Source organism: Pseudophryne corroboree, chromosome 4 (assembly GCF_028390025.1).
Source record: "Pseudophryne corroboree isolate aPseCor3 chromosome 4, aPseCor3.hap2, whole genome shotgun sequence".
In the NCBI taxonomy this organism is placed as follows: domain Eukaryota; kingdom Metazoa; phylum Chordata; class Amphibia; order Anura; family Myobatrachidae; genus Pseudophryne; species Pseudophryne corroboree.
Genome location: NC_086447.1, coordinates 8,548,845 through 8,620,933, shown reverse-complemented (window position 1 = coordinate 8,620,933; position 72,089 = coordinate 8,548,845).

Here is a 72,089-nt window from a genome sequence, read left to right as displayed (position 1 = left end):
TGCAAGCTATATTTCCAGCTTAGGCCTCAGTCTTCTGGGTCGGAGATTCAGCGGGTGGGCATAGTGATTTCCTTGCTACAAGGAGACCCACAGGTCTGGGCATATGGGTTGCAGCCTGACTGTCCATCGCTTAAAAGTGTTGATGCTTTTTTTACGGCACTGGGCATGTTCTATGATGACCCTGACAAGACGGCCTCAGCCGAGGCTCAGATTTCGATCCTTAAGCAAGGGCGAAGGCCAGTTGAGGTTTATTGTACGGAGTTTCGGAGGTTGGCCAATGATACCCAGTGGAATGACCCAGCCCTGAGACACCAGTACCGAAGAGGTCTTTCTAACCAGTTAAAAGACCAACTGGTACAATATCCCTTGCCTGATAGCTTGGATCAGCTCATGCAGTTATCCATTCGGGTTTATAGATGGCTGAGAGAGCGCAGGCTTGAAAGGGAGACCGAGGTTTCCTTCTTTCCCAAGGGAACCTCAGACTCTGAGGAATTTTCCGAGGAGCCTATGCAGATTGGGGCTACCTGCCTCTCCTCGCGGAGGAGACAGCAGGGGTTATGTTTGTACTGTGGGAATAAAGGTCATGTGGTGGTATCATGCCCAGAAAAGCCGGAAAACTTCAGGGCCTGAGGGTGATGGGAAATATCCTGTCAGGCCAGAAGTCAGAATTTCCCAAGAAGACTTTTATCATTCCGGTGACCTTGAAGATCCTCGGTCAAACTGTCAAGACTGAGGCCTTTGTGGACAGTGGGGCCGACGGGGTTTTTATGGACCGCCAATTCGCCCTGAAACACTCTGTTCCCTTAGTACCCTTGGCATCGGAGATTGAGATTTGTGGGTTAGACGGGGAACCATTATCCCAGGGTAAAATTACCTCTTGCACTAGCCAGATTTCTTTGTTTATTGGAGCCACACACTCTGAAAAATTGTCCTTTTATGTGACTGTCTGTACTTTTGCCCCATTGGTGTTGGGGTTACCCTGGTTAAGGGCCCACAATCCTCAATTTGACTGGGTCTCTGGGGAGATTCTTAGTTGGGGTACAGATTGTTTCAGGAGTTGCTTGAGCCTTCCAGTCAGGCTTTCGCAGCTAAGTTTGCCAGGATTGCCAGGATGTTATGCAGATTTTGCGGACGTGTTCTCCAAAAGAGTTGCAGAGGTACTACCTCCCCATCGCCCCTATGACTGTGCCATTGATTTGTTGCCGAATGCTAAGCTTCCCAAGAGCAGGTTGTACTCCCTGTCACGTCCTGAGACTCAGGCTATGGCAGAGTACATTCAGGAGAACTTGGCTAAGGGATTTATCAGACCTTCACAGTCTCCAGTTGGGTTGGGGTTCTTCTTCGTAGGTAAAAAGGACGGTTCGTTGCGACCCTGCATCGACTTCAGGGAATTGAACCGTATCACGATTAAAAACTCATACCCACTGCCTTTCATTTCGGTCTTGTTTGACCAGCTTCGTACTGCCACCATTTTTTCTAAGATTGACCTACGCGGTGCGTACAATCTAATCCGAATAAGAGAGGGGGATGAATGGAAGACTGCCTTTAATACCCACTCAGGGCATTATGAATATTTGGTGATGCCTTTTGGGCTCTGTAATGCCCCGGCAGTCTTCCAGGACTTCATGAACGATGTGCTCAGGGAATATTTGGATAGATTCTTAGTTGTATACTTAGATGACATCCTAATCTTCTCCCATTCCCTGGAGGAACATCGGAAGCATGTACGCTTAGTCCTCCAGAAACTCAGAGACCACCGGCTTGGGGCGAAGCTGGAGAAGTGCGAATTTGAAGTTCAGCAAATCGCATTTCTAGGATATATTATCTCCCCAGAAGGTTTCCAAATGGAGGGTTCCAAGGTACAGGCAGTCCTGGATTGGGTGCAGCCCACTAGTTTGAAGGCGCTTCAGCGTTTTCTGGGCTTTGCGAATTTTTATAGACGATTTATCGCTGGATTTTCGTCTATAAGGACGCCCTTGGTGGCACTCACTAAGAAAGGGGCGGATGTTGCTCACTGGTCTTGTGAGGCCAAAGCGGCTTTTGCCCGTCTCAAAAGGGCATTTGTATCGGCCAAGGTGCTACGAACCCAGATCCAGAGCATCCTTTTGTGGTGGAGGTGGATGCCTCTAAAATGGGTATTGGGGCAGTGCTCTCTCAGATGGGGGTGTCTGATAATCGCCTTCATCCCTGTGCTTACTTTTCCCGTAAATTTTCGCCTGCCGAGATGAATTAGGACGTGGGTAACCGGGAATTGTTGGCTATTAAGGATGCACTCGAGGAGTGGAGACACTGGCTTGAGGGGGCTAAGTTTGTTGTCTCAATTCTCACCGACCATAAGAATTTGGCATATTTAGAGTCAGCGAAGCGCCTCAATGCCAGGCAGGCACGATGGGCTTTGTTTTTTGCTCGCTTTAATTTTTTGATAACATATCGCCCTGGGTCAAAAAACATCAAGGCTGATGCGCTCTCACGGAGTTTTGCTCCAATCCAGGAGACCACCGAGGAGCCATTGCCCATTGTGTCCCCATCATGTATTAAAGTGGGCATTACCCAGGACCTCTTGTCATTAGTCCTTAGAGCACAGGAGCAGGCTCCTCCAGACCTTCCGGTAGGTCTTTTGTTTGTGCCTCCTAGGTTAAGACAGCGAGTGTTCCTGGAATTCCATGCCAAGAAGTCGGCAGGTCACCCGGGTATTGCCAGAACTCGGGAGTTGCTATCTAGGGCGGTGTTGTGGCCCTCGGTGGCTAGGGATGTGGATCAGTGGGTTCGGGCATGTGACATCTGTGCCCGAAATAAGACTCCTAGAGGGGTTACTGTTGGCCCATTACATCCACTCTCTATTCCATCTAAGCCACGGACCCACATTTCAATGGATTTTGTGGTGGACTTTCCCAAATCCTCGGGGATGACAGCCATCTGGGTTGTCGTTGACAGGTTTTCGAAGATGGCGCACTTCGTTCCATTGGTTGGGCTGCCATCGGCCAGACGCCTGTCTGAATTATTTATGCTGCATGTTGTGCGCCTCCACGGGTTTCCACTTGATGTGGTTTCTGACCGCGGATCCCAGTTTGTGGCCAAATTCTGGAGGGCATTTTGTTCCGATCTCCAGATTTCTGTCAGCTTGTCGTCAGGTTACCATCCGCAGTCTAATGGGCAGACTGAAAGGGTGAACCAGTCCTTGGAGCAGTTCCTCAGGAGTTATGTCTCCAAGTGTCAGACTGACTGGGTTGCTCATCTGTACATGGCGGAGTTTGCCTATAACAACGCGGCTCACTCTGCTACAGGGATCTCTCCCTTCCTTTGTGTGTATGGGCATCATCCTAAGGCCAATTCTTTTGACCCCCAGGACTCCACGCCTGGTGGTTCCTCTGTGGTTTCGGTCCTTAGAGGTATTTGGAGGAAAGTGAAGAAAGCCCTTGTATCTGTGTCATTAGTGACCCCTTGTGTCTGTGTCATTAGTGACCAAAAGGGTTTTTGATAAGCGGAAAAGACCCTGCAGCTTCAAATTAGGAGACTTCGTCTGGTTGTCTACCAAGAATTTGAAGTTGAGACAGCCATCTCATAAGTTAGGCCCCCGGTTCATCGGTCCTTATAAGATCACTAGGGTTATCAATCCGGTGGCATTTCAGTTAGATCTACCTCATTCTTTTGGTATCAATAAAACATTTCATTGTTCCCTTTTAAAACGGGCGATTTGTAATCCTTCTTCCAGTGGAAGACCTTCCCCTCTTCTGATACGTGGCCAGAGGGAGTTTGTTGTTGAAAGGATTCTTGACTCCAAGATGGTTCGGGGTCGGCTGTCATTTTTGGTGCACTGGAAGGGGTATGGCCCGGAGGAGCGGTCGTGGGTGCGCAGTTGTGATCTTCATGCCCCCAGACTGCTACGCTCTTTCTTCTCGCAGTTCCCCGATAAACCCGGTGGTAGGGGTTCTTTGACCCCTCGTCAGAGGGGTGGTACTGTTAGGGTCTCCTGCTCTGTGCTGCCACATCGTCATTGCAATCGGGAGACAAGTGCTAGCGGAGTAACCTGAGCGTAGCTGATACTCCGGTTTGGGTCTTTTGCTGTGCAGTGGTTACAGGCTCTGTGCACGGCAGGGGATCTGGTGCTGGTTTTTGTGCTCACAGTCTGTGAGGTCTGAGTGGGGCGTGGACAGCACCTGCTATATAAACCCTCTTCTCAGGTTAGGCAGATGCTGCTGAATCTTTGTTGGTTAGTCAGTTCCTGAAAGCTAGCTAGTACTGTGTAAATTTTGTATTTGTTTGTTGCTTACTGCAAATAGGCCTTGGGATTTGGTATTACACTCTGCCAATCCAGACCTAGCAGTAAGACTGGAGTCAGTCATTTAACCTGCTGGGGTTCTTTTGCTACTCTGTGAACCTAGCAGGTTTGCGGCTGTTTTCTCAGACTTGCCTGCCAAAATCCTTTCTCACTGTGCAAGGTGTTCAGGTGTCAGTTTAGTGGCAGTAAGCTGAACCAGTGCACTGCAAGTGAGGACTAGGATTGTGGAGACTCTCCTTGTGTCTATTACTCCATCTCTGACCAAGGAGTTTACTGCCACACCCGTTGGTAACCCTTTAGGGTTTTGCTGTTGCCCTTAGCAACAGCATTTCGGGTTCTCTACGTATTAAATCACAACATCTCGCTTCTTTCCATCTGAGCATTCCTAATACTAGGGAGACACCCAGTTTCTTAGCCTTTGGGCTTCTCTGTTCACTTTGTGTTTATTTTGTTACCCTATCACCTTCTATGTATGTAATGTCATATTCCCCAGTCTGTCTGTGAGTTCATTTGTTTTGAATCCCTCTCCGTTCAGACACCAGTACATTCCTGCTGGCACTGGTGTGCATAACAGGTACATAGAGAGCGTGGAACAGAGGGTTAGGATGAGATTTGGCTGGGGTTGGTAAGGAAATGGGTCTTAAGAAGCCTTTTGAAGTTTTGTAGAGAGGTGGAGAGTCTGAGGGGGAGAGGTAAAGAATTCCAGAGGAAAGGGAGCAGCACGTGAAAAATCTTGGAGATAGGAGTGGGAGGAAGTAATCAGAAGACAGGAGAGTCGGCGTACATTAGCAGAGCGAAGAGGACGAGTGTAAAGGGAGATAAGGTCAGAGATGTAAATGGGAGAGGAGTGGGTGAGGGCTTTGTAAGTGAGTGTGAGAAGTTTGAATTGGATTCTGAAAGGGAAGGGAAGCCAGTGAAGGGCTTGTAGGAGAGGGGAGGTGGATGTAGTGCATTTGGTGAGGAAGATAAGCCGGGCAGCAGCATTGAGGATAGATTGGAGTGGAGAGAGGTAATTGTCAGGGAGGCCAGTTAGGAGGAGATTACAGTAGTCCAGTCTGAAAATAATCAGTGAGTGAATAATGATCTTAGTGGCATCCTGGGTGAGAAAAGGCCTGATCCTGGAAATGTTTTTGAGATGAAAATTACAGGTTTGTGAGAGGTGCTGAATGTGTGGTTTGAAGGAGAGGGAGGAATCAAGGATTACACCAAGACAGCGTACTTGGGGGCTAGAGGAGATAGTCGTTCCATCAATAGATAATGAGATTGTGGGAGGTGAGGTTGTGTGGGAGGGTGGGAAGATGATCAGCTCAGTCTTAGACTTGTTGAGTTTAAGAAAGCTCTGGGACATCCAGGAAGAGATAGCAGAAAGACAGTTAGAAGTACGAGTGAGGAGAGCCGTGGAGAGATCAGGGGAGGAGAGGTAGATTTGAGTGTCATCAGCATAGAGGTGATATTGGAAGTTAAAAGAACTAATGAGTTCACCTAAAGAGGACGTATAGAGAGAGAAAAGGAGAGGACCAAGAACAGAACCTTGGGGGATAACAACAGTTAGTGGAAGTGGGGGCGAGGTATCATCATGAGAGGAGACAGAGAAGGAACGGTCAGAGAGGTAGGAGGACAGCCAGGAGAGGGCAGTATCGCGTAGACCAAGAGAGTGAAGGATTTGCAGAAGGAGAGGGTGGTCCACAGTGTCAAAAGCAGCAGAGAGGTCAAGAAGAATAAGCAGAGAGTAGTGGCCCTTAGATTTGGTGGCATGGAGGTCATTGCAGACTTTTGTGAGGGCAGTTTTAGTGGAGTGGAGAGAGCGGAAACCAGACTGGAATGGGTCAAGCAGTGAGTGAGAGAAAAGAAAGGCAGTGAGGCGATTATAGACAATATGCTCAAGAAGTTTGGAGGCAAAGGGGAGGAGAGAGATGGGTCGATAGTTGGAGAGAGTGTTAGGATCAAGGGTAGGTTTTTTAAGAATAGGGGAGACAAGAGCATGCTTGAAGGCAGAGGGGACAGTGCCTGATGAGAGGGAGAGATTGAGAAGGTGGGCAAGATGGGAACAGGCAGAAGGAGAGAGGTAGCATAGGAGGTGGGAGGGGATAGGGTCGAGTGGGGAGGTTGTGGGGGGAAGGAATGTATGAGGGCCATGGCTTCCTCGCCAGATACATGGGAGAAATATGTCAGAGTTGGTAAGAGGGGAGGGGAGGGGTGGCAAAGGATTGGTGGTGGATGGTTGCTGGACTGGTGGGATGTGATGTCCTGACGTATGGAGTCAATCTTGGATGTGAAATAAGTGGCAAAGTCAAGAGCAGACAATAAGGAAGGGAGAGGAGGTGGTGGTGGGCAGACGGGAGTTAACAGTGGCAAAGAGGCGCCGGGGGTTGGAAGACTGGGTAGAGATGAGGATTTTGAAGTATGATTGTTTAGCGAGGGAAAGGGCAGCACTGAAGGATGAGAGCATGAATTTGAAATGGAGGAAGTCTGCTTTAGAGCGTGATTTCCTCCAGTGTCGCTCGGCAGTACGTGAGCATTTTTGTATATATCTGGTGCATTTGGTGTGCCAGGGTTGAGGTGTTGATCTGCGAGGGTGAATAGTGGTTGGCGGAGCAACAGAGTCAAGGGCTGAAGTAAGAGATGCATTGTATAGAGATGTGGCTTGTTCAAGGCATGTGAGAGAGAGAAGAGGAGAGAGAAGTGAGTCAAACAGGGAGGATAGGGATGAGGTGTCAATAGCCTCAATGTTACGCTTAGTGATGGTAGCCTTAGGAGGGAGAGATGGGGGAGCAGAGATAGATAAGTTGAATGAGAGAAAGTGGTGGTCAGAGAGGGGAAAAGGGGAATTGGAGAAATCAGAAATAGCACAGCGGTGAGTGAAAACCAGATCCAGTGAGCTCCCGTTCACATGGGAGGGTGAGGTGGTCCACTGGGAGAGACCAAGTGAAGAGGTGAGGTTAAGGAGTTTAGAGGCAGGTGGTTTTGTGGGGTTATCGATAGGGATGTTGAAATCACCTAGGATAATGGAGGGAATGTCAGAAGAGAGGAAGTGATGTAGCCAGGAAGCAAAGTTGTCAAGGAATTTGGAGGAAATGCCAGGTGGACGGTAAATGACAGCAACTCAAAGATTAGTAGGTTGGTAGAGGCGTATTGCATGGACCTCAAATGTAGAAAATGTAAGAGATGGTTCTGGAGGTATAAGTTGGTATGTATAGCTTGAGGGTAAAAGGATCCCAACACCACCCCCATGACGACCCCCAGGTCGGGGTGTGTGTGAGAATGTGAGGCCCCCAGAAGAGAGAGAAGCAGGAGAAGTGGTGTCATAGGGAGTAATCCAGGTTTCAGTAATGGCCAGGAGGTGCAGGGAGTTGGAAATTAAAAGATCGTCAGTGGGGGCCAGTTTGTTGCAAACAGATCTGGCATTCCAGAGGGCACAGGATAGGGGGTAGGAGTTTGTGGGAGAGATATGAATGAGATTATCAGGGTTGCTGTAGCGCTGAGGTAAGATTGATGGGGAAGGAAGGGATAAAGAGGGTGTATTGATGGTGCTTGGGCCTTGGCTAGGAAGGGAGACTGCAGGAGTGAGGCAGGGAGGGAGTGTAGTATGATACTGGTGGAGGAGAGGTGAGGTGACAGGCAAAGGAGGGAGAGAGCAGGGTTGAGTGGTGGGGTATAAATGGTGTGAAGGGGCAGAAGTGAATTGCAGTGGGGAAACAGAAGAGGAGGGGAAGGGAGGCAGACAGAGGAGAGGAGAGAGCATGAGATGTAGGAGACTGGGAGAGAGGGATAGAGGTGGTAGCAGGGGACAGAAAAAAGGAATAGGAAGACAAGGATTAATGGGGGATGTTGCCAGTCTGGCCATAGTGTGGATGGGGTAAATAGTGGTAGCAAAATGAGAGTAGGAGGAGGAGTGGTGGCTGAATAAGAGAGCAGTGAAGTTTGCAGAAATAAATTCAATTTTAAACTGTCGTCAGTATCTACAGGTAACAGTAACTCAAATATTTACTGATGTTAGATGGAAAATTACACAGTGTTGGCAAACTGCAAGTCAGTGTTACTTCATTAAATATGCTTCTCAGTGAAACATTTGTTTTACAGGTATTTGCAGGGTCAGAGTAGAAGTTGCATTGCAAGTGTTTGTGCAGAAAGTGAATGTATAGTTTCCTGAGTAAGTGAGGATTGGAGAATATTAGGAGTGAACAAACATTTGTAGCTGCAGTCCAAGTATTGGTGGTTTGTGATGTTTTTTTTAATTTTTTTATTTGCAATTGATTGGTGTTTCCTTTCAGTTTCCGTCCAGTAGAAGTCCAGTATAAGTCACAGATGACACCCTTAGAAATTTTCTCCCTCTAAATCTTTCAACCCACGCTGATTCAGCTAGACTACACACTAATATAAAGACCAACAAACATGTGTTTGTGAGCATATTGATTGATTGGACCCTCCCCTAGCCCATCACCCATTTAAAGCAATAAAACTTACACAAACAAATGGTCTGGGAGTATGAAACCATCATACATTCCCCAAATACTAAAAATAAAACTTGCTTATATCTGCTAATAATTAAGACACTAGACATACCTATAGCTAAGCATTCATGGTATTCATATATGATAATTAGCAGATGCAGTATAGCTTGCTGGCGATTGTAATCCCACTAGACATACCTGGTAAGAGAACAATGAGAACAATGTGCCTCTAACTGCACCCCATACTGCCTCTCTGTTCCTCTACCTGTACCCCATACTGCCTCTCTGTTCCTCTACCTGTACCCCATACTGCCTCTCTGTGCCTCTACCTGTACCTCATACTGCCTCTCCGTGCCTCTACCTGTACCTCATACTGCCTCTCTGTGACTCTAACTGTACAACACACTGCCTCTATGTTCCTCTACTTGTATCTCATACTGCCTCTCTGTGCCTCTACCTGTGCCTCATACTGCCTCTCTGTGACTCTACCTGTACCTCATACTGCCTCTCTGTGCCTCTTCTTGTACCTCATACTGCCTCTCTGTGCCTCTACCTGTACCTCATACTGCCTCTCTGTGCCTCTACCTGTTGTTGTTGTTGTTGTTGTTGTTGTTGTTATTATTATTATTATATTTTATTTATAGGGTGCCACAAGTGTTTCGCAGCACCATACAAAGGACAGTACAGGGAGACAAAACTTAGCATTACAGTAAATAAATAACAGAAATAGAGCACAGGTAACACAGAGCAACACAGTTCTCATACATAATACAGATAAGATGTAAGTAGCGAGGGAGTAATCATTGTACTACTAGGGGCTGGCGGCTATAGATAGAGATGAGCCTTTACCAGTAGGAGAAAAAGCAGGTAAAGATGGTTGCTGAGTGAAATGTGTCGAGAAGAGGGCTTAGACAACAAGAGGAAAGAGGGCCCTGCTCTGAAGAGCTAACAATCTAGTGGGGAGGGGCGACAGACAGGTGACATGAGGTACAAACAAGCAGGAGGAAGCCTGATGACAGCATGCAAGCAAAGCAGAGAAGTTCACGGCAAGAGGAAGGGGGGTGGAGGAGCAGCCTCAGGACTCGGTTATGCATCGGAAGGGAAGGCTTTCATTAATAGGTGGGTTTTTAGTGCCCGTTTGAAGCTTTGCAAGGACGAGGAGAGTCTAATGGAGTGGGGGAGTGCGTTCCACTGAAGGGGTGCAGCACGGGCATAGTCTTGAATTCGTGCATGGGAATCAGCGACCAAGGCAGAGGAGAGGCGACGGTCATCGGTAGACTGTAGGGGGCGGGAGGGAGTATGAAGGGAGAGGAGGTTGGAGATGTAGGGAGCAGTGGAATTAGAGATGGCCTTGTATGTGAGGGTGAGGAGTGTGAAGAGGATTCTGTAGGGGAATGGGAGCCAGTGTAGATTTTGTTGAAGGGGAGTGGCAGAAGTGGAGCAGAGGGAGAGGAAGATAAGAATAGCTGCGGAGTTCAGGACAGATTGGAGTGAGATGGGAGCAAGTGAGGCCAGTGAGGAGAACATTGCAGTAGTCGAGTCGTGAGATGACCGGTGAGTGGATGATAAGTTTAGTTGCACTTGTCGAAGTCAAAAATATTACATAAAAAGAACATACAAACTACACACATTATGAGTCACTATACTTGCAAATACGTGCAGCGAGCACAGCAATATATGGTAACACACACATTTACACGGACATGCCACAGAGATGGATTCTACACTTATTTCATACAGAACATAACTATAATAATATCAAGCGCCAGACATCATGATGATTTAAAATTATATAATGAAGTAATGTCATGAATGTGTATTATTTGAACGAAACCAGATACACCTGTCATAATTGGTATTTAAGCAACCAGATTAATGTGTAGATTCATTTGATACTTGTTATAAAGTTGTAGGACATTGCAACAAATAATTATGATTAAATGTATGTAAGCTAAAATCACTTTTGTTAGAACAATAGATATTCCAAACAGGTAGTGGACAGGAAGATCAGGCCAGCCCCTTTGGACGTCCCCAAGGCTGAACCGGTTTAGCATATACAAAGAGACTAGTGACTCATCATGAATAAGTAAGTTCCCTCCCCCAAACTAGATAACACATTGCTGATCACACAGGAGTTCAGTTCCTGTTTTGGTCTCAGAGTAAGATGGAGTCCCAGCATGATTTTACAGAGAGAGAGAGAGAGAGAGACATAAGCATTGAGGGAATGGTATTGTATTGCTGGCCTGTAACTGTATGTAACTGTAACTGTATGTAACTGTATGTATTAACTGCTTACGGTATGGGTTGTAACTATAGGTATACTGTACATTGTAATTTATTGAACCCATATCCTTTTAATAACAAATATATACATCAATGAGCTTTGGAACTCAGATAATGTGTGGGTGTATTGTTTTCTCTTATGGGATGCAGTGTTTTGCGATGCACAGCGCACATTTATTGTATATGGTAATAAGATGCGCCTGGCGTCTGCAGTATATATTAGAGTGGACATTTTAAATATTTGTGAGAAAGCAATTTGGCATTCACACACTCTGGGAGAGAAATGGCCTGATGCGAGCAATGTTGCTTAGCTGGAACCGACAAGATTGCGCCAGAGCTTGGATGTAGGATGAAAAGGAGAGGGAGGAGTCAAAAGTGACACCCAGGCAGTGGAGGTGGGGAATGGGGGAGATGATGGTGTTATTAACCGTGATAGAGATATTGGTAGGGGGTAAAACTCTGACGATTCCGCACTCTGCCTCTCTGTGTCTCTACCAGTACCCCACACTGCCTCTCTGTGCCTCTATCTGTACTCCATACTGCCTCTCTGTGCATCTACCTGTACCACATACTGCCTCAATGTGCCTCTACCTGTACCTCATACTGCCTCTCCATTCATCTACCTGTACCCCACACTGCCTCTGTATGTCTCTACCTGTACCCCATGCTGCCTGTCTGTGTCTCTACCTGTACCCCATACTGCCGCTCTGTGCCCCTACCTATACCCCATACTGCCTCTACGTCCCTCTACCTGTATCCCATACTGCCTCTCTGTGCCTCTACCTGTACCCAATACTGCCTCTCTGTGCCTCTACCTGTACCCCATACTGCCTCTCTGCGCCTCTACCTGTACCCCATACTGCCTCTCTGTGACTCTTCCTGTACTCCATAATGTATCTCTGTGCCTCTACCTTTTCCCCATACTTCCTCTCTGTGCCTCTACCTGTACCTCATACTGCCTCTCTGTGACTCTAACTGTACAACACACTGCCTCTATGTGCCTCTACTTGTATCCCATACTGCCTCTCTGTGCCTCTACCTGTACCTCATACTGCCTCTCTGTGACTCTACCTGTACCTCATACTGCCTCTCTGTGCCTCTTCTTGTACCTCATACTGCCTCTCTATGACTCTATCTGTACCCCATACTGCCTCTCTGTGCCTCTACCTGTTATTATTATTATTATTATTATTATTATTATTATTATTATATTTTATTTATAGGGCGCCACAAGTGTTTCGCAGCGTCATTCAAAGGACAGTACAGGGATACAAAACTTAGCATTACAGTAAATAAATAACAGAAATAGAGTACAGGTAACACAGAGCAACACAATTCTCATACATAATACAGCTAAGATGTAAGTAGCGAGGGAGTAATCATTGTACTACTAGGGGCTGGCGGCTATAGATAGAGATGAGTCTTTACCAGTAGGAGAAAAAGCAGGTAAAGATGGTTGCTGAGTGAAATGTGTCGAGAAGAGGGCTTAGACAACAAGAGGAAAGAGGGCCCTGCTCTGAAGAGCTAACAATCTAGTGGGGAGGGGTGACAGAAAGATGACATGAGGTACAAACAAGCAGGAGGAAGGTTGATGGCCGTATGCAAGCAAAGCAGAGAAGTTCACAGCAAGAGGAAGGGGGGTGGAGGAGCAGCCTCAGGACTCGGTTATGCATCGGAAGGGAAGGCTTTGATGAATAGGTGGGTTTTTAGTGCCCGTTTGAAGCTTTGCAAGGACGGGGAGAGTCTAATGGAGTGGGGGAGTGCGTTCCACTGAAGGGGTGCAGCACGGGCATAGTCTTGAACTCGTGCATGGGAATCAGCGACCAAGGCAGAGGAGAGGCGGCGGTCATCGGTAGACTGTAGGGGGCGGGAGGGAGTATGAAGGGAGAGGAGGTTGGAGATGTAGGGAGCAGTGGAATTAGAGATGGCCTTGTATGTGAGGGTGAGGAGTGTGAAGAGGATTCTGTAGAGGAATGGGAGCCAGTGTAGATTTTGTTGAAGAGGAGTGGTAAATGTGGTGCGGCGGGAGATGAAGATAAGAATAGCTGCAGAGTTCAGGACAGATTGGAGCGAGATGGGAGCAAGTGAGGCCAGTGAGGAGAACATTGCAGTAGTCGAGTCGTGAGATGACCGGTGAGTGGATGATAAGTTTAGTTGCACTTGTCGAAGTCAAAAATATTACATAAAAAGAACATACAAACTACACACATTATGAGTCGCTATACTTGCAAATACATGCAGCGAGCACAACAATATATGGTAACACACGCATTTACACGGACATGCCACAGAGATGGATTCTACACTTATTTCATACAGAACATAACTATAATAATATCAAGCGCCAGACATCATGATGATTTAAAATTATATAATGAAGTAATGTCATGAATGTGTATTATTTGAACGAAACCAGATACACCTGTCATATTTGGTATTTAAGCAACCAGATTAATGTGTAGATTCATTTGATACTTGTTATAAAGTTGTAGGACATTGCAACAAATAATTATGATTAAATGTATGTAAGCTAAAATCACTTTTGTTAGAACAATAGATATTCCAAACAGGTAGTGGACAGGAAGATCAGGCCAGCCCCTTTGGACGTCCCCAAGGCTGAACCGGTTTAGCATATACAAAGAGACTAGTGACTCATCATGAATAAGTAAGTTCCCTCCCCCAAACTAGATAACACATTGCTGATCACACAGGAGTTCAGTTCCTGTTTTGGTCTCAGAGTAAGATGGAGTCCCAGCATGATTTTACAGAGAGACAGAGAGAGAGACATAAGCATTGAGGCAATGGTATTGTATTGCTGGCCTGTAACTGTATGTAACTGTAACTATATGTAACTGTTTGTATTAACTGCTTACTGTATGAGTTGTAACTATAGGTATACTGTACATTGTAATATATTGAATCCATATCCTTTTAATAACAAATATATACATCACTGAGCTTTGGAACTCAGATAATGTGTGGGTGTATTGTTTTCTCTTATGGGATGCAGTGTTTTGCGATGCACAGCGCACATTTATTGTATATGGTAATAAGATGCGCCTGGCGTCTGCAGTATATATTAGAGTGGACATTTTAAATATTTGTGAGAAAGCAATTTGGCATTCACACACTCTGGGAGAGAAATGGCCTGATGCGAGCAATGTTGCTTAGCTGGAACCGACAAGATTGCGCCAGAGCTTGGATGTAGGATGAAAAGAAGAGGGAGGAGTCAAAAGTGACACCCAGGCAGTGGAGGTGGGGAATGGGGGAGATGATGGTGTTATTAACCGTGATAGAGATATTGGTAGGGGGTAAAACTCTGACGATTCCGCACTCTGCCTCTCTGTGTCTCTACCTGTACCCCACACTGCCTCTCTGTGCCTCTATCTGTACTCCATACTGCCTCTCTGTGCATCTACCTGTACCACATACTGCCTCAATGTGCCTCTACCTGTACCTCATACTGCCTCTCCATTCATCTACCTGTACCCCACACTGCCTCTGTATGTCTCTACCTGTACCCCATGCTGCCTGTCTGTGTCTCTACCTGTACCCCATACTGCCGCTCTGTGCCCCTACCTATACCCCATACTGCCTCTACGTCCCTCTACCTGTATCCCATACTGCCTCTCTGTGCCTCTACCTGTACCCAATACTGCCTCTCTGTGCCTCTACCTGTACCCCATACTGCCTCTCTGCGCCTCTACCTGTACCCCATACTGCCTCTCTGTGACTCTTCCTGTACTCCATAATGTATCTCTGTGCCTCTACCTTTTCCCCATACTTCCTCTCTGTGCCTCTACCTGTACCACATACTGCCTCTCCGTGCATCTACCTGTACCCCATACTGCCTCTCTGTGTCTCTACCTGTACTCCATACTTCATCTCTGTGCCTTTACCTGTACCCCATACTGCCTCTCTGTGCCTCTACCTGTACTCCATACTGCCTCTCTGTGCCTCAAACTGTACCCTATACTGTCTCTCTGTGCTTCTACCTGTACTCCATACTGCCTCTCTGTGCCTCTACCTGTACCCCATACTGCCTCTCTGTGCCTCAACCTGTACCCCATATTGCCTCTCTATGCATCTACCTGTACCCCATACTACCTCTCTTTTACTCTACCTGTTCCCCATACTTCCTCTCTGTGCCTCTACCTGTACCCCACATTGCCTCTCTGTGCCTCCACCTGTACCCCACACTGCCTCTATGTGCCTCTAACTGCACCCCATACTGCCTCTCTGTTCCTCTACCTGTAACCCACACTACCTATCTGTGCCTCTAGCTGTACCCCTTACTACCTCTGTGTGTCTCTTCATGTACCCCATACTGCCTATTTGTGCATCTACCTGTACCCCTTACTGCCTCTCAGTGCCTCTACCTGTACCTCATACTGCCTCTCTGTGCCTCAACCTGTACCTCACACTGCTTCTATGTGCCTCTAACTGCACCCCAAACTGCCTCTCTGTACCTCTACCTGTAACCCACACTGCCTCTCTGTGCCTCTACCTGTACCCCACACTGCCTCTCTCTGTGCCTCCATACTGCCTCTATGTGCATCTACCTGTACTCCTTAGTGCCTCTCTGTGCCTCTACCTGTACCCCATACTGCCTCTCTGTGCCTCTACCTGTACCCCATACTGCCTCTCTGTGCCTCTACCTGTACCCCATACTGCCTGTCTGTACATCTTCCTGTACCCTAAACTGCCTCTCTGTACCTCAACCTGTACCCCATACTGCCTCTCTGTGATTCTACTTTTACCCAAAGTTTATTTTCTGTGCATCTAACTGTACTTCATTCTGTCTCTCTGTGCCTCTACCTGTACCCCACACTGCCTCTATGTGCCTCTAACTGCACCCCATACTACCTCTCTGTACCTCTACTTGTACACCACACTACCTCTCTGTGCATCGACCTGTACTCCACACTGCCTCTGTGTGTCTCTACCTGTACCTCATCCTGCCTCTTTGTGCCTCTACCTGTACCCCATACTGCCTCCATGTGCCTCTACCTGTACCTCATATTGCCTCTCTGTGCCTTTACCTGTACCCCATACTGCCTCAGTGTGTCTCTACCTGTACCCCATACTGCCTCTCTGTTCCTCTACCTGTACCCCATACTGCTTCTCCGTTCCTCTACCTGTATCCCATACTGCCACTCTGTGCATCTACCTTTACCCCATACTGCCTCTCTGTGCATCTAACTGTACCGCACACTGCCTTTCTGTGCCTCTACCTGTACCCCATACTGCCTCTTTTTGCATCTACCTTTACCCCATACTGCCTCTCTGTGCATCTACCTGTACCCCATACTACCTATGTTTTACTATAACTGTACCCCATACTGCCTGTCTGTGCCTCCACCTGTTCCCCACACTGCCTCTGTGTGTCTCTACCTGTACCCCATCCTGCCTCTTTGTGCCTCTACCTGTACCTCATATTGCCTCTCTGTGCCTTTACCTGTACCCCATACTGCCTCAGTGTGTCTCTACCTGTACCCCATACTGCCTCTCTGTTCCTCTACCTGTACCCCATACTGCTTCTCCGTTCCTCTACCTGTATCCCATACTGCCACTCTGTGCATCTACCTTTACCCCACACTGCCTCTCTGTGCCTCTACCTGTACCCCATACTGCCTCTTTTTGCCTCTACCTTTACCCCATACTGCCTCTCTGTGCATCTAACTGTACCGCACACTGCCTTTCTGTGCCTCTACCTGTACCCCATACTGCCTCTTTTTGCCTCTACCTTTACCCCATACTGCCTCTCTGTGCATCTACCTGTACCCCATACTGCCTATGTTTTACTATAACTGTACCCCATACTGCCTCTTTGTGCCTCCACCTGTTCCCCATACTGCCTCTATGTGCCTCTATCTGTACCCCATACTGCCTCTCTGTGCCTTTACCTGTACCCCATACTGCCTCTATGTGCCTCTACCTGTATCCCATACTGCCTCTCTGTGCCTCTACCTGTACCCCATACTGCCTCTTTTTGCCTCTACCTTTACCCCATACTGCCTCTCTGTGCATCTACCTGTACCCCATACTGCCTATGTTTTACTATAACTGTACCCCATACTGCCTCTCTGTGCCTCCACCTGTTCCCAACACTGCCTCTTTGTGCCTCTATCTGTACCCCATACTGCCTCTCTGTGCCTTTACCTGTACCCCATACTGCCTCTATGTGCCTCTATCTGTACCCCATACTGCCTCTCTGTGCCTTTACCTGTACCCCATACTGCCTCTATGTGCCTCTACATGTATCCCATACTGCCTCTCTGTGCCTCTACCTGTACCCCATACTGCCTCTGTGTGTCTCTACCTGTACCCCATGTTGCCTCTCTGTGTCTCTACCTGTACCCCATACTGCCTCTCTGTGCCTCTACCTGTACCCCATACTGCCTCTTTGTGCCTATACCTGTACCCCACACTGCCTCTTTGTTCCTCTACCTGTACCCCATACTGTCTCTCTGTGCCTCTACCTGTACCACACATTGCCTCTCCGTTCCTCTACCTGTATCCCATATTGCCGATCTGTGTCTCTACCTGTACCACATACTGCCTCTCTGTGCCTCTACCTGTACCCCATAATGCCTCTCTGTGTCTCTACCTGTACCCCATACTGCCTCTCTGTGCATCTACATGTATCCCATACTGCCACTCCGTGCCTCTACCTGTATCCCATACTGCCTCTCTGTGCATCTACCTGTACCTCAAACTGCCTCAATGTGCCTCTACCTGTACCCCATACTGTCTCTCCGTTCCTCTACCTGTACCCCATACTGTATCTCTGTGCCTCTACCTGAACCCTATACTGCCTCTCTGTGCCTCTAACTGTACCCCACACTGCCTATGTGTGCCTCTACCTGTACCCCATACTGCCTCTCTGTGCCTCTACCTGTACCCCATACTGACTCTGTGTGCTTCTAACTGTACCCCACTCTGCACCTCTCTGTGCCTCTACCTGTACCCCATACTGCCTCTCTGTGCCTCTACCTGTACCCCATACTGCCTCTCTGTGCCTCTACCTTTACAACATACTGCGCTCTCTGTTACTCTACATGTACCCCATACTACCTGTTTCTGCCTGTACCCCACATTGCCTCTCTGTGCCTCCACCTGTACCCAGCACTGCCTCTGTGTGCCTCTAACTGCACCGATACTGCCTCTCTGTTCCTCTACCTGTAACCCACACTTCCTCTCTGTGCCTCTAAATGTGCCCCATACTGCCTCTAAGTGTCTCATCCTGTACCCCATACTGCCACTTTGTGCTTCTACCTGTACCCCTTACTGCCTCTCTGTGCCTCTACCTGTACCTCATATTGCCTCTCTGTGCCTTTACCTGTACCCCATACTGCCTCAGCGTGTCTCTACCTGTACCCCATACTGCCTCTCTGTGCCTCTACCTGTACCCCATACTGCCTCTCTGTGCCTCTACCTGTACCCCATACTGCCATTCTGTGCATCTACCTTTACCCCACACTGCCTCTCTGTGCCTCTACCTGTACCACATACTGCCTCTCTGTGCCTCTACCTGTACCCCATACTGCCTCTCTGTGCCTCTACCTGTACCCCATACTGCCATTCTGTGCATCTACCTTTACCCCATACTGCCTCTCCGTGTTCCTCTACCTGTACCCCATACTGCCTCTTTGTCCCTCTACCTGTACCCTATACTACCTCTCTGTGCATCTAACTGTACCCCATACTGCCTATGTTTTACTATAACTGTACACCATACTGCCTCTCTGTGCCTCCACCTGTTCCCCATACTGCCTCTGTGTGTCTCTACCTGTACCCCATACTGCCCCTTTGTTCCTCTACCTGTACCCCATACTGCCTCTCTGTGCCTCTACCTGTACCCCATACTGCCCCTTTGTTCCTCTACCTGTACCCCATACTGCCTCTCTATGCCTCTACCTGTACCTCATACTGCCTCTCTGTGCCTCTACCTGTACTCCATACTGCCTCTCTGTGCCTCTACCTTTACCCTATACTGCCTCTCTGTGCCTCTACCTGTACCCCATACTGCCTCTCTGTGCCTCTACCTGTACCCCATACTGCCTCTCTGTGCCTCTACCTTTACCCCATACTGCCTCTGTGTGTCTCTACCTGTACTCCATACTGGCTCTCTGTGCCTCTACCTGTACCCCATACTGCCTCTCTGTACATCTACCTGTATCCCATACTGCCTCTCTGTGCCTCTTCCTGTACCCCATACTGCCTCTCTGTGCATCTACATGTACCCCATACTGCCTCTATGTGCCTCTACCTGTACCTCATACTGCCTCTCTGTGCCTCTACCTGTACCTCATGCATCCTCTCCGTTCCTCTACCTGTACCTCATACTGCCACTCTGTGCCTCTACCTGTACCCCATACTGCCTCTCTGTGCCTCTACCTGTACCTCATGCATCCTCTCCGTTCCTCTACCTGTACCTCATACTGCCTCTCCGTTCCTCTACCTGTACCTCATACTGCCTCTCTGTGCCTCTACCTGTACCCCACACTACCTCTCTGTGCCTCTACCTGTACCCCATACTGTATCTCTGTTCCTCTACCTGTACCCCATACTGTATCTCTGTGCCTCTACCTGAACCCCACTCTGCCTCTCTGTGCCTCTAACTGTACCCCACACTGCCTATGTGTGCCTCTACCTGTACTCCATACTGCCTCTCTGTGCCTCTACCTGCACCCCATACTGCCTCTCTGTGCCTCTACCTGTACCCCATCCTGCCTCTTTGTGCCTCTACCTGTACCCCATACTGCCTCTCTGTGCCTCTACCTGCACCCCATACTGCCTCTCTGTGCCTCTACCTGTACCCCATACTGCCTCTCTGTACATCTTCCTGTACCCCATACTGCCTCTATGTGCCTCTAACTGCACCCCATGCTGCCTCTCTGTTCCTCTACCTGTAACCCACACTGCCTCTCTGTGCCTCTAACTGTACCCCATACTGCCTCTGTGTGTCCTACAAAATGCGGTTGTATCCAGTGTCCACTTAACCACGGACATGTGGACAAGTGGAATAGGGCAGACTGAGGACTATATGACTGTGACAGCCCACTGGGTAGATGTATTGCCTCCCGCAGCAAGAACAGCAGCGGCGGCACCAGTAGCAGCATCTCGCAAACGCCAACTCGTTCCTAGGCAGGCTACGCTATGTATCACCGCTTTCCGTAAGAGGCACACAGCTGACAACCTCTTACGGAAACTGAGGGACAAAATCGCACAATGGCTTACCCCAATTAGACTCTCCTGGGGATTTGTGATTTCGGGCAACGCCACCAATATTGTGCATGCATTACATCTGGGCAAATTCCAGCACATCCCATGTTTTGCACATACAATTAATTTGGTGGTGCAGAATTTTTTGAAAAATGACAGGGGTTGACAGGAGATGCTGTCGGTGGCCTGAAAAATTGTGGGCCACTTTTGGCATTCTGCCACGTGCCGAAGACTGGAGCGACAGCAAACACTCCTGAACCTGCCCTGCCATCAACTGAAGCAAGAGGTGGTAACGAGGTGGAATTCAACACTCTATATGCTTCAGAGGATGGAGGAGCAGCAAAAGGCCATTAAAACCTATACATACACTTAAGATATAGGCAAAGGAGGGGTAATGCACCTGACTCAAGCGCAGTGGAGAATGATTTCTGTCTTGTGCAATGTTCTCCAACCCTTTGAACTTGCCACACGTGAAGTCAGTTCAGACACTGCCAGCTTAAGTCAGGTCATTCCCTTCATCAGGCTTTTGCAGAAGCAGCTGGATAAATTGAAGGAGGAGCTAAGGATGGAGCGATTCCGCAAATTATGTGGGACTTGTGGATGGAGCCCTTCATTCGCTCTGCCAGGATTCAAGGGTGGTCAATCTGTTGAAATCAGAGCACTACATTTTGGCCACCGTGCTCGATCCTAGATTTAAAACCTACCTTGGATCTCTCTTTCCGGCAGACACAAGTCTGCTGGGGTTCAAAGAACTGCTGGTGACAAAATTGTCAAGTCAAGCGGAACGCGACCTGTCAACATCTCCTCCTTCACATTCTCCCGCAACTGTGGGTGCGAGGAAAAGGCTCAGAATTCAGAGCCCACCCGCTGGCGGTGATGCAGGGCAGTCTGGAGCGACTGCTGATGCTGACATCTGGTCCGGACTGAAGGACCTGACAACGATTACGGACATGTCGTCTACTGTCACTGCATATGATTCTCTCCCCATTGAAAGAATGGTGGAGGATTATATGAGTGACAGCATCCAAGTAGGCACGTCAGACAGTCCGTACGTATACTGGCAGGAAAAAGAGGCAATTTGGAGGCCCTTGCACAAACTGGCTATATTTTACCTAAGTTGCCCCCCCCCTCCAGTGTGTACTCCGAAAGAGTGTTTAGTGCATCAGGTAACCTTGTCAGCGATCGGCGTAGGAGGTTTCTTCCGCAAAATGTGGAGAAGATGATGTTCATCATTGTATCCAATGGTGGGAACTTTGCGGTCAGCGGTTGACCGAAAGTAACCTCACCGCTGACCACAAAGTTCCCACCATTGGTTACAATGGAGCGCATAGGCCCTACATTGTATCACTGCCGTGTGCTGCCTGACAGACACTACAGGAGCACACAGCCAATCAGGAGGGTGCCACGACGTGGCGCTCCCTGATTGGCTGAAGGAACCCTCTTAGACAGGAGTCAGGGGGGGTCCTGGCAGTCGGGGAAAGGGGTCCCATGTGAAAACATGGGGCCCCTTTCAGTGCGTGGTCGGGTGTCCGTTTTTTTATTTTGCAAAGTACGTGGATTATACAAAGAACAGAAGAGGACGGATCTACACTGGATTATGTGAGTATAATTTTTTACATAGGTACCCCATGGATTCTACATGGAGAAGAGGACCGACCCTTGTGTGAACATAGGGGGTAATTCTGAGTTGATCGCAGCAGGGATTCTGTTAGCAGTTGGGCAAAACCATGTGCACTGCAGGGGAGGCAGATATAACATGTGCAGAGAGAGTTAGATTTGGGTGGGGTGTGTTCAATCTGCAATCTAATTTGCAGTGTAAAAATAAAGCAGCCAGTATTTACCCTGCACAGAAATAAAATAACCCACCCAAATCTAACTCTCTCTGCAAATGTTATATCTGCCCCCCCTGCAGTGCACATGGTTTTGCCCAACTGCTAAAAAATTTTCCTGCTGCGATCAACTTGGAATTACCCCCCATAGGTAAGTATGTATGTTTGGAGGTGTGCATGTATGTAATAAACTTATACTTTCAAGGTGTGTGTCCTGTTTTTATTGGGGTATTTTTTTAGTAGTAGTACTACAGGTACCAGCGGGCCCAGTTTTCCACCGCATGCTGGTACTTGTGGTTCTCCAAGTACCAGCTTGCGGGGGGAGGCTTGCTGGGACTTGTAGTACTGCTACAAAAAACAATATTCACATTTTTTAAAAAGGCTATCAGCCCCCCATCCGCCGCCCTTGGATGGGGGGACAGCCTCGGGCTTCACCCCTGGCCCTTGGGTGGCTGGAGTGGGGAGGCCCTTGATTTAAGGGGTTCCCACTCCTCCAGGGTACCCCGGCCAGGGGTGACTAGTTGAGTATGTAATGCCAGGGCCGCAGGGACCAATATAAAAGTGTCCCCCGGCTGTGGCATTATGTACCTGGCTAGTGGAGCCCGGTGCTGGTTTCAAAAATACGGGGGACCCCTACGCTTTTTGTCCCCCGTATTTTTGGAACCAGGACCAGGCGCAGAGCACGGTGCTGGTTGATTAAATATGGGGGAACCCCTGTCATTTTTCCCCCCATATTTTTTCAACCAGGACCGGCTCAAAGAGCTCGAGGCTGGTTTTGTTTAGGGGGGAGACCCCACGCATTTTTTATTTTATTTTTAACAATGATTTTTATTGTACGAAAGGTGCACAATGAAGCCCAGCATGGATCTCACAGATCCGGCCGAGATTCATTGTGGTAATGTCGGCAGTGGTTTACAATTCACTCCCGTAAAACACAGCCAAAAAATACGAATGACATCGACATCGGAAAATACGAAAATGCAGAATATGACAGCTTAGTAAATTAGTTGTAATAAATTCAAAAAGTTGCAATTTTACACTTTCGATGTCATTCGTGTTTGAACTTTAAACTCATTCGGAAAAATACGAATTTTAGTAAATATACCCCAAAGTCTCCAAAAAATAATCACCCTTTAAATTAAAGTTCCAAGTGAAGAACCTTTTTAGTGAGGTCATATATTCCACAAGAAGCTTCTTAACATGATCTTTGTGTTCAAAATCTGGTCTCCTCCTCAGTTTCTACTCATAAGGTTAGAAGCATTCCATATGAAAGGAGAGGGAACAACTAATAATAGTGCACACCTTATTGATAAAGGGTTAAAACCTTTTTAATACAAATGCACTCACAAAATAAGAAATGTTAACGCATGTAACAACAAGACGCTCTGGTTAGAGGATAAGCCATACTCATCGACCAGCAGTGGAGGCATCTCAGTCTTTGTGTTACTCCCTGGTATCTTACTGACTTGGCAGGGTTGTGCAGTGGAGGGGTCTCAGTCTGGGTGTTACTCCCTGGTATCTTACTGACTTGGCAGGGTTGTGCAGTGGAGGGGTCTCGGTCTGGGTGTTACTCCCTGGTATGTTACTGACTTGGCAGGGTTGTACAGTGGAGGGGTCTCAGTCTGGGTGTTACTCCCTGGTATCTTACTGACTTGGCAGGGTTGTGCAGTGGAGGGGTCTCAGTCTGGGTGTTACTCCCTGGTATGTTACTGACTTGGCAGGGTTGTACAGTGGAGGGGTCTCAGTCTGGGTGTTACTCCCTGGTATCTTACTGACTTGGCAGGGTTGTGCAGTGGAGGGGTCTCGGTCTGGGTGTTACTCCCTGGTATGTTACTGACTTGGCAGGGTTGTGCAGTGGAGGGGTCTCGGTCTGGGTGTTACTCCCTGGTACTGTATGTTACTGACTTGGCAGGGTTGTACAGTGGAGGGGTCTCAGTCTGGGTGTTACTCCCTGGTATCTTACTGACTTGGCAGGGTTGTGCAGTGGAGGGGTCTCAGTCTGGGTGTTACTCCCTGGTATCTTACTGACTTGGCAGGGTTGTACAGTGGAGGGGTCTCAGTCTGGGTGTTACTCCCTGGTATGTTACTGACTTGGCAGGGTTGTGCAGGGGAGGGGTCTCAGTCTGGGTGTTACTCCCTTGTATGTTACTGACTTGGCAGGGTTGTTCAGTGGAGGGGTCTCAGTCTGGGTGTTACTCCCTGGTATATTACTGACTTGGCAGGGTTGTGCAGTGGAGTGGTCTCAGTCTGGGTGTTAATCCCTGGTATGTTACTGACTTGGCAGGGTTGTGCAGTGGAGGGGCCTCGGTTTGGATGTTACTCCTTGTTATCTTACTGACTTGGCAGGGTTGTGCAGTGGAAGGGTCTCGGTCTGGATGTTTCTCCCTGGTATCTTACTGACTTGGCAGGGTTGTGCAGTCGAAGGGTCTTGGTCTGCGTGTTAGTTCCTGGTATCTTACTGACTTGGCAGGGTTGTGCAGTGGAGGCATCTCAGTCTTGGTCTGGGTGTTACTCCCTGGTATGTTACTGACTTGGCAGGGTTGTGCAGTGGAGGGGTCTTGGTCTGGATGTTTCTCCCTGGTATCTTACTGACTTGGCAGGGTTGTGCTGTGCCGTGGTCTCGGTCTGGGTGTTACTCCCTGGTATGTTACTGACTTGGCAGGGTTGTGCAGTGGAGGGGTCTTGGTCTGGGTGTTACTCCCTGGTATCTTACTGACTTGGCAGGGTTGTGCAGTGGAGGGGTCTCGGTCTAGATGTTTCTCCCTGGTAACTTACTGACTTGGCAGGGTTGTGCAGTGGTCTCGGTCTGGGTGTTACTCCCTGGTATGTTACTGAATTGGCAGGGTTGTGCAGTGGAGGGGTCATGGTCTGGGTGTTACTCCCTGGTATGTTACTGACTTGGCAGGGTTGTGCAGTGGAGGGGTCTTGGTCTGGGTGTTACACCCTGGTATGTTACTGACTTGGCAGGGTTGTGCAGTGGAGGTGTCTCGGTCTGGGTGTTACTCCCTGGTATATTACTGACTTGGCAGGTTTGTGCAGTGGAGGGGTCTCAGTCTGGGTGTTACTCCCTGGTATGTTACTGACTTGGCAGGGTTGTGCAGTGGAGGGGTCATGGTCTGGGTGTTAGACCCTGGTATGTTACTGACTTGGCAGGGTTGTGCAGTGGAGGGGTCTCAGTCTGGGTGTTACTCCCTAGTATAGTACTGACTTGGCAGGGTTGTGCAGTGGAGGGGTCTTGGTCTGGATGTTTCTCCCTGGTATCTTACTGACTTGGCAGGGTTGTGCAGCGGAGGGGTCTCGGTTTGGGTGTTACTCCCTGGTATGTTACTCACTTGGCAGGGTTGTGCAGTGGAGGGGTCTCAGTCTGGGTGTTACTCCCTGGTATATTACTGACTTGGCAGGGTTGTGCAGTGGAGGGGTCTCAGTCTGGGTGTTACTCCCTGGTATATTACTGACTTGGCAGGGTTGTGCAGTGGTCTCGGTCTGGGTGTTACTCCCTGGTATGTTACTGACTTGGCAGGGTTGTGCAGTGGAGGGGTCTTGGTCTGGGTGTTACTCCCTGGTATGTTACTGACTTGGCAGGGTTGTGCAGTGGAGGGGTCTTGGTCTGGGTGTTACACCCTGGTATGTTACTGACTTGGCAGGGTTGTGCAGTGAAGGTGTCTCGGTCTGGGTGTTACTCCCTGGTATATTACTGACTTGGCAGGGTTGTGCAGTGGAGGGGTCTCAGTCTGGATGTTACACCCTGGTATGTTACTGACTTGGCAGGGTTGTGCAGTGGTCGGGTATCGGTCTGGGTGTTACTCCCTGGTATGTTACTGACTTGGCAGGGTTGTGCAGTGGAGGGGTCTCAGTCTGGGTGTTACTCCCTTGTATATTACTGACTTGGCAGGGTTGTGCAGTGGAGGGGTCTTGGTCTGATTGTTTCTCCCTGGTATCTTACTGACTTGGCAGGGTTGTGCAGCGGAGGGGTCTCGGTTTGGGTGTTACTCCCTGGTATGTTACTCACTTGGCAGGGTTGTGCAGTGGAGGGGTCTCAGTCTGGGTGTTACTCCCTGGTATATTACTGACTTGGCAGGGTTGTGCAGTGGAGGGGTCTCGGTCTGGGTGTTACTCCCTGGTATATTACTGACTTGGCAGGGTTGTGCAGTGGTCGGGTCTCGGTCTGGGTGTTACTCCCTGGTATCTTACTGACTTGGCAGGGTTGTACAGTGGAGGGGTCTCGGCCTGGGTGTAACTCCCTGGTTTCTTACTGACTTGGCAGGGTTGTGCAGTGGAGAAGACTCAGTCTGGATGTTACTCCCTGGTTTCTCACTACCTTGGCTGGGTTGTGCAGTGGAGGGGTCTCGGTCTGGTTGTTACTCCCTGGTATCTTACTGACTTGGCAGGGTTGTGCAGTGGAGGGGTCTCGGTTTGGGTGTTACTCCCTGGTATGTTACTCACTTGGCAGGGTTGTGCAGTGGAGGGGTCTCAGTCTGGGTGTTACTCCCTGGTATATTACTGACTTGGCAGGGTTGTGCAGTGGTCGGGTCTCGGTCTGGGTGTTACTCCCTGGTATCTTACTGACTTGGCAGGGTTGTACAGTGGAGGGGTCTCAGTCTGGTTGTTACTCCCTGGTATGTTACTCACTTGGCAGGGTTGTGTAGTGGAGGGGTCTCGGTCTGGGTGTTACTCCCTGGTATCTTACTGACTTGGCAGGGTTGTGCAGTGGTCGGGTCTCGGTCTGGGTGTTACTCCCTGGTAATTTACTGACTTGGCAGGGTTGTGCAGTGGAGGGGTCTCAGTCTGGGTGTTACTCCCTTGTTTCTTACTGACTTGGCTGGGTTGTGCAGTGGAGGGGTCTTGGTCTGGATGTTTCTCCCTGGTATCTTACTGACTTGGCAGGGTTGTGCAGCGGAGGGGTCTCTGTTTGGGTGTTACTCCCTGGTATGTTACTCACTTGGCAGGGTTGTGCAGTGGTCGGGTCTCGGTCTGGGTGTTACTCCCTGGTAATTTACTGACTTGGCAGGGTTGTACAGTGGAGGGGTCTCAGTCTGGGTGTTACTCCCTGGTATATTACTGACTTGGCAGGGTTGTGCAGTGGAGGGGTCTCGGTCTGGGTGTTACTCCCTGGTATATTACTGACTTGGCAGGGTTGTGCAGTGGTCTCGGTCTGGGTGTTCCTCCCTGGTATGTTACTGACTTGGCAGGGTTGTGCAGTGGAGGTGTCTTGGTCTGGGTGTTACTCCCTGGTATGTTACTGACTTAGCAGGGTTGTGCAGTGGAGGGGTCTTGGTCTGGGTGTTACACCCTGGTATGTTACTGACTTGGCAGGGTTGTGCAGTGGAGGTGTCTCGGTCTGGGTGTTACTCCCTGGTATATTACTGACTTGGCAGGGTTGTGCAGTAGAGGGGTCTCAGTCTGGGTGTTACACCCTGGTATGTTACTGACTTGGCAGGGTTGTGCAGTGGTCGGGTCTCGGTCTGGGTGTTACTCCCTGGTATGTTACTGACTTGGCAGGGTTGTGCAGTGGAGGGGTCTCAGTCTGGGTGTTACACCCTGGTATGTTACTGACTTGGCAGGGTTGTGCAGTGGTCGGGTCTCGGTCTGGGTGTTACTCCCTGGTATGTTACTGACTTGGCAGGGTTGTGCAGTGGAGGGGTCTCAGTCTGGGTGTTACTCCCTTGTATATTACTGACTTGGCAGGGTTGTGCAGTGGAGGGGTCTTGGTCTGGATGTTTCTCCCTGGTATCTTACTGACTTGGCAGGGTTGTGCAGCGGAGGGGTTTCGGCTTGTGGTGTTACTCCCTGGTATGTTACTGACTTGGCAGGGTTGTACAGTGGAGGGGTCTCAGTCTGGGTGTTACTCCCTGGTATCTTACTGACATGGCAGGGTTGTGCAGTGGAGGGGTCTCAGTCTGGGTGTTACTCCCTTGTATGTTACTGACTTGGCAGGGTTGTTCAGTGGAGGGGTCTCAGTCTGGGTGTTACTCCCTGGTATCTTACTGACTTGGCAGTGTTGTGCAGTGGAGGGGTCTTGGTCTGATTGTTTCTCCCTGGTATCTTACTGACTTGGCAGGGTTGTGCAGCGGAGGGGTCTCGGTTTGGGTGTTACTCCCTGGTATGTTACTCACTTGGCAGGGTTGTGCAGTGGAGGGGTCTCAGTCTGGGTGTTACTCCCTGGTATATTACTGACTTGGCAGGGTTGTGCAGTGGAGGGGTCTCGGTCTGGGTGTTACTCCATGGTATATTACTGACTTGGCAGGGTTGTGCAGTGGTCGGGTCTCGGTCTGGGTGTTACTCCCTGGTATCTTACTGACTTGGCAGGGTTGTACAGTGGAGGGGTCTCGGCCTGGGTGTAACTCCCTGGTTTCTTACTGACTTGGCAGGGTTGTGCAGTGGAGAAGACTCAGTCTGGATGTTACTCCCTGGTTTCTCACTACCTTGGCTGGGTTGTGCAGTGGAGGGGTCTCGGTCTGGTTGTTACTCCCTGGTATCTTACTGACTTGGCAGGGTTGTGCAGTGGAGGGGTCTCGGTTTGGGTGTTACTCCCTGGTATGTTACTCACTTGGCAGGGTTGTGCAGTGGAGGGGTCTCAGTCTGGGTGTTACTCCCTGGTATATTACTGACTTGGCAGGGTTGTGCAGTGGTCGGGTCTCGGTCTGGGTGTTACTCCCTGGTATCTTACTGACTTGGCAGGGTTGTACAGTGGAGGGGTCTCAGTCTGGTTGTTACTCCCTGGTATGTTACTCACTTGGCAGGGTTGTGTAGTGGAGGGGTCTCGGTCTGGGTGTTACTCCCTGGTATCTTACTGACTTGGCAGGGTTGTGCAGTGGTCGGGTCTCGGTCTGGGTGTTACTCCCTGGTAATTTACTGACTTGGCAGGGTTGTGCAGTGGAGGGGTCTCAGTCTGGTTGTTACTCCCTGGTTTCTTACTGACTTGGCTGGGTTGTGCAGTGGAGGGGTCTTGGTCTGGATGTTTCTCCCTGGTATCTTACTGACTTGGCAGGGTTGTGCAGCGGAGGGGTCTCGGTTTGGGTGTTACTCCCTGGTATGTTACTCACTTGGCAGGGTTGTGCAGTGGTCGGGTCTCGGTCTGGGTGTTACTCCCTGGTAATTTACTGACTTGGCAGGGTTGTACAGTGGAGGGGTCTCAGTCTGGGTGTTACTCCCTGGTATATTACTGACTTGGCAGGGTTGTGCAGTGGAGGGGTCTCGGTCTGGGTGTTACTCCCTGGTATCTTACTGACTTGGCAGTGTTGTGCAGTGGAGGGGTCTCAGTCTGGGTGTTACTCCCTGGTATATTACTGACTTGGCAGGGTTGTGCAGTGGAGTGGTCTCAGTCTGGGTGTTAATCCCTGGTATGTTACTGACTTGGCAGGGTTGTGCAGTGGAGGGGCCTCGGTTTGGATGTTACTCCTTGTTATCTTACTGACTTGGCAGGGTTGTGCAGTGGAAGGGTCTCGGTCTGGATGTTTCTCCCTGGTATCTTACTGACTTGGCAGGGTTGTGCAGTCGAAGGGTCTTGGTCTGCGTGTTAGTTCCTGGTATCTTACTGACTTGGCAGGGTTGTGCAGTGGAGGCATCTCAGTCTTGGTCTGGGTGTTACTCCCTGGTATGTTACTGACTTGGCAGGGTTGTGCAGTGGAGGGGTCTCGGTCTAGATGTTTCTCCCTGGTAACTTACTGACTTGGCAGGGTTGTGCAGTGGTCTCGGTCTGGGTGTTACTCCCTGGTATGTTACTGAATTGGCAGGGTTGTGCAGTGGAGGGGTCTTGGTCTGGGTGTTACTCCCTGGTATGTTACTGACTTGGCAGGGTTGTGCAGTGGAGAGGTCTTGGTCTGGGTGTTACACCCTGGTATGTTACTGACTTGGCAGGGTTGTGCAGTGGAGGTGTCTCGGTCTGGGTGTTACTCCCTGGTATATTACTGACTTGGCAGGGTTGTGCAGTGGAGGGGTCTCAGTCTGGATGTTACACCCTGGTATGTTACTGACTTGGCAGGGTTGTGCAGTGGTCGGGTATCGGTCTGGGTGTTACTCCCTGGTATGTTACTGACTTGGCAGGGTTGTGCAGTGGAGGGGTCTCAGTCTGGGTGTTACTCCCTTGTATATTACTGACTTGGCAGGGTTGTGCAGTGGAGGGGTCTTGGTCTGAATGTTTCTCCCTGGTATCTTACTGACTTGGCAGGGTTGTGCAGCGGAGGGGTCTCGGTTTGGGTGTTACTCCCTGGTATGTTACTCACTTGGCAGGGTTGTGCAGTGGAGGGGTCTCAGTCTGGGTGTTACTCCCTGGTATATTACTGACTTGGCAGGGTTGTGCAGTGGAGGGGTCTCGGTCTGGGTGTTACTCCCTGGTATATTACTGACTTGGCAAGGTTGTGCAGTGGTCGGGTCTCGGTCTGGGTGTTACTCCCTGGTTTCTTACTGACTTGGCAGGGTTGTGCAGTGGAGAAGACTCAGTCTGGATGTTACTCCCTGGTTTCTCACTACCTTGGCTGGGTTGTGCAGTGGAGGGGTCTCGGTCTGGTTCTTACTCCCTGGTATCTTACTGACTTGGCAGGGTTGTGCAGTGGAGGGGTCTCGGTTTGGGTGTTACTCCCTGGTATGTTACTCACTTGGCAGGGTTGTGCACTGGAGGGGTCTCAGTCTGGGTGTTACTCCCTGGTATATTACTGACTTGGCAGGGTTGTGCAGTGGTCGGGTCTCGGTCTGGGTGTTACTCCCTGGTATCTTACTGACTTGGCAGGGTTGTACAGTGGAGGGGTCTCAGTCTGGTTGTTACTCCCTGGTATGTAACTCACTTGGCAGGGTTGTGCAGTGGAGGGGTCTCGGTCTGGGTGTTACTCCCTGGTATCTTACTGACTTGGCAGGGTTGTGCAGTGGTCGGGTCTCGGTCTGGGTGTTACTCCCTGGTAATTTACTGACTTGGCAGGGTTGTACAGTGGAGGGGTCTCAGTCTGGGTGTTACTCCCTGGTTTCTTACTGACTTGGCTGGGTTGTGCAGTGGAGGGGTCTTGGTCTGGATGTTTCTCCCTGGTATCTTACTGACTTGGCTGGGTTGTGCAGCGGAGGGGTCTCGGTTTGGGTGTTACTCCCTGGTATGTTACTCACTTGGCAGGGTTGTGCAGTGGTCGGGTCTCGGTCTGGGTGTTACTCCCTGGTAATTTACTGACTTGGCAGGGTTGTACAGTGGAGGGGTCTCAGTCTGGGTGTTACTCCCTGGTATATTACTGACTTGGCAGGGTTGTGCAGTGGAGGGGTCTCGGTCTGGGTGTTACTCCCTGGTATATTACTGACTTGGCAGGGTTGTGCAGTGGTCTCGGTCTGGGTGTTCCTCCCTGGTATGTTACTGGCTTGGCAGGGTTGTGCAGTGGAGGGGTCTTGGTCTGGGTGTTACTCCCTGATATGTTACTGACTTGGCAGGGTTGTGCAGTGGAGGGGTCTTGGTCTGGGTGTTACACCCTGGTATGTTACTGACTTGGCAGGGTTGTGCAGTGGTCGGGTCTCGGTCTGGGTGTTACTCCCTGGTATATTACTGACTTGGCAGGGTTGTGCAGTAGAGGGGTCTCAGTCTGGGTGTTACACCCTGGTATGTTACTGACTTGGCAGGGTTGTGCAGTGGTCGGGTCTCGGTCTGGGTGTTACTCCCTGGTATGTTACTGACTTGGCAGGGTTGTGCAGTGGAGGGGTCTCAGTCTGGGAGTTACTCCCTTGTATATTACTGACTTGGCAGGGTTGTGCAGTGGAGGGGTCTTGGTCTGGATGTTTCTCCCTGGTATCTTACTGACTTGGCAGGGTTGTGCAGCGGAGGGGTCTCGGTTTGGGTGTTACTCCCTGGTATGTTACTCACTTGGCAGGGTTGTGCAGTGGAGGGGTCTCAGTCTGGGTGTTACTCCCTGATATATTACTGACTTGGCAGGTTTGTGCAGTGGAGGGGTCTCGGTCTGGGTGTTATTCCCTGGTATATTACTGACTTGGCAGGGTTGTGCAGTGGTCGCGTCTCGGTCTGGGTGTTACTCCCTGGTATCTTACTGACTTGGCAGGGTTGTACAGTGGAGGGGTCTCAGTCTGGGTGTTACTCCCTGGTTTCTTACTGACTTGGCAGGGTTGTGCAGTGGAGAAGACTCAGTCTGGATGTTACTCCCTGGTTTCTCACTACCTTGGCTGGGTTGTGCAGTGGAGGGGTCTCGGTCTGGTTCTTACTCCCTGGTATCTTACTGACTTGGCAGGGTTGTGCAGTGGAGGGGTCTCGGTTTGGGTGTTACTCCCTGGTATGTTACTCACTTGGCAGGGTTGTGCACTGGAGGGGTCTCAGTCTGGGTGTTACTCCCTGGTATATTACTGACTTGGCAGGGTTGTGCAGTGGTCGGGTCTCGGTCTGGGTGTTACTCCCTGGTATCTTACTGACTTGGCAGGGTTGTACAGTGGAGGGGTCTCAGTCTGGTTGTTACTCCCTGGTATGTAACTCACTTGGCAGGGTTGTGCAGTGGAGGGGTCTCGGTCTGGGTGTTACTCCCTGGTATCTTACTGACTTGGCAGGGTTGTGCAGTGGTCGGGTCTCGGTCTGGGTGTTACTCCCTGGTAATTTACTGACTTGGCAGGGTTGTACAGTGGAGGGGTCTCAGTCTGGGTGTTACTCCCTGGTTTCTTACTGACTTGGCTGGGTTGTGCAGTGGAGGGGTCTTGGTCTGGATGTTTCGCCCTGGTATCTTACTGACTTGGCTGGGTTGTGCAGCGGAGGGGTCTCGGTTTGGGTGTTACTCCCTGGTATGTTACTCACTTGGCAGGGTTGTGCAGTGGTCGGGTCTCGGTCTGGGTGTTACTCCCTGGTAATTTACTGACTTGGCAGGGTTGTACAGTGGAGGGGTCTCAGCCTGGGTGTTACTCCCTGGTATATTACTGACTTGGCAGGGTTGTGCAGTGGAGGGGTCTCGGTCTGGGTGTTACTCCCTGGTATATTACTGACTTGGCAGGGTTGTGCAGTGGTCTCGGTCTGGGTGTTCCTCCCTGGTATGTTACTGGCTTGGCAGGGTTGTGCAGTGGAGGGGTCTTGGTCTGGGTGTTACTCCCTGATATGTTACTGACTTGGCAGGGTTGTGCAGTGGAGGGGTCTTGGTCTGGGTGTTACACCCTGGTATGTTACTGACTTGGCAGGGTTGTGCAGTGGTCGGGTCTCGGTCTGGGTGTTACTCCCTGGTATATTACTGACTTGGCAGGGTTGTGCAGTAGAGGGGTCTCAGTCTGGGTGTTACACCCTGGTATGTTACTGACTTGGCAGGGTTGTGCAGTGGTCGGGTCTCGGTCTGGGTGTTACTCCCTGGTATGTTACTGACTTGGCAGGGTTGTGCAGTGGAGGGGTCTCAGTCTGGGAGTTACTCCCTTGTATATTACTGACTTGGCAGGGTTGTGCAGTGGAGGGGTCTTGGTCTGGATGTTTCTCCCTGGTATCTTACTGACTTGGCAGGGTTGTGCAGCGGAGGGGTCTCGGTTTGGGTGTTACTCCCTGGTATGTTACTCACTTGGCAGGGTTGTGCAGTGGAGGGGTCTCAGTCTGGGTGTTACTCCCTGATATATTACTGACTTGGCAGGTTTGTGCAGTGGAGGGGTCTCGGTCTGGGTGTTATTCCCTGGTATATTACTGACTTGGCAGGGTTGTGCAGTGGTCGCGTCTCGGTCTGGGTGTTACTCCCTGGTATCTTACTGACTTGGCAGGGTTGTACAGTGGAGGGGTCTCAGTCTTGGTGTTACTCCCTGGTTTCTTACTGACTTGGCAGGGTTGTGCAGTGGAGAAGACTCAGTCTGGATGTTACTCCCTGGTTTCTCACTACCTTGGCTGGGTTGTGCAGTGGAGGGGTCTCGGTCTGGGTGTTACTCCCTGGTATATTACTGACTTGGCAGGGTTGTGCAGTGGAGGGGTCTCAGTCTGGGTGTTACTCCCTGGTATATTACTGACTTGGCAGGGTTGTGCAGTGGAGGGGTCTCAGTCTGGGTGTTACTCCCTGGTATATTACTGACTTGGCAGGGTTGTGCAGTGGTCTCGGTCTGGGTGTTCCTCCCTTGTATGTTACTGACTTGGCAGGGTTGTGCAGTGGAGGGGTCTTGGTCTGGGTGTTACTCCCTGGTATGTTACTGACTTGGCAGGGTTGTGCAGTGGAGGTGTCTCGGTCTGGGTGTTACTCCCTGGTATATTACTGACTTGGCAGGGTTGTGCAGTAGAGGGGTCTCAGTCTGGGTGTTACACCCTGGTATGTTACTGACTTGGCAGGGTTGTGAAGTGGTCGGGTCTCGGTCTGGGTGTTACTCCTTGGTATGTTACTGACTTGGCAGGGTTGTGCAGTGGAGGGGTCTCAGTCTGGGTGTTACTCCCTTGTATATTACTGACTTGGCAGGGTTGTGCAGTGGAGGGGTCTTGGTCTGGATGTTTCTCCCTGGTATCTTACTGACTTGGCAGGGTTGTGCAGCGGAGGGGTCTCGGTTTGGGTGTTACTCCCTGGTATGTTACTCACTTGGCAGGGTTGTGCAGTGGAGGGGTCTCAGTCTGGGTGTTACTCCCTGGTATCTTACTGACTTGGCAGGGTTGTGCAGTGGAGGGGTCTCGGTTTGGGTGTTACTCCCTGGTATGTTACTCACTTGGCAGGGTTGTGCAGTGGAGGGGTCTCAGTCTGGGTGTTACTCCCTGGTATATTACTGACTTGGCAGGGTTGTGCAGTGGTCGAGTCTCGGTCTGGGTGTTACTCCCTGGTATCTTACTGACTTGGCAGGGTTGTACAGTGGAGGGGTCTCAGTCTGGTTGTTACTCCCTGGTATGTTACTCACTTGGCAGGGTTGTGCAGTGGAGGGGTCTCAGTCTTGGTGTTACTCCCTGGTATATTACTGACTTGGCAGGGTTGTGCAGTGGAGGGGTCTCGGTCTGGGTGTTACTCCCTCGTATCTTACTGACTTGGCAGGGTTGTGCAGTGGTCGGGTCTCGGTCTGGGTGTTACTCCCTGGTATCTTACTGACTTGGCAGGGTTGTACAGTGGAGGGGTCTCAGTCTGGGTGTTACACCCTGGTATCTTACTGACTTGGCAGAGTTGTGCAGTGGAAGGGTTTCGGTCTGGGTGTTACTCCCTGGTTTCTTACTGACTTGGCAGGGTTGTGCAATGGAGGGGTCTCGATCTGAGTGTTACTCCCTGGTATCTTATTGACTTGGTAGGGTTGTACAGTGGAATGGTCTCAGTCTGGGTGTTACACCCTGGTTTCTTACTGACTTGGCACGGTTGTGCAGTGGAGAAGACTCAGTCTGGATGTTACTCCCTGGTTTCTCACTGCCTTGGCTGGGTTGTGCAGTGGAGGGGTCTCGGTCTGGGCTTTTGGGTCCAGCATGAAAGGCTGTGGTGTTATTTGGCAAAGACAGACTCTTTCCACAACACATTGCAAATGGCTTCAACTTTCCAAAAATCCAAGTCTCAAGCAGTGAAGTTTGTGCTTTGGGCATAGCGCTTGGCAGCAGCAGTGTTATTTGGCAAAGGTGGGAACCTTCCATACTTTGTCTCTATACACACAGCAACTGGCTTTATTATTCCGACAGTACAATAACACCCGTAGGCAGACTTGGCAGGTCGTGCAGGACAAACATCATATGATTGAGGGAAGCCATTAAGGAGAATAAACACACTGACATTTTCAATTTTGTGAAATAACACAACCAGGTTCTGCCTTTGCAGCACCATATTTACCTGGTCTGAAGGTTCTCTAGATATTTATGCATTAGGGTAATTACTGTATGTTCTTTTCTCTTCTCATTATAAGTTTCTGCCAGTAAGTCCTAATATCAGGGGTTAAAGTGAGCCGGAACGGGGCCCAACTGTGTTCCGTCAGTTCCACAACTCACCTCACCCGATGTTAGCCCAGCGCTGCAGGAAGATGCCGGGCGCCCACTGAGATTGTGTTACCAGCGGCGCCCGGTTCTCCCTGCACAGCGTCAGCCAGAGGCAGGAGCTCACTACTGAGCTCCGGCTTCCGGCTCTGTCAGTGCGCACTATGGGAGAGACGTCATGACGTCTCTCCCATAGTGCCGAGGAGCGGATGCCCAGAGGAATGCAGCGGTCGGACGCGGGAGCGGGGCACGGTGAGTATACTGGTGTGTTGTTTTTTTATCCATATGTGTAGCGGCGTGTCTACTGGGGGGCTTAACTACTGGGGCAAGCTACTGGGTGCAACCTACAAGGGGGTATAACTAAAGGGGCAATACTATGTGGGGGCATTACTACATGGGGCATTACTACAACGGGGCTAAACTACAAGGGGGCAAGCTACTGGGGGGCATTATTACTGGGTGCATAACTACAGGGGCATTACTACTAGGGTCATTACTAATGGGGCATTACTACAAGGGGGATTAACTACAGGGGGGCTAAACTACAGGGGCTTAACTACTGGCGGCATTACTACTTGGGGCATTACTACTGGGGGCTAAACTACAAGGGGGAAAACTACAAGGGGGCATAACTACGGGGGCTAAACTACTGGGGGCATAACTACAGGGGCTAAACTACTGGGGGCATAACTACAGGGGCTAAACTACTGGGGGCATAACTACAGGGGCTAAACTACTGGGGGCATAACTACAGGGGCTAAACTACTGGGGGCATAACTACAGGCGCTTAACTACTGGCGTCATTACTACTTTTGTGCATTACTACTGGGGGCTAAACTGCAAGGGGGCAAATTACAAGGGGGCATAACTACAGGGGCTAAACTACTAGGGGCATTACTAATGGGACAAACTACATGGGGGCTAAACTACCGGGGGCATAACTGCAGGGGGCATAACTACAGGGGGCATTACCACTGGGTCTAAACTAAATGGGGCAAACTACATGAGGGCTAAACTACTGGGGGCATTACCACTGGGACGCTAAACTAAAGGGGGGTTAACTACTGGGGTCATAACTACAGGGGGCATTTCCACTGGGGGATAATAAAGCCAGCCTGGTCCCAGATCCGCTGCAGCCGCCCTCAGCCTCCTTTGCCACCCTCAGACCTCTGCACGCCAACAGCCTCCTCCGTAGTATCTCCGAGGCTCACAGCCTCCTCCACCCCACGCCTAACATAGCCTCCTCATCCACCTCACTGCAGACCACCGCCGCTGCTAAACAGGCAATTGTACTCTGCTGCCTTTCTCTCTCCCTAGTCCCTACTGTATGTCCCTGCTGTCCCACTCTCTGTCACTCTCCCTGTCCCTGCTGTCACTTTCCATGTCCCGGCTGTCACTCTCCCTGTCCATCTGTCACTCTCCCTGTCCCTCTGTCACTCTATAATGTGAATTTAGGCTCATACCTTTTGCTATAATGTGAATTTCGGCTCATTCTGTGTGCTATAATGTGAATTTCGGCTCATTCTGTGTGCTATAATGTGAATTTCAGCTCATAATGTGTGCTATAATGTGAATTTCAGATCCTACCCTGTGCTATTATTAGTGATGAGCGGGTTCGGTTTCTCGGAAACCGAACCCCCCCCGAACTTTACCCTTTTTACACGGGTCCGAGGCAAGTTCGAACCTTCCCGCCTTGCTCGGCTAACCCGAGCGCGCCCGAACGTCATCATCCCGCTGTCGGATTCTTGCGAGATTCGGATTCTATATAAGCAGCCGCGCGTCGCCGTCATTTTCACTCGTGCATTGGAGATGATAGGGAGAGGACGTGGCTGGCGTCCTCTCCGTTTATTGTTGAACTTGATTGCTTTATTGCTTAATTGTGGGGAGGACTGGGGAGCAGCTGTTAGGAGGAGTACAGTGCAGAGTTTTGCTGATCAGTGACCACCAGTTTTATCCGTTCTCTGCCTGAAAAAAACGCTTCATATCTGTGCTCAGTGTGCTGCATAATATATCTGTGCTCACACTGCTTAATTGTGGGGACTGGGGACCAGCTGTATTATATAGCAGGAGTACAGTGCAGAGTTTTGCTGACCAGTGACCACCAGTATACGTTGTCTGCCTGAAAAATACTCCATATCTGTGCTCAGTGTGCTGCTTTAATGTGGGGACTGGGGACCACCAGTATAATTAATATTATATAGGAGGAGTACAGTGCAGAGTTTTGCTGACACAGTGACCACCAGTATACTATATATAGCACTGCTGTGCCTACCTCTGTGTCGTCATTAAGTATACTATCCATCTACATTCTATACCTGTGGTGCATTTTAGTTTTGCAGTTTGCCGACACAGTGACCACCAGTATACTATATATAGCAGTACGATACGGAAGGCCACTGCTGTGCCTACCTCTGTGTCGTCATTAAGTATACTATCCATCTACATTCTATACCTGTGGTGCATTTTAGTTTTGCAGTTTGCCGACACAGTGACCACCAGTATACTATATATAGCAGTACGATACGGAAGGCCACTGCTGTGCCTACCTCTGTGTCGTCATTAAGTATACTATCCATCTACATTCTATACCTGTGGTGCATTTTAGTTTTGCAGTTTGCCGACACAGTGACCACCAGTATACTATATATAGCAGTAAGATACGGAAGGCCACTGCTGTACCTACCTCTGTGTCGTCATTAAGTATACTATCCATCTACATTCTATACCTGTGGTGCATTTTAGTTTTGCAGTTTTCCGACACAGTGACCATCAGTATACTATATATAGCAGTACGATACGGAAGGCCACTGCTGTACCTACCTCTGTGTCGTCATTAAGTATACTATCCATCTACATTCTATACCTGTGGTGCATTTTAGTTTTGCAGTTTGCTGACACAGTGACCACCAGTATACTATATATAGCAGTACGATACGGAAGGCCACTGCTGTGCCTACCTCTGTGTCGTCATTAAGTATACTATCCATCTACATTCTATACCTGTGGTGCATTTTAGTTTTGCAGTTTGCTGACACAGTGACCACCAGTATACTATATATAGCATTACGATACGGAAGGCCACTGCTGTACCTACCTCTGTGTCGTCATTAAGTATACTATCCATCTACATTCTATACCTGTGGTGCATTTTAGTTTTGCAGTTTGCTGACACAGTGACCACCAGTATACTATATATAGCAGTACGATACGGAAGGCCACTGCTGTGCCTACCTCTGTGTCGTCATTAAGTATACTATCCATCTACATTCTATACCTGTGGTGCATTTTAGTTTTGCAGTTTGCCGACACAGTGACCACCAGTATACTATATATAGCAGTACGATACGGAAGGCCACTGCTGTGCCTACCTCTGTGTCGTCATTAAGTATACTATCCATCTACATTCTATACCTGTGGTGCATTTTAGTTTTGCAGTTTGCCGACACAGTGACCACCAGTATACTATATATAGCAGTACGATACGGAAGGCCACTGCTGTGCCTACCTCTGTGTCGTCATTAAGTATACTATCCATCTATATTCTATACCTGTGGTGCATTTTAGTTTTGCAGTTTGCTGACACAGTGACCACCAGTATACTATATATAGCAGTAAGATACGGAAGGCCACTGCTGTACCTACCTCTGTGTCGTCATTAAGTATACTATCCATCTACATTCTATACCTGTGGTGCATTTTAGTTTTGCAGTTTTCCGACACAGTGACCATCAGTATACTATATATAGCAGTACGATACGGAAGGCCACTGCTGTACCTACCTCTGTGTCGTCATTAAGTATACTATCCATCTACATTCTATACCTGTGGTGCATTTTAGTTTTGCAGTTTGCTGACACAGTGACCACCAGTATACTATATATAGCAGTACGATACGGAAGGCCACTGCTGTACCTACCTCTGTGTCGTCATTAAGTATACTATCCATCTACATTCTATACCTGTGGTGCATTTTAGTTTTGCAGTTTGCTGACACAGTGACCACCAGTATACTATATATAGCAGTACGATACGGAAGGCCACTGCTGTGCCAACCTCTGTGTCGTCATTAAGTATACTATCCATCTACATTCTATACCTGTGGTGCATTTTAGTTTTGCAGTTTGCCGACACAGTGACCACCAGTATACTATATATAGCAGTACGATACGGAAGGCCACTGCTGTGCCTACCTCTGTGTCGTCATTTAGTATACTATCCATCTACATTCTATACCTGTGGTGCATTTTAGTTTTGCAGTTTGCCGACACAGTGACCACCAGTATACTATATATAGCAGTACGATACGGTAGGCCACTGCTGTACCTACCTCTGTGTCGTCATTAAGTATACTATCCATCTAGATTCTATACCTGTGGTGCATTTTAGTTTTGCAGTTTGCCGACACAGTGACCACCAGTATACTATATATAGCAGTACGATACGGAAGGCCACTGCTGTACCTACCTCTGTGTCGTCATTAAGTATACTATCCATCTACATTCTATACCTGTGGTGCATTTTAGTTTTGCAGTTTGCTGACACAGTGACCACCAGTATATATAGCAGTACGAAACGGAAGGCCACTGCTGTGCCTACCTCTGTGTCGTTATTAAGTATACTATCCATCTACATTCTATACCTGTGGTGCATTTTAGTTTTGCAGTTTGCCGACACAGTGACCACCAGTATACTATATATAGCAGTACGATACGGAAGGCAACTGCTGTGCCTACCTCTGTGTCGTCATTAAGTATACTATCCATCTACATTCTATACCTGTGGTGCATTTTAGTTTTGCAGTTTGCCGACACAGTGACCACCAGTATACTATATATAGCAGTACGATACGGAAGGCCACTGCTGTGCCTACCTCTGTGTCGTCATTAAGTATACTATCCATCTACATTCTATACCTGTGGTGCATTTTAGTTTTGCAGTTTGCTGACACAGTGACCACCAGTATACTATATATAGCAGTATGGTACGGAAGGCCACTGCTGTACCTACCTCTGTGTCGTCATTAAGTATACTATCCATCTACATTCTATACCTGTGGTGCATTTTAGTTTTGCAGTTTGCCGACACAGTGACCACCAGTATACTATATATAGCAGTACGATACGGAAGGCCACTGCTGTGCCTACCTCTGTGTCGTCATTAAGTATACTATCCATCTACATTCTATACCTGTGGTGCATTTTAGTTTTGCAGTTTGCTGACACAGTGACCACCAGTATACTACATATAGCAGTATGGTACGGAAGGCCACTGCTGTGCCTACCTCTGTGTCGTCATTAAGTATACTATCCATCTACATTCTATACCTGTGGTGCATTTTAGTTTTGTAGTTTGCTGACACAGTGACCACCAGTATACTATATATAGCAGTACGGTACGGAAGGTTACTGCTGTGCCTACCTCTGTGTCGTCATTAAGTATACTATCCATCTACATTCTATACCTGTGGTGCATTTTAGTTTTGCAGTTTGCTGACACAGTGACCACCAGTATACTATATATAGCAGTACGATACGGAAGGCCACTGCTGTGCCTACCTCTGTGTTGTCATTAAGTATACTATCCATCTACATTCTATACCTGTGGTGCATTTTAGTTTTGCAGTTTGCCGACACAGTGACCACCAGTATACTATATATAGCAGTACGATACGGAAGGCCACTGCTGTACCTACCTCTGTGTCGTCATTAAGTATACTATCCATCTACATTCTATACCTGTGGTGCATTTTAGTTTTGCAGTTTGCTGACACAGTGACCACCAGTATACTATATATAGCAGTACGATACGGAAGGCCACTGCTGTGCCTACCTCTGTGTCATCATTAAGTATACTATCCATCTACATTCTATACCTGTGGTGCATTTTAGTTTTGCAGTTTGCTGACACAGTGACCACCAGTATACTATATATAGCAGTACGATACGGAAGGCCACTGCTGTGCCTACCTCTGTGTCGTCATTAAGTATACTATCCATCTACATTCTATACCTGTGGTGCATTTTAGTTTTGCAGTTTGCCGACACAGTGACCACCAGTATACTATATATAGCAGTACGATACGGAAGGCCACTGCTGTACCTACCTCTGTGTCGTCATTAAGTATACTATCCATCTACATTCTATACCTGTGGTGCATTTTAGTTTTGCAGTTTGCCGACACAGTGACCACCAGTATACTATATATAGCAGTACGATACGGAAGGCCACTGCTGTACCTACCTCTGTGTCGTCATTAAGTATACTATCCATCTACATTCTATACCTGTGGTGCATTTTAGTTTTGCAGTTTGCTGACACAGTGACCACCAGTATACTATATATAGCAGTACGATACGGAAGGCCACTGCTGTGCCTACCTCTGTGTCGTTATTAAGTATACTATCCATCTACATTCTATACCTGTGGTGCATTTTAGTTTTGCAGTTTGCCGACACAGTGACCACCAGTATACTATATATAGCAGTACGATACGGAAGGCCACTGCTGTGCCTACCTCTGTGTCGTCATTAAGTATACTATCCATCTACATTCTATACCTGTGGTGCATTTTAGTTTTGCAGTTTGCCGACACAGTGACCACCAGTATACTATATATAGCAGTACGATACGGAAGGCCACTGCTGTGCCTACCTCTGTGTCGTCATTAAGTATACTATCCATCTACATTCTATACCTGTGGTGCATTTTAGTTTTGCAGTTTGCTGACACAGTGACCACCAGTATACTATATATAGCAGTATGGTACGGAAGGCCACTGCTGTACCTACCTCTGTGTCGTCATTAAGTATACTATCCATCTACATTCTATACCTGTGGTGCATTTTAGTTTTGCAGTTTGCCGACACAGTGACCACCAGTATACTATATATAGCAGTACGATACGGAAGGCCACTGCTGTGCCTACCTCTGTGTCGTCATTAAGTATACTATCCATCTACATTCTATACCTGTGGTGCATTTTAGTTTTGCAGTTTGCTGACACAGTGACCACCAGTATACTATATATAGCAGTATGGTACGGAAGTCCACTGCTGTGCCTACCTCTGTGTCGTCATTAAGTATACTATCCATCTACATTCTATACCTGTGGTGCATTTTAGTTTTGCAGTTTGCTGACACAGTGACCACCAGTATACTATATATAGCAGTACGATACGGAAGGCCACTGCTGTGCCTACCTCTGTGTCATCATTAAGTATACTATCCATCTACATTCTATACCTGTGGTGCATTTTAGTTTTGCAGTTTGCTGACACAGTGACCACCATTATACTATATATAGCAGTACGGAAGGCCACTGCTGTGCCTACCTCTGTGTCGTCATTAAGTATACTATCCATCTACATTCTATACCTGTGGTGCATTTTAGTTTTGCAGTTTGCTGACACAGTGACCACCAGTATACTATATATAGCAGTACGATACGGAAGGCCACTGCTGTGCCTACCTCTGTGTCGTCATTAAGTATCCTATCCATCTACATTCTATACCTGTGGTGCATTTTAGTTTTGCAGTTTGCCGACACAGTGACCACCAGTATACTATATATAGCAGTACGATACGGAAGGCCACTGCTGTACCTACCTCTGTGTCGTCATTAAGTATACTATCCATCTACATTCTATACCTGTGGTGCATTTTAGTTTTGCAGTTTGCTGACACAGTGACCACCAGTATACTATATATAGCAGTACGATACGGAAGGCCACTGCTGTGCCTACCTCTGTGTCATCATTAAGTATACTATCCACCTACATTCTATACCTGTGGTGCATTTTAGTTTTGCAGTTTGCTGACACAGTGACCACCAGTATACTATATATAGCAGTACGATACGGAAGGCCACTGCTGTACCTACCTCTGTGTCGTCATTAAGTTTACTATCCATCTACATTCTATACCTGTGGTGCATTTTAGTTTTGCAGTTTGCTGACACAGTGACCACCAGTATACTATATATAGCAGTACGATACGGAAGGCCACTGCTGTGCCTACCTCTGTGTCGTTATTAAGTATACTATCCATCTACATTCTATACCTGTGGTGCATTTTAGTTTTGCAGTTTGCCGACACAGTGACCACCAGTATACTATATATAGCAGTACGATACGTTAGGCCACTGCTCTGCCTACCTCTGTGTCGTCATTAAGTATACTATCCATCTACATTCTATACCTGTGGTGCATTTTAGTTTTGCAGTTTGCCGACACAGTGACCACCAGTATACTATATATAGCAGTACGATACGGAAGGCCACTGCTGTGCCTACCTCTGTATCGTCATTAAGTATACTATCCATCTACATTCTATACCTGTGGTGCATTTTAGTTTTGCAGTTTGCTGACACAGTGACCACCAGTATACTATATATAGCAGTATGGTACGGAAGGCCACTGCTGTACCTACCTCTGTGTCGTCATTAAGTATACTATCCATCTACATTCTATACCTGTGGTGCGCCTCTTTTTTTCTTTGCATCATGTGCTGTTTGAGGACAATTTTTTTGAAGTGCCATCGTGTGAACATAGGTAAGTATGTATGTTTGGAGGTGTGCATGTATGTAATAAACTTATACTTTCAAGGTGTGTGTGTCCTGTTTTTATTGGGGTATTTTTTTAGTAGTAGTACTACAGGTACCAGCGGGCCCAGTTTTCCACCGCATGCTGGTACTTGTGGTTCTCCAAGTACCAGCTTGCGGGGGATGCTTGCTGGGACTTGTAGTACTGCTACAAAAAACAATATTCACATTTTTTAAAAAGGCTATCAGCCCCCCATCCGCCGCCCTTGGATGGGGGGACAGCCTCGGGCTTCACCCTTGGCCCTTGGGTGGCTGGAGTGGGGGGGGCCTTGATTTAAGGGGTTCCCACTCCTCCAGGGTACCCCGGCCAGGGATGACTAGTTGGGTATGTAATGCCAGGGCCGCAGGGACCAATATAAAAGTGTCCCCCGGCTGTGGCATTATGTACCTGGCTAGTGGAGCCCGGTGCTGGTTTCAAAAATACGGGGGACCCCTACGCTTTTTGTCCCCCATATTTTTGGAACCAGGACCAGGCGCAGAGCCCGGTGCTGGTTGATTAAATATGGGGGAACCCCTGTCATTTTTCCCCCCATATTTTTTCAACCAGGACCGGCTCAAAGAGCTCGAGGCTGGTTTTGTTTAGGGGGGGGACCCCACGCATTTTTTATTTTATTTTTAACAATGATTTTTATTGTACGAAAGGTGCACAATGAAGCCCAGCACGGATCTCACAGATCCGGCCGAGATTCATTGTGTTAGTGTCGGCAGTGTTTTACAATTCACTCCCGTAAAACACAGCCAAAAAATACGAATGACATCGACATCGGAAAATACGAAAATACAGAATACGACAGCTTAGTAAATTAGTTGTAATAAATTCAAAAAGTTGCAATTTTACACTTTCGATGTCATTCGTGTTTGAACTTTAAACTCATTCGGAAAAATACGAATTTTAGTAAATATACCCCAAAGTCTCCAAAAAATAATCACCCTTTAAATTAAAGTTCCAAGTGAAGAACCTTTTTAGTGAGGTCATATATTCCACAAGAAGCTTCTTAACATGATCTTTGTGTTCAAAATCTGGTCTCCTCCTCAGTTTCTACTCATAAGGTTAGAAGCATTCCATATGAAAGGAGAGGGAACAACTAATAATAGTGCACACCTTATTGATAAAGGGTTAAAACATTTTTTAATACAAATGCACTCACAAAATAAGAAATGTTAACGCATGTAATAACAAGACGCTCTGGTTAGAGGATAAGCCATACTCATCGACCAGCAGTGGAGGCATCTCAGTCTTTGTGTTACTCCCTGGTATCTTACTGACTTGGCAGGGTTGTGCAGTGGAGGGGTCTCAGTCTGGGTGTTACTCCCTGGTATCTTACTGACTTGGCAGGGTTGTGCAGTGGAGGGGTCTCAGTCTGGGTGTTACTCCCTGGTATGTTACTCACTTGCCAGGGTTGTGCAGTGGAGGGGTCTCAGTCTTTGTGTTACTCCCTGGTATATTACTGACTTGGCAGGGTTGTGCAGTGGAGGGGTCTCAGTCTGGGTGTTACTCCCTGGTATCTTACTGACTTGGCAGGGTTGTGCAGTGGAGGGGCCTCGGTTTGGATGTTACTCCTTGTTATCTTACTGACTTGGCAGGGTTGTGCAGTGGAAGGGTCTCGGTCTGGATGTTTCTCCCTGGTATCTTACTGACTTGGCAGGGTTGTGCAGTGGAGGGGTCTCGGTCTGGGTGTTACTCCCTGGTATGTTACTCACTTGGCAGGGTTGTGCAGTGGAGGGGTCTCAGTCTTTGTGTTACTCCCTGGTATATTACTGACTTGGCAGGGTTGTGCAGTGGAGGGGTCTCAGTCTGGGTGTTACTCCCTGGTATCTTACTGACTTGGCAGGGTTGTGCAGTGGAGGGGCCTCGGTTTGGATGTTACTCCTTGTTATCTTACTGACTTGGCAGGGTTGTGCAGTGGAAGGGTCTCGGTCTGGATGTTTCTCCCTGGTATCTTACTGACTTGGCAGGGTTGTGCAGTGGAGGGGTCTCGGTCTGGGTGTTACTCCCTGGTTTATTACTGACTTGGCAGGGTTGTGCAGTGCAGTGGTCTCGGTCTGGGTGTTACTCCCTGGTATCTTACTGACTTGGCAGGGTTGTGCAGTCGAATGGTCTTGGTCTGCGTGTTAGTTCCTGGTATCTTACTGACTTGGCAGGGTTGTGCAGTGGAGGCATCTCAGTCTTGGTCTGGGTGTTACTCCCTGGAATGTTACTGACTTGGCAGGGTTGTGCAGTGGAGGGGTCTTGGTCTGGATGTTTCTCCCTGGTATCTTACTGACTTGGCAGGGTTGTGCAGTGGAGGGGTCTTGGTCTAGATGTTTCTCCCTGGTAACTTACTGACTTGGCAGGGTTGTGCAGTGGTCTCGATCTGCGTGTTACTCCCTGGTATGTTACTGACATGGCAGGGTTGTGCAGTGGAGGGGTCTTGGTCTGGGTGTTACTCCCTGGTATCTTACTGACTTGGCAGGGTTGTGCAGTGGAGGGGTCTTGGTCTAGATGTTTCTCCCTGGTAACTTACTGACTTGGCAGGGTTGTGCAGTGGTCTCGGTCTGGGTGTTACTCCCTGGTTTGTTACTGACTTGGCAGGGTTGTGCAGTGGAGGGGTCTTGGTCTGGGTGTTACATCCTGGTATGTTACTGACTTGGCAGGGTTGTGCAGTGGAGGGGTCTTGGTCTGGGTGTTACACCCTGGTATGTTACTGACTTAGCAGGGTTGTGCAGTGGAGGTGTCTCGGTCTGGGTGTTACTCCCTGGTATATTACTGACTTGGCAGGGTTGTGCAGTGGAGGGGTCTCAGTCTGGGTGTTACTCCCTGGTATGTTACTGACTTGGCAGGGTTGTGCAGTGGAGGGGTCTTGGTCTGGGTGTTACACCCTGGTATGTTACTGACTTGGCAGGGTTGTGCAGTGGAGGGGTCTCGGTCTGGGTGTTACTCCCTGGTATGTTACTGACTTGGCAGGGTTGTGCAGTGGAGGGGTCTCAGTCTGAGTGTTTCTCCCTGGTATCTTACTGACTTGGCAGGGTTGTGCAGTGGAGGGGTCTCGGTCTGGTTGTTACTCCCTGGTATCTTACTGACTTGGCAGGGTTGTGCAGTGGAGGGGTCTCGGTTTGGGTGTTACTCCCTGTTATCTTACTGACTTGGCAGGGTTATGCAGTGGAGGGGTGTTGGTCTGGGTGTTACACCCTGGTATGTTACTCACTTGGCAGGGTTGTGCAGTCGAGGGGTCTCGGTCTGGGTGTTACTCCCTGGTATATTACTGACTTGGCAGGGTTGTGTAGTGGAGGGGTCTCGGTCTGGGTGTTACACCCTGGTATCTTACTGACTTGGCAGGGTTGTGCAGTGGAGGGGTCTCGGTTTGGGTGTTACTCCCTGGTATGTTACTCACTTGGCTGGGTTGTGCAGTGGAGGGGTCTCAGTCTGGGTGTTACTCCCTGGTTTCTTACTGACTTGGCAGGGTTGTGCAGTGGAGGGGTCTCGGTCTGGTTGTTACTCCCTGGTATCTTACTGACTTGGCAGGGTTGTGCAGTGGAGGGGTCTCGGTTTGGGTGTTACTCCCTGGTATGTTACTCACTTGGCTGGGTTGTGCAGTGGAGGGGTCTCAGTCTGGGTGTTACTCCCTGGTTTCTTACTGACTTGGCAGGGTTGTGCAGTGGAGGGGTCTCGGTCTGGTTGTTACTCCCTGGTATCTTACTGACTTGGCAGGGTTGTGTAGTGGAGGGGTCTCGGTTTGGGTGTTACTCCCTGGTATGTTACTCACTTGGCAGGGTTGTGCAGTGGAGGGGTCTCAGTGTGGGTGTTACTCCCTGGTATCTTACTGACTTGGCAGGGTTGTGCAGTGGAGGGGTCTCGGTCTGGGTGTTACTCCCTGGTTTCTCACTGCCTTGGCAGGGTTGTGCAGTGGAGGGGTCTCGGTTTGGGTGTTACTCCCTGGTATGTTACTCACTTGGCAGGGTTGTGCAGTGGAGGGGTCTCAGTGTGGGTGTTACTCCCTGGTATCTTACTGACTTGGCAGGGTTGTGCAGTGGAGGGGTCTCGGTCTGGGTGTTACTCCCTGGTTTCTCACTGCCTTGGCAGGGTTGTGCAGTTGAGGGGTCTCGGTCTGGGTGTTACTCCCTGGTTTCTCACTGCCTTGGCTGGGTTGTGCAGTAGAGGGGTCTCGGTCTGGGCTTTCGGGTCCAGCATGAAAGGCTGTGGGGTTATTTGGCAAAGACAGACTCTCTCCACAACACATTGCAAATGGCTTCAACTTTCCAAAAATCCAAGTCTCTAGCGGTGAAGTTTGTGCTTTGGGCATAGCGCTTGGCAGTAGCAGTGTTATTTGGCAAAGGTGGGAACCTTCCATACTTTGTCTCTATACACACAGCAACTGGCTTTATTATTCCGACAGTACAATAACACCCGTAGGCTGACTTGGCAGGTTGTGCAGGACAAACATCATATGATTGAGGGAAGCCATTAAGGAGAATAAACACACTGACATTTTCAATTTTGTGAAATAACACAACCAGGTTCTGCCTTTGCAGCACCATATTTACCTGGTCTGAAGGTTCTCTAGATATTTATGCATTAGGGTAATTACTGTATGTTCCTTTCTCTTCTCATTATAAGTTTCTGCCAGTAAGTCCTAATATCAGGGGTTAAAGTGAGCCGGAACGGGGCCCAACTGTGTTCCGTCAGTTCCACAACTCACCTCACCCGATGTTAGCCCAGCGCTGCAGGAAGATGCCGGGCGCCCACTGAGATTGTGTTACCAGCGGCGCCCGGTTCTCCCTGCACAGCGTCAGCCAGAGGCAGGAGCTCACTACTGAGCTCCGGCTTCCGGCTCTGTCAGTGCGCACTATGGGAGAGACGTCATGACGTCTCTCCCATAGTGCCGAGGAGCGGATGCCCAGAGGAATGCAGCGGTCGGACGCGGGAGCGGGGCACGGTGAGTATACTGGTGTGTTGTTTTTTTATCCATATGTGTAGCGGCGTGTCTACTGGGGGGCTAACTACTGGGGGGCTTAACTACTGGGGCAAGCTACTGGGTGCAACCTACAAGGGGGCATAACTAAAGGGGCAATACTATGTGGGGGCATTACTACATGGGGCATTACTACAACGGGGTTAAACTACAAGGGGGCAAGCTACTGGGGGGCATTATTACTGGGTGCATAACTACATGGGCATTACTACTAGGGTCATTACTAATGGGGCATTACTACAAGGGGGCTTAACTACAGGGGGGCTAAACTACAATAAGATTTACTCACCGGTAAATCTATTTCTCGTAGTCCGTAGTGGATGCTGGGAACTCCGAAAGGACCATGGGGAATAGCGGCTCTGCAGGAGACTGGGCACAACTAAAGAAAGCTTTTAGGTCACCTGGTGTGCACTGGCTCCTCCCACTATGACCCTCCTCCAAGCCTCAGTTAGGACACTGTGCCCGGACGAGCTGACATAATAAGGAAGGATTTTGAATCCCGGGTAAGACTCCTACCAGCCACACCAATCACACCGTATAACTCGTGATACTATACCCAGTTTAACAGTATGAAAACAACTGAGCCTCTCAACAGATGGCTCAACAATAACCCTTTAGTTAACAATAACTATGTACAAGTATTGCAGACAATCCGCACTTAGGATGGGCGCCCAGCATCCACTACGGACTACGAGAAATAGATTTACCGGTGAGTAAAATCTTATTTTCTCTGACGTCCTAGTGGATGCTGGGAACTCCGAAAGGACCATGGGGATTATACCAAAGCTCCCAAATGGGCGGGAGAGTGCGGATGACTCTGCAGCACCGAATGAGAGAACTCAAGGTCCTCCTCAGCCAGGGTATCAAATTTGTAGAATTTTGCAAACGTGTTTGCCCCTGACCAAGTAGCAGCTCGGCAAAGTTGTAAAGCCGAGACCCCTCGGGCAGCCGCCCAAGATGAGCCCACCTTCCTTGTGGAATGGGCTTTTACTGATTTAGGATGCGGCAGTCCAGCCGCAGAATGCGCCAGCTGAATTGTGCTACAAATCCAGAGAGCAATAGTCTGCTTAGAAGCAGGAGCACCCAGTTTGTTGGGTGCATACAGGATAAATAGCGAGTCAGTTTTCCTGACTCTAGCCATCCTGGAAACATAAATTTTCAAGGCCCTGACTACGTCCAGTAACTTGGAATCCTCCAAGTCCCTAGTAGCCGCAGGCACCACAATAGGTTGGTTCAAGTGAAAAGCTGATACCACCTTAGGGAGAAACTGAGGACGAGTCCTCAATTCCGCCCTATCCATATGGAAAATCAGATAAGGGCTTTTACATGACAAAGCTGCCAATTCTGACACACGCCTGGCTGAAGCCAAGGCCAATAACATGACCACTTTCCACGTGAGATATTTTAGATCCACGGTTTTAAGTGGCTCAAACCAATGTGATTTTAAGAAACTCAACACCACGTTGAGATCCCAAGGTGCCACTGGAGGCACAAACGGGGGCTGAATATGCAGCACTCCCTTAACAAACGTCTGAACTTCAGGGAGTGAAGCTAGTTCTTTCTGGAAGAAAATCGACAGAGCCGAGATCTGTACCTTAATGGAGCCTAATTTCAGGCCCATAGTCACTCCTGCTTGTAGGAAATGCAGAAATCGACCTAGTTGAAATTCCTCTGTTGGGGCCTTTTTGGCCTCACACCAAGCAACATATTTCCGCCATATGCGGTGATAATGCTTTGCAGTTACATCTTTCCTGGCTTTAATCAGCGTAGGAATGACTTCCTCCGGAATGCCCTTTTCCTTCAGGATCCGGCGTTCAACCGCCATGCCGTCAAACGCAGCCGCGGTAAGTCTTGGAACAGATAGGGCCCCTGCTGCAGCAGGTCCTGTCTGAGCGGCAGAGGCCATGGGTCCTCTGAGATCATCTCTTGAAGTTCCGGGTACCATGCTCGTCTTGGCCAATCCGGAACCACGAGTATTGTTCTTACTCCTCGTTTTCTTATTATTCTCAGTACCCTTGGTATGAGAGGCAGAGGAGGGAACACATAAACTGACTGGTACACCCACGGTGTCACTAGAGCGTCCACAGCTATCACCTGAGGGTCCCTTGACCTGGCGCAATATCTCTCTAGTTTTTTGTTTAGGCGGGACGCCATCATGTCCACCTGTGGTCGTTCCCATCGATTTACAATCAGCGTGAAGACTTCTGGATGAAGTCCCCACTCTCCCGGGTGGAGGTCGTGCCTGCTGAGAAAGTCTGCTTCCCAGTTGTCCACTCCCGGAATGAACACTGCTGACAGTGCTAGTACGTGATTTTCCGCCCATCGGAGAATCCTTGTGGCTTCTGCCATTGCCATCCTGCTTCTTGTGCCGCCCTGTCGATTTACATGGGCGACTGCCGTGATGTTGTCTGACTGGATCAGTACCGGCTGGTGTAGAAGCAGGGATTTTGCCTGACTTAGGGCATTGTAAATGGCCCTTAGTTCCAGAATATTTATGTGTAGGGAAGTCTCCTGACTCGACCATAGTCCTTGGAAGTTTCTTCCCTGTGTGACTGCCCCCCAGCCTCGAAGGCTGGCATCCGTGGTCACCAGGACCCAGTCCTGTATGCCGAATCTGCGGCCCTCTAGAAGATGAGCACTCTGCAGCCACCACAGCAGAGACACCCTGGTTCTTGGAGACAGGGTTATTAGGCGATGCATCTGAAGATGCGATCCGGACCATTGGTCCAACAGGTCCCACTGAAAGATTCTGGCATGGAACCTGCCGAAAGGAATTGCTTCGTAAGAAGCCACCATCTTTCCCAGGACCCGCGTGCAGTGATGCACCGATACCTGTTTTGGTTTCAGGAGGTCTCTGACTTTCAGAATCCAACCGTGCTGGTGTAGCACCTCCTGAGATAGTGCTACTCCCACCAATAACTGCTCCTTGGACCTTGCCTTTATTAGGAGATCGTCCAAGTACGGGATAATTAAAACTCCCTTTCTTCGAAGGAGTATCATCATTTCCGCCATTACCTTGGTAAACACCCTCGGTGCCGTGGAGAGTCCAAACGGCAGTGTCTGGAATTGGTAATGGCAATCCTGTACCACAAATCTGAGGTACTCCTGGTGAGGATAGTAAATGGGGACATGCAGGTAAGCATCCTTGATGTCCAGGGATACCATGTAATCCCCCTCGTCCAGGCTTGCAATAACCGCCCTGAGCGATTCCATCTTGAACTTGAATTTTTTTATGTATGTGTTCAAGGATTTCAAATTTCAAATGGGTCTCACCGAACCGTCCGGTTTCGGTACCACAAACAGTGTGGAATAGTAACCCCGTCCTTGTTGAAGTAGGGGCACCTTGATTATCACCTGCTGGGAATACAGCTTGTGAATTGCCGCTAGCACAGCCTCCCTGTCTGAAGGAGTAATCGGCAAGGCAGATTTTAGGAACCGGTGGGGTGGAGACGCCTCGAATTCCAGTTTGTACCCTTGAGATACTATTTGCAGGATCCAGGGATCCACCTGTGAGCGAGCCCACTGATCGCTGAAATTTTTGAGGCGGCCCCCCACCGTACCTGGCTCCGCCTGTGGAGCCCCACCGTCATGCGGCGGACTTGGAAGAAGTGGGGGAGGACTTTTGCTCCTGGGAACCTGCTGTTTGTTGCAGCCTTTTTCCCCTACCTCTGCCTCTGGACAGAAAGGACCCGCCTTTTCCACGCCTGTTTTTCTGAGTCCGAAAGGACTGTACCTGATAAAACGGCGCCTTTTTAGGCTGTGAGGGAACATGGGGTAAAAATGCTGACTTCCCAGCAGTTGCTGTGGAAACTAGGTCCGAGAGACCATCCCCAAATAACTCCTCACCTTTATAAGGCAAAACTTCCATGTGCCTTTTTGAATCTGCATCCCCTGTCCACTGGCGAGTCCATAAGCATCTCCTAGCAGAGATAGATAATGCACTTATTTTAGATGCCAGCCGGCAGATCTCCCTCTGTGCATCTCTCATGTATAAGACTGTCTTTTATATGCTCTATGTTAGCAGAATAGTGTCCCTGTCTAGGGTGTCAATATTTTCTGACAGGGAATCTGACCACGCAGCGGCAGCACTGCACATCCATGCTGACGCAATAGCTGGTCTAAGTATAATGCCTGAGTGTGTATATACAGACTTCAGGATCGCCTCCTGCTTTCTATCCGCAGGCTCCTTTAGGGCGGCCGTATCCGGAGACGGAAGTGCCACCTTTTTAGACAAACGTGTGAGCGCTTTATCCACCCTAGGGGGTGTCTCCCAACGTGACCTATCCTCTGGCGGGAAAGGGAACGCCATTAGTAACTTCTTAGAGATTACCAATTTCTTATCGGGGAAAGCCCACGCTTCTTCACACACTTCATTTAATTCTTCTGATGGGGGAAAAACTACGGGTAGTTTTTTCTCCCCAAACATAATACCCTTTTTAGTGGTACCTGGGTTTATATCAGAAATGTGTAACACCTCTTTCATTGCTTCAATCATGCAACGAATGGCCTTAGTGGACATTAGACTAGACTCATCGTCGTCGACACTGGTGTCAGTATCCGTGTCGACATCCGCGTCTGCCATCTGAGGTAGCGGGCGTTTTAGAGCCCCCGATGGCCTTTGAGACGCCTGGACAGGCACGAGCTGAGAAGCCGGTTGTCCCGCATTTGGCATGTCGTCAAATTTTTTGTGTAAAGAGTCGACACGTGCACGCAATTCCTTCCATAAGTCCATCCACTCAGGTGTCTGCCCCACAGGGGGTGACATCCCTTTTATAGGCATCTGCTCCGCCTCCACATCATTATCCTCATCAAACATGTCGACACAGCCGTACCGACACACCGCACACACACAGGGAATGCTCTAACAGAGGACAGGACCCACAAAAGCCCTTTGGGGAGACAGAGTGAGAGTATGCCAGCACACACCAGAGCGCTATATAATGTAGGGACTAACTGAATTATGTCCCCTATAGCTGCTGTTATATATACTGCGCCTACATTTAGTGCCCCCCCTCTCTTTTTTACCCTTTTCTGTAGTGTAGACTGCAGGGGAGAGCCAGGGAGCTTCCTTCCAGCGGAGCTGTGAGGGAGAAATGGCGCCAGTGTGCTGAAGGAGATAGCTCCGCCCCTTTTTTGCTGACTATTCTCCCGCTTTTTTATGGATTCTGGCAGGGGTAATTATCACATATATAGCCTCTGGGGCTATATATTGTGGTATTTTTGCCAGCCAAGGTGTTTTTATTGCTGCTCAGGGCGCCCCCCCCTAGCGCCCTGCACCCTCAGTGACCGGAGTGTGAAGTGTGTATGAGGAGCAATGGCGCACAGCTGCAGTGCTGTGCGCTACCTTGGTGAAGACTGAAGTCTTCTGCCGCCGATTTTCCGGACCATCTTCATGCTTCTGGCTCTGTAAGGGGGACGACGGCGCGGCTCCGGGAACGAACACCAAGGACGGGTCCTGCGGTCGATCCCTCTGGAGCTAATGGTGTCCAGTAGCCTAAGAAGCCCAAGCTAGCTGCAAGCAGGTAGGTTCGCTTCTTCTCCCCTTAGTCCCTCGTTGCAGTGAGCCTGTTGCCAGCAGGTCTCACTGTAAAATAAAAAACCTAATTATATACTTTCTTTTTAGAAGCTCAGGAGAGCCCCTAGTGTGCATCCAACCTCGGCCGGGCACAAAATCTAACTGAGGCTTGGAGGAGGGTCATAGTGGGAGGAGCCAGTGCACACCAGGTGACCTAAAAGCTTTCTTTAGTTGTGCCCAGTCTCCTGCGGAGCCGCTATTCCCCATGGTCCTTTCGGAGTTCCCAGCATCCACTAGGACGTCAGAGAAAGGGGCTTAACTACTGGCGGCATTACTACTTGGGGCATTACTACTGGGGGCTAAACTACAAGGGGGCATAACTACGGGGGCTAAACTACTGGGGGCATAACTACAGGGGCTAAACTACTGGGGGCATAACTACAGGGGCTAAACTACTGGGGGCATAACTACAGGGGCTAAACTACTGGGGGCATAACTACAGGGGCTAAACTACTGGGGGCATAACTACAGGCGCTTAACTACTGGCGTCATTACTACTTTTGTGCATTACTACTGGGGGCTAAACTGCAAGGGGGCAAATTACAAGGGGGCATAACTACAGGGGCTAAACTACTAGGGGCATTACTAATGGGGCAAACTACATGGGCGCTAAACTACTGGGGGCATAACTGCAGGGGGCATAACTACAGGGGGCATTACCACTGGGTCTAAACTAAATGGGGCAAACTACATGAGGGCTAAACTACTGGGGGCATTACCACTGGGACGCTAAACTAAAGGGGGGTTAACTACTGGGGTCATAACTGCTGGGGCATTTCCACTGGGGGATAATAAAGCCAGCCTGGTCCCAGATCCGCTGCAGCCGCCCTCAGCCTCCTTTGCCACCCTCAGACCTCTGCACGCCAACAGCCTCCTCCGTAGTATCTCCGAGGCCCACAGCCTCCTCCACCCCACGCCTACCATAGCCTCCTCATCCACCTCACTGCAGACCACCGCCGCTGCTAAACAGGCAATTGTACTCTGCTGCATTTCTCTCTCTCTAGTTCCTACTGTATGCTCTTACTGTCCCACTCTCTGTCACTCTCCCTGTCCCTGCTGTCACTTTCCCTGTCCCTGCTGTCACTCTCCCTGTCCCTGCTGTCACTCTCCATGCCCCTGCTGTCACTCTCCCTGTCCCTGCTGTCACTTTCCATGTCCCTGCTGTCACTTTCCATGTCCCTGCTGTCACTCTCCCTGTCCCCGCTGTCACTTTCCATGTCCCTGCTGTCACTCTCCCTGTCCCTCTGTCACTTTCCATGTCCCTGCTGTCACTTTCCATATCCCTGCTGTCACTTTCCATGTCCCTGCTGTCACTCTCCCTGTCCCTCTGTCACTCTATAATGTGAATTTAGGCTCATACCTTTTGCTATTATGTGAATTTCGGCTCATACCGTGTGCTATAATGTGAATTTCGGCTCATTCTGTGTGCTATAATGTGAATTTCAGCTCATTCTGTGTGCTATAATGTGAATTTCGGCTCATTCTGTGTGCTATAATGTGAATTTCAGCTCATTCTGTGTGCTATAATGTGAATTTCGGCTCATTCTGTGTGCTCTAATGTGAATTTCAGCTCATACTGTGTGCTATAATGTGAATTTCAGCTCATACTGTGTGCTATAATGTGAATTTCAGCTCTTACTGTGTGCTATAATGTGAATTTCAGCTCATACTGTGTGCTATAATGTGAATTTCAGCTCATACTGTGTGCTATAATGTGAATTTCATCTCATAATGTGTGCTATAATGTGAATTTCAGCTCATACTGTGTGCTATAATGTGAATTTCAGCTCCTACTGTGTGCTATTATTAGTGATGAGCGGGTTCGGTTTCTCGGACCCGAGCGCGCCCGAACGTCATCATCCCGCTGTCGGATTCTTGCGAGATTCGGATTCTATATAAGCAGCTGCGCGTCGCCGCCATTTTCACTCGTGCATTGGAGATGATAGGGAGAGGACGTGGCTGGCGTCCTCTCCGTTTATTGTTGAACTTGATTGCTTTATTGCTTAATTGTGGGGAGGACTGGGGAGCAGCTGTTAGGAGGAGTACAGTGCAGAGTTTTGCTGACAGTGTACACCAGTATACGTTGTCTGCCTGAAAAACACTCCATATCTGTGCTCAGTGTGCTGCTTTATTGTGGGGACTGGGGACCACCAGTATAATTAATATTATAAAGGAGGAGTACAGTGCAGAGTGACCACCAGTATACTATATATAGCAGTACGATACGGAAGGCCACTGCTGTGCCTACCTCTGTGTCGTCATTAAGTAAACTATCCATCTACATTCTATACCTGTGGTGCATTTTAGTTTTGCAGTTTGCCGACACAGTGACCACCAGTATACTATATATAGCAGTACGATATGGAAGGCCACTGCTGTGCCTACCTCTGTGTCGTCATTAAGTATACTATCCATCTACATTCTATACCTGTGGTGCATTTTAGTTTTGCAGTTTGCCGACACAGTGACCATCAGTATACTATATATAGCAGTACGATACGGAAGGCCACTGCTGTGCCTACCTCTGTGTCGTCATTAAGTATACTATCCATCTACATTCTATACCTGTGGTGCATTTTAGTTTTGCAGTTTGCCGACACAGTGACCACCAGTATACTATATATAGCAGTACGATATGGAAGGCCACTGCTGTGCCTACCTCTGTGTCGTCATTAAGTATACTATCCATCTACATTCTATACCTGTGGTGCATTTTAGTTTTGCAGTTTGCCGACACAGTGACCACCAGTATACTATATATAGCAGTACGATATGGAAGGCCACTGCTGTGCCTACCTCTGTGTCGTCATTAAGTATACTATCCATCTACATTCTATACCTGTGGTGCATTTTAGTTTTGCAGTTTGCCGACACAGTGACACCAGTATACTATATATAGCAGTACGATACGGAAGGCCACTGCTGTGCCTACCTCTGTGTCGTCATTAAGTATACTATCCATCTACATTCTATACCTGTGGTGCATTTTAGTTTTGCAGTTTGCCGACACAGTGACCACCAGTATACTATATATAGCAGTACGATACGGAAGGCCACTGCTGTGCCTACCTCTGTGTCGTCATTAAGTATACTATCCATCTACATTCTATACCTGTGGTGCATTTTAGTTTTGCAGTTTGCCGACACAGTGACCACCAGTATACTATATATATATATAGCAGTACGATACGGAAGGCCACTGCTGTGCCTACCTCTGTGTCGTTATTAAATATACTATCCATCTACATTCTATACCTGTGGTGCATTTTAGTTTTGCAGTTTGCCGACACAGTGACCACCAGTATACTATATATAGCAGTACGATACGGAAGGCCACTGCTGTGCCTACCTCTGTGTCGTCATTAAGTATACTATCCATCTACATTCTATACCTGTGGTGCATTTTAGTTTTGCAGTTTGCCGACACAGTGACCACCAGTATACTATATATAGCAGTACGATACGGAAGGCCACTGCTGTGCCTACCTCTGTGTCGTCATTAAGTATACTATCCATCTACATTCTATACCTGTGGTGCATTTTAGTTTTGCAGTTTGCCGACACAGTGACCACCAGTATACTATATATAGCAGTACGATACGGAAGGCCACTGCTGTGCCTACCTCTGTGTCGTCATTAAGTATACTATCCATCTACATTCTATACCTGTGGTGCATTTTAGTTTTGCAGTTTGCCGACACAGTAACCACCAGTATACTATATATAGCAGTATGATACGGAAGGCCACTGCTGTGCCTACCTCTGTGTCGTTATTAAGTATACTATCCATCTACATTCTATACCTGTGGTGCATTTTAGTTTTGCAGTTTGCCGACACAGTGACCACCAGTATACTATATATAGCAGTACGATACGGAAGGCCACTGCTGTGCCTACCTCTGTGTCGTCATTAAGTATACTATCTATCTACATTCTATACCTGTGGTGCATTTTAGTTTTGCAGTTTGCCGACACAGTGACCACCAGTATACTATATATAGCAGTACGATACGGAAGGCCACTGCTGTGCCTACCTCTGTGTCGTCATTAAGTATACTATCCATCTACATTCTATACCTGTGGTGCATTTTAGTTTTGCAGTTTGCCGACACAGTGACCACCAGTATACTATATATAGCAGTACGATACGGAAGGCCACTGCTGTGCCTACCTCTGTGTCGTCATTAAGTATACTATCCATCTACATTCTATACCTGTGGTGCATTTTAGTTTTGCAGTTTGCCGACACAGTGACCACCAGTATACTATATATAGCAGTATGATACGGAAGGCCACTGCTGTGCCTACCTCTGTGTCGTTATTAAGTATACTATCCATCTACATTCTATACCTGTGGTGCATTTTAGTTTTGCAGTTTGCCGACACAGTGACCACCAGTATACTATATATAGCAGTACGATACGGAAGGCCACTGCTGTGCCTACCTCTGTGTCGTCATTAAGTATACTATCCATCTACATTCTATACCTGTGGTGCATTTTAGTTTTGCAGTTTGCCGACACAGTGACCACCAGTATACTATATATAGCAGTACGATACGGAAGGCCACTGCTGTGCCTACCTCTGTGTCGTCATTAAGTATACTATCCATCTACATTCTATACCTGTGGTGCATTTTAGTTTTGCAGTTTGCTGACACAGTGACCACCAGTATACTATATATAGCAGTACGGTACGGAAGGCCACTGCTGTACCTACCTCTGTGTCGTCATTAAGTATACTATCCATCTACATTCTATACCTGTGGTGCGCCTCTTTTTTTCTTTGCATCAAGTGCTGTTTGAGGACAATTTTTTTGACGTGCCATCCTGTCTGACACTGCAGTGCCACTCCTAGATGGGCCAGGTGTTTGTGTCGGCCACTTGTGTCGCTTAGCTTAGTCACACAGCGACCTTGGAACGCCTCTTTTTTTCTTTGCATCATGTGCTTTTTGGTGACAATTTTTTTGAAGTGCCATCCTGCCTGACACTGCATTGCCACTCCTAGATGGGCCAGGTGTTTGTGTCGGCCACTTGTGTCGCTTAGCTTAGCCATCCAGCGACCTCGGTGCAAATTGTAGGACTAAAAATAATATTGTGAGGTGTGAGGTGTTCAGAATAGACTGGAAATTAGTGGAAATTATGGTAATTGAGGTTAATAATACTATGGGATCAAAATGACCCCCAAATTCTATGATTTAAGCTGTTTTTTAGGGTTTTTTGAAAAAAACACCCGAATCCAAAACACACCTGAATCCGACAAAAACATTTCGGTGAGGTTTTGCCAAAACGCGTCCGAATCCAAAACACGGCCACGGAACCGAACCCAAAACCAAAACCCGAAAAATGTCCGGTGCACATCACTAGCTATTATGTGAATTTTGGATCATACCATGTGCTATGATGTGAATTTCGGCTCATTCTGTGTGCTATTATGTGAATTTCAGCTCATTCTGTGTGCTATAATGTGAATTTCAGCTCATTCTGTGTGCTATAATGTGAATTTCAGCTCATTCTGTGTGCTATAATTTGAATTTCAGCTCATACTGTGTGCTATAATGTGAATTTCAGCTCATACTGTGTGCTATAACGTGAATTTTGGCTCATACCGTGCGCTACAATGTAAATTTAGTCTCATTCTTTGTGCTGTAATGTGAATTTTTTGCTCATACTGTGTGGTATAATGTGAATTTTTGGCTCATACTGTGTGGTATAATGTGAAAGGGGCACCAGAACGGGGTCCTACTATTGTGGTGCATAATGTGTATATGGCGTATATGGTGTGGTAAAATACACTGAAGGACACGCCCCTTCTTATTGGCCATGCCCCCTTTTCCAGAGCTTGCGCGCCTTCGGCTACGGCACGCATAATAACTTTATTACATAGGTGCCGTGGGGAGGGGGGTGAGTTCCACCACGTCAACTCTCTAGGACCACTTTAAGCACTGCCTAATACACAAAAAAATTCTGTGATTTTGCACTATCCACCAGTAAAATCATGCAGCACAATACATAACTGAGACCTTCACAAGACTCTTTATAAACAATTTAGATAAAAGGTAGACAAATGTTACCATGTGCAATACCAGCACAAAAAGGGGGAAATTTACTAAGGTCCCGATTTTGACCGAGATGGTGTTTTTTCTTCAAAGTGTCATCTCGGGAATTTACTAAACTCAATCACGGCAGTGATGAGGGCATTCATATTTTTTTGGAACGCAAAGAAAAAAATTACGAATGAATACACCATCGGTCAAATACGCCTGTTATTTGGTAGAACTCGGTAATTTACTAAAAAGTGTAATTCACAAACACTGCCGGCAATAGCCAAACACTGCCGTGAAACAATACAAATCGTAAAAAAATGCTAAATAAAACAGACCTGCTTTTTTTAACCATGTTCCATGAGATCCGTGCATGTTTATCAGTGGGAAGGGGTGGGAAGGTGTTACATTTGCTGGAAAAAAATGCGTGGGGTCCACCCTCCTAAGCAAAACCAGCCTCGGGCTCTTTGAGCCGGTCCTGGTTGAAAAAATATGGGGGGAAAAATGACAGGGGTTCCCCCATATTTAATCAACCAGCACCGTGCTCTGCGCCTGGTCCTGGTTCCAAAAATACGGGGGACAAAAAGCGTAGGGGTCCCCCGTATTTTTGAAACCAGCACCGGGCTCCACTAGCCAGGTACATAATGCCACAGCCGGTGGACACTTTTATATTGGTCCCTGCGGCCCTGGCATTACATACCCAACTAGTCACCCCTGGCCAGGGTACCCTGGAGGAGTGGGAACCCCTTAAATCAAGGGCCCCCCGTCCAGCCACCCAAGGGCCAGGGGTGAAGCCCGAGGCTGTCCCCCCATCCAAGGGCGGCGGATGGGAGGCTGATAGCCTTTTTGTAAAAATGTGAATATTGTTTTCAGTAGCAGTAACTACAAGTTCCAGCAAGCCTCCCCCGCAAGCTGGTACTTGGAGAACCACAAGTACCAGCATGCGGTGGAAAACCGGGCCCGCTGGTACCTGTAGTACTACTACTAAAAAAATATCCCAATAAAAACAGGACACACACACCTTGAAAGTATAAGTTTATTACATACATGCACACCTCCAAACATACATACTTACCTATGTTCACACAAGGGTCGGTCCTCTTCTCCATGTAGAATCCATGGGGTACCTATGTAAAAAATTATACTCACATAATCCAGTGTAGATCCGTCCTCTTCTGTTCTTTGTATAATCCACGTACTTTGCAAAATAAAAAAACGGACACCCGACCACGCACTGAAAGGGGCCCCATGTTTTCACATGGAACCCCTTTCCCCGACTGCCAGGACCCCCCCTGACTCCTGTCTAAGAGGGTTCCTTCAGCCAATCAGGGAGCGCCACGTCGTGGCACCCTCCTGATTGGCTGTATGCTCCTGTAGTGTCTGTCAGGCAGCAAACGGCAATGATACAATGTAGCGCCTATGCACTCCATAGTATCCAATGGTGGGAACTTTGCGGTCAGCGGTTGACCGAAAGTAACCTCACCGCTGACCACAAAGTTCCCACCATTGGAGCAGTAGAGGTCTTTGTGTTACTCCCTGGTATCTTACTGACTTGGCAGGGTTGTGCAGTGGAGGGGTCTCAGTCTGTGTGTTACTCCCTGGTATCTTACTGACTTGGCAGGGTTGTGCAGTGGAGGGGCCTCGGTTTGGATGTTACTCCTTGTTATCTTTAGAGATGTGCACCGGAAATTTTTCGGGTTTTGTGTTTTGGTTTTGGGTTCGGTTCCGCGGCCGTGTTTTGGGTTCGAACGCGTTTTGGCAAAACCTCACCGAATTTTTTTTTGTCGGATTCAGGTGTGTTTTGGATTCGGGTGTTTTTTTCAAAAAACCCTAAAAAACAGCTTAAATCATAGAATTTGGGGGTCATTTTGATCCCAAAGTATTATTAACCTCAATAACCATAATTTCCACTCATTTTCAGTCTATTCTGAACACCTCACACCTCACAATATTATTTTTAGTCCTAAAATTTGCACCGAGGTCGCTGGATGACTAAGCTCAGCGACCCAAGTGGCCGACACAAACACCTGGCCCATCTAGAAGTGGCACTGCAGTGTCACGCAGGATGGCCCTTCCAAAAAACACTCCCCAAACAGCACATGACGCAAAGAAAAAAAGAGGCGCAATGAGGTAGCTGTGTGACAAAGCTCAGCGACCCAAGTGGACGGCACAAACACCTGGCCCATCTAGGAGTGGCACTGCAGTGTCAGGTAGGATGGCCCTTCCAAAAAATACTCCCCAAACAGCACATGACGCAAAGAAGAAAAAAAAGAGGCGCAATGAGGTAGCTGTGTGAGTAAGCTCAGCGACCCAAGTGGCCGACACAAACACCTGGCCCATCTAGGAGTGGCACTGCAGTGTCACGAAGGATGGCCCTTCCAAAAAATACTCCCCAAACAGCACATGACGCAAAGAAGAAAAAAAAGAGGCGCAATGAGGTAGCTGTGTGAGTAAGCTAAGCGACCCTAGTGGCCGACACAAACACCTGGCCCATCTAGGAGTGGCACTGTAGTGTCACGCAGGATGGCCCTTCCAATAAACACTCCCCAAACAGCACATGACGCAAAGAAAAAAAGAGGCGCAATGAGGTAGCTGTGTGACTAAGCTCAGCGACCCAAGTGGCCGACACAAACACCTGGCCCATCTAAGAGTGGCACTGCAGTGTCAGGCAGGATGGCCCTTCCAAAAATACTCCCCAAACAGCACATGACGCAAAGAAGAAAAAAAAGAGGCGCAATGAGGTAGCTGTGTGAGTAAGCTAAGCGACCCTAGTGGCCGACACAAACACCTGGCCCATCTAGGAGTGGCACTGCAGTGTCACGCAGGATGGCCCTTCCAAAAAACACTCCCCAAACAGCACATGACGCAAAGAAAAAAAGAGGCGCAATGAGGTAGCTGTGTGACTAAGCTCAGCGACCCAAGTGGCCGACACAAACACCTGGCCCATCTAGGAGTGGCACTGCAGTGTCAGGCAGGATGGCCCTTCCAAAAAACACTCCCCAAACAGCACATGACGCAAAGAAAAAAAGAGGCGCAATGAGGTAGCTGTGTGACTAAGCTCAGCGACCCAAGTGGCCGACACAAACACCTGGCCCATCTAGGAGTGGCACTGCAGTGTCAGGCAGGATGGCCCTTCCAAAAAATACTCCCCAAACAGCACATGACGCAAAGAAGAAAAAAAAGAGGCGCAATGAGGTAGCTGTGTGAGTAAGCTAAGCGACCCTAGTGGCCGACACAAACACCTGGCCCATCTAGGAGTGGCACTGCAGTGTCACGCAGGATGGCCCTTCCAAAAAACACTCCCCAAACAGCACATGACGCAAAGAAAAAAAGAGGCGCAATGAGGTAGCTGTGTGACTAAGCTCAGCGACCCAAGTGGCCGACACAAACACCTGGCCCATCTAGGAGTGGCACTGCAGTGTCATGCAGGATGGCCCTTCCAAAAAATACTCCCCAAACAGCACATGACACAAAGCAAAAAAGAGGCGCAATGAGGTAGCTGTGTGACTAAGCTCAGCGACCCAAGTGGCCGACACAAACACCTGGCCCATCTAGGAGTGGCACTGCAGTGTCACGCAGGATGGCCCTTCCAAAAAACACTCCCCAAACAGCACATGATGCAAAGAAAAAAAGAGGCGCAATGAGGTAGCTGTGTGACTAAGCTCAGCGACCCAAGTGGCCGACACAAACACCTGGCCCATCTAGGAGTGGCACTGCAGTGTCAGGCAGGATGGCCCTTCCAAAAAATACTCCCCAAACAGCACATGACGCAAAGAAAAAAAGAGGCGCAATGAGGTAGCTGTGTGACTAAGCTCAGCGACCCAAGTGGCCGACACAAACACCTGGCCCATCTAGGAGTGGCACTGCAGTGTCAGGCAGGCTGGCCCTTCCAAAAAACACTCCCCAAACAGCACATGACGCAAAGAAAAATGAAAGAAAAAATAGGGGCAAGATGGAATTGTCCTTGGGCCCTCCCACCCACCCTTATGTTGTATAAACAGGACATGCACACTTTAACCAACCCATCATTTCAGTGACAGGGTCTGCCACACGACTGTGACTGAAATGACTGGTTGGTTTGGACCCCCACCAAAAAAGAAGCAATTAATCTCTCCTTGCACAAACTGGCTCTACAGAGGCAAGATGTCCACCTCATCATCATCCTCCGATTCATCACCGTGTACATCCCCCTCCTCACAGATTATCAATTCGTCCCCACTGGAATCCACCATCACAGCTCCCTGTGTACTTTGTGGAGGCAATTGCTGCTGGTGAATGTCTCCATGGAGGAATTGATTATAATTCATTTTAATGAACATCATCTTCTCCACATTTTCTGGAAGTAACCTCGTACGCCGATTGCTGACAAGGTGAGCGGCGGCACTAAACACTCTTTCGGAGTACACACTTGTGGGAGGGCAACTTAGGTAGAATAAAGCCAGTTTGTGCAAGGGCCTCCAAATTGCCTCTTTTTCCTGCCATTATACGTACGGACTGTCTGACGTGTCTACTTGGATGCCGTCACTCATATAATCCTCCACCATTCTTTCAATGGGGAGAGAATCATATGCAGTGACAGTAGACGACATGTCCGTAATCGTTGGCAGCTCCTTCAGTCCGGACCAGATGTCAGCATCAGCTGTCGCTCCAGACTGCCCTGCATCACCGCCAGCGGGTGGGCTCGGAATTCTGAGCCTTTTCCTCGCACCCCCAGTTGCGGGAGAATGTGAAGGAGGAGATGTTGACAGGTCGCGTTCCGCTTGACTTGACAATTTTCTCACCAGCAGTTCTTTGAACCCCTGCAGACTTGTGTCTGCCGGAAAGAGAGATCCAAGGTAGGTTTTACATCTAGGATCGAACACGGTGGCCAAAATGTAGTGCTCTGATTTCAACAGATTGACCACCCGTGAATCCTTGTTAAGCGAATTAAGGGCTCCATCCACAAATCACACATGCCTAGCGGAATCGCTCTGTGTTAGCTCCTCCTTCAATGTCTCCAGCTTCTTCTGCAAAAGCCTGATGAGGGAAATGACCTGACTCAGGCTGGCAGTGTCTGAACTGACTTCACGTGTGGCAAGTTCAAAAGGTTGCAGAACCTTGCACAACGTTGAAATCATTTTCCACTGCGCTTGAGACAGGTGCATTCCACCTCCTATATCGTGCTCAGTTGTATAGGCTTGAATGGCCTTTTGCTGCTCCTCCAACCTCTGAAGCATATAGAGGGTTTAATTCCACCTCGTTACCACTTCTTGCTTCAGATGATGGCAGGGCAGGTTCAGGCATTTTTGGTGGTGCTCCAGTCTTCTGTACGTGGTGCCTGTACACCGAAAGTGTCCCGCAATTCTTCTGGCCACCGACAGCATCTCTTGCACGCCCCTCTCGTTTTTTAAATAATTCTGCACCACCAAATTCAAGGTATGTGCAAAACATGGGACGTGCTGGAATTTGCCCATATTTAATGCACACACAATATTGCTGGCGTTGTCCGATGCCACAAATCCACAGGAGAGTCCAATTGGGGTAAGCCATTCTGCGATGATCTTCCTCAGTTGCCGTAAGAGGTTTTTAGCTGTGTGCGTATTCTGGAAAGCGGTGATACAAAGCGTAGCCTGCTTAGGAAAGAGTTGGCGTTTGCGAGATGCTGCTACTGGTGCCGCCGCTGCTGTTCTTGCGGCGGGAGTCCATACATCTACCCAGTGGGCTGTCACAGTCATATAGTCCTGAGTCTGCCCTGCTCCACTTGTCCACATGTCCGTGGTTAAGTAGACATTGGGTACAACTGCATTTTTTAGGACACTGGTGAGTCTTTTTCTGAGGTCTGTGTACATTTTCGGTATCGCCTGCCTAGAGAAATGGAACCTAGATGGTATTTGGTACCGGGAACACAGTACCTCCAACAAGTCTCTAGTTGCCTCTGCAGTAATGATGGATACCGGAACCACGTTTCTCACCGCCCAGGATGCCAAGGCCTCAGTTATCCGCTTTGCAGCAGGATGACTGCTGTGATATTTCATCTTCCTCGCAAAGGACTGTTGGACAGTCAATTGCTTGGTGGAAGTAGTAAAAGTGGTCTTACGACTTCCCCTCTGGGATGACCATCGACTCCCAGCAGCAACAACAGCAGCGCCAGCAGCAGTAGGCGTTACACGCAAGGATGCATCGGAGGAATCCCAGGCAGGAGAGGACTCGTCAGAATTGCCAGTGACATGGCCTGCAGGACTATTGGCATTCCTGGGGAAGGAGGAAATTGACACTGAGGGAGTTGGTGGGGTGGTTTGCGTGAGCTTGGTTACAAGAGGAAGGGATTTACTGGTCAGTGGACTGCTTCCGCTGTCGCCCAAAGTTTTTGAACTTGTCACTTACTTATGATGAATGCGCTGGTGGTGACGTATAAGGGAGGATGTTCCGAGGTGGTTAACGTCCTTACCCCTACTTATTACAGCTTGACAAAGGCAACACACGGCTTGACAAATGTTGTCCGCATTTCTGTTGAAATACTTCCACACCGAAGAGCTGATTTTTTTGGTATTTTCACCAGGCATGTCAATGGCCATATTCCTCCCACGGACAACAGGTGTCTCCCCGGGTGCCTGACTTAAACAAACCACCTCACCATCAGAATCCTCCTGGTCAATTTCCTCCCCAGCGCCAGCAACACCCATATCCTCCTCATCCTGGTGTACTTCAACACTGACATCTTCAATCTGACTATCAGGAACTGGACTGCGGGTGCTCCTTCCAGCACTTGCAGGGGGCGTGCAAATGGTGGAAGGCGCATGCTCTTCACGTCCAGTGTTGGGAAGGTCAGGCATCGCAACCGACACAATTGGACTCTCCTTATGGATTTGTGATTTCGAAGAACGCACAGTTCTTTGCTGTGCTTTTGCCAGCTTAAGTCTTTTAATTTTTCTAGCGAGAGGCTGAGTGCTTCCATCCTCATGTGAAGCTGAACCACTAGCCATGAACATAGGCCAGGGCCTCAGCCGTTCCTTGCCACTCCGTGTGGTAAATGGCATATTGGCAAGTTTACACTTCTCCTCCGACGATTTTATTTTAGATTTTTGAGTCCTTTTTTTACTGATATTTTGTGTTTTGGATTTTACATGCTCTGTACTATGACATTGGGCATCGGCCTTGGCAGACGACGTTGATGGCATTTCATCGTCTCGGTCATGACTAGTGGCAGCAGCTTCAGCACGAGGTGGAAGTGGATCTTGATCTTTCCCTGTTTTTGGAACCTCAACATTTTTGTTCTCCATATTTTAATAGGCACAACTAAAAGGCACCTCAGGTAAACAATGGAGATGGATGAATACTAGTATACTTATGGATGATGAGCGACTGCCGACACAGAGGTAGCTACAGCCGTGGACTACCGTACTGCGTCTGCTAGTATAGACTGGATGATAATGATATAAAAAATATATATATTACTACTGCAGGACAGGTATATATTGTATAATGACGGACCTGCTGGACACTGTCAGCACTGCAGACTCCTAAACTACTAGTATGAAGAAGATAGAAAAAAAAAAAACCACCACAGGTAGGTATACAATTATGGACGAGCGACTGCCGACACAGAGGTAGCTACAGCCGTGGACTACCGTACTGCGCGTCTGCTAGTATAGACTGGATGATAATGATATAAAAAATATATATATATCACTACTGCAGGACAGGTATATATTGTATAATGACGGACCGGCTGGACACTTTCAGCACTGCAGACTCCTAAACTACTAGTATGAAGAAGATAGAAAAAAAAAAAACCCACCACAGATAGGTATACAATTATGGACGAGCGACTGCCGACACAGAGGTAGCTACAGCCGTGGACTACCGTACTGCGCGTCTGCTAGTATAGACTGGATGATAATGATATAAAAAATATATATATATCACTACTGCAGGACAGGTATATATTGTATAATGACGGACCTGCTGGACACTGTCAGCACTGCAGACTCCTAAACTACTAGTATGAAGAAGATAGAAAAAAAAACCCACCACAGGTAGGTATACAATTATGGACGAGCGACTGCCGACACAGAGGTAGCTACAGCCGTGGACTACCGTACTGCGCGTCTGCTAGTATAGACTGGATGATAATGATATAAAAAATATATATATATCACTACTGCAGGACAGGTATATATTGTATAATGACTGACCTGCTGGACACTGTCAGCACTGCAGACTCCTAAACTACTAGTATGAAGAAGATAGAAAAAAAAAACCCACCACAGGTAGGTATACAATTATGGACGAGCGACTGCCGACACAGAGGTAGCTACAGCCGTGGACTACCGTACTGCGCGTCTGCTAGTATAGACTGGATGATAATGATATAAAAAATATATATATATCACTACTGCAGGACAGGTATATATTGTATAATGACGGACCTGCTGGACACTGTCAGCACTGCAGACTCCTAAACTACTAGTATGAAGAAGATAGAAAAAAAAAAACCACCACAGGTAGGTATACAATTATGGACGAGCGACTGCCGACACAGAGGTAGCTACAGCCGTGGACTACCGTACTGCGCGTCTGCTAGTATAGACTGGATGATAATGATATAAAAAATATATATATATCACTACTGCAGGACAGGTATATATTGTATAATGACGGACCTGCTGGACACTGTCAGCACTGCAGACTCCTAAACTACTAGTATGAAGAAGATAGAAATATAATGAATGACGGACCTGCTGGACACTGTCAGCAGAATGCGTTTATAGAATAAATAAAAAAAACACCACACGAGTGTTTAACTTTTTCAGGCAGACAATATACTGGTGGTCACTGCTGGTCAGTCACACTGGCACTCTGGCAGCAAAAGTGTGCACTGTTAAATATGTACTCCTGCTATAACTGCTCCCCAGTCTCCCCCACAATTAAGCTGTGTGAGCAGTGAGCACTCAGCACAGTCAGATATACATAGATGATATTATCATGCAGCACACTGAGGCTGAGCACAGATATGGTATGTGACTGTGTATCGTTTTTTTTCAGGCAGAGAACGGATTATATTAAATAATAAATAAAACTGGTGGTGGTCACTAGTAACTATCAGCAAAACTCTGCACTCTGAGTACTCCTAATGCTCCCCAAAATTACTAAGTTAGTAGTAAATCAACTCAAGTGTCTCTATCTATTCTAACGGAGAGGACGCCAGCCACGTCCTCTCCCTATCAATCTCAATGCACGTGTGAAAATGGCGGCGACGCGCGGCTCCTTATATAGAATCCGAGTCTCGCGATAGAATACGAGCCTCGCGAGAATCCGACAGCGGGATGATGACGTTCGGGCGCGCTCGGGTTAGCCGAGCAAGGCGGGAAGATCCGAGTCTGCCTTGGACCCGTGTAAAAAGCGTGAAGTTCGGGGGGGTTCGGATTCCGAGGAACCGAACCCGCTCATCTCTAGTTATCTTACTGACTTGGCAGGGTTGTGCAGTGGAAGGGTCTCGGTCTGGGTGTTACTCCCTGGTACATTACTGACTTGGCAGGGTTGTGCAGTGCAGTGGTCTCGTCTGGGTGTTACTCCCTGGTATCTTACTGACTTGGCAGGGTTGTGCAGTGCAGTGGTCTCGTCTGGGTGTTACTCCCTGGTATCTTACTGACTTGGCAGGGTTGTGCAGTCGAAGGGTCTTGGTCTGCGTGTTAGTTCCTGGTATCTTACTGACTTGGCAGGGTTGTGCAGTGGAGGCATCTCAGTCTTGGTCTGGGTGTTACTCCCTGGTATGTTACTGACTTGGCAGGGTTGTGCAGTGGAGGGGTCTTGGTCTAGATGTTTCTCCATGGTAACTTACTGACTTGGCAGGGTTGTGCAGTGGTCTCGGTCTGGGTGTTACTCCCTGGTATGTTACTGACTTGGCAGGGTTGTGCAGTGGAGGGGTCTTAGTCTGGGTGTTACTCCCTGGTATGTTACTGACTTGGCAGGGTTGTGCAGTGGAGGGGTCTTGGTCTGGGTGTTACACCCTGGTATGTTACTGACTTGGCAGGGTTGTGCAGTGGAGGTGTCTCGGTCTGGGTGTTACTCCCTGGTATATTACTGACTTGGCAGGGTTGTGCAGTGGAGGGGTCTCAGTCTGGGTGTTACACCCTGGTATGTTACTGACTTGACAGGGTTGTGCAGTGGAGGGGTCTCGGTCTGGGTGTTACTACCTGGTATGTTACTGACTTGGCAGGGTTGTGCAGTGGAGGGGTCTCAGTGTGGGTGTTACTCCCTGGTATCTTACTGACTTGGCAGGGTTGTGCAGTGGAGGGGTCTCGGTCTGGTTGTTACTCCCTGGTATCTTACTGACTTGGCAGGGTTGTGCAGTGGAGGGGTCTTGGTATGGGTGTTACTCCCTGGTATGTTACTCACTTGGCAGGGTTGTGCAGTGGAGAAGACTCAGTCTGGATGTTACTCCCTGGTTTCTCACGGCCTTGGCTGGGTTGTGCAGTGGAGGGGTCTCGGTCTGGGCTTTTGGGTCCAACATGAAAGGATGTGGTGTTATTTGGCAAAGACAGACTCTCTCCACAACACATTGCAAATGGCTTCAACTTTCCAAAAATCCAAGTCTCAAGCAGTGAAGTTTGTGCTTAGGGCATAGCGCTTGGCAGAAGCAGTGTTATTTGGGAAAGGTGGGAAGCTTCCATACTTTGTCTCTATACACACAGCAACTGGCTTCATTATTCCGACAGTACAATAACACCCGTAGGCTGACTTGGCAGGTTGTGCAGGACAAACATCATATGATTGAGGGAAGCCATTAAGGAGAATAAACACTAACATTTTAAATTTTGTGAAATAACACAACCAGGTTCTGCCTTTGCAGCACCATATTTACCTGGTCTGAAGGTTCTCTAGATATTTATGCATTAGGGTAATTACTGTATGTTCCTTTCTCTTCTCATTATAAGTTTCTGCCAGTAAGTCCTAATATCAGGGGTTAAAGTGAGCCGGAACGGGCCCCAACTGTGTTCCGTCAGTTCCACAACTCACCTCACCCGATGTTAGCCC